This window comes from Ochlerotatus camptorhynchus, unplaced genomic scaffold (assembly GCF_037179485.1).
Source record: "Ochlerotatus camptorhynchus isolate MF236.1 unplaced genomic scaffold, CSIRO-AGI_Acam_v1.1 ptg000114l, whole genome shotgun sequence".
NCBI classification, from domain to species: Eukaryota; Metazoa; Arthropoda; class Insecta; order Diptera; family Culicidae; genus Ochlerotatus; species Ochlerotatus camptorhynchus.
In genome coordinates this window covers 2,097,568-2,169,656 of record NW_027040604.1, presented here as the reverse complement: position 1 = coordinate 2,169,656, position 72,089 = coordinate 2,097,568, and the positions used below count along the sequence as shown (strand labels likewise).

The following is a 72,089-nucleotide window of genomic DNA, read 5'->3' as shown; positions in this document are numbered from 1 at the left end:
AAAACACTCAATTTACTACCAGGATTAATCTTACACTTTATTTCAGCCAAAAAACCCCATCCGTCCGTTCACTCCTCGGCAACGACCCTCTCTCCCCCTCCGTCTCCTTCCAACCTCCTCTCTCTCACACACCACACGTTCAGCCCTCTCTCCCTGCATGAGGGGCAAGACCCTACAACCGCCACCAAAATCCGCTCCTTGTTCTAAAAAATTCGGCATTATTTGTTAGCTGATCTCAGTGCACATAATCTGTCGCACTTTTGTCCAAGAAAATAGTCATTAAATTCCACGAATTCTTCATCGTCTGCGAACCAATGTGCTGTCCTCCAATGGATCGGGAATCGACTGACTACGCCTCCTCTGTAAACGAAGTCCCAGAGTGATGGTGCCGTGGTCGTATTACACTAGATTTGCCATGAGCCTGCAACTGGCAATATTTTATGCTGGGGTAACGTCCAGTACCGTTTTTATCATGAAAAGTTGAAGTCGAAATCGATCAGAGCTATCGAAAACGAAAATCTTTTCAAAAATGAAAGCTGCAGTAAACATAAACAACAACGGTGAAACGTCAATGAGTGTATGCGTTAAAGTTACACTGTTATTTTTTTTACTTTGAAGCTGTCCGCTTGACAGATAATATCATTAATATTTATACTAAAAATTATAATAATTACCAATTTGAGCAATTTTTACACCAAATATTACTTCAGATCAAGTTGTACTTCCCCTAGGCCGGGAGTGGCTAAATGAAACCGAGGTGCGTCGCGATGGACAACGAGATTTACATGAAGGCGGACACAAAGCAGTTGCCGGGCATGAGTTTTACGTTGGCGCATCACGGTTGACCGTTCGTGAGAAGGTAAGGCCCTGTGGGTGCGGCAAGATGAGCCAGCGAGACGGGTACCATCAAATCTACCAGGACAAGTGCCTCCAGAAGCGTCTTCTATCCTTCCTGTGGTGTCACGGAGTTGAGATGCTGTTTTGGTCGCTGTTAGACTACTACACATACTACAACGTCAACCCACCGAACTCGCCGGAACTTCACCCGATTGAGAAGTATTTGGCCATCATGAAGTCCAAACTTCGTAGAACACCTAAGGTGTTGGAGAACGAGCTGCCTTTGAAGAAACAGTGGGTAAAAGTATCAAAAGAAACTGACTCCACCATTGCACTATGGGCAAAAATGGGTCCAAAATTACCCAAAATTCAATATATCAACAGCACGCTGAATTCCGGCCATGAAAAACAACTTTTCCGAAGGGAAATCGTCCGCGGAATCGATTGCACGTGGTCTCATAGACCGGGAGCCTTGTAGGTATGTGTTTTGGACCATTTTACCCCATTTTCCCCTACTTTTTGGAGGAAATGTTTTTTCACAGCTCTATTTTTCGTAAAACATAAGCACTTTATGCATGGTTTTAGAATACTATGTCTTTAAACAACAGTTCATGAGATATTAGGGGAATGCGGGGTACACTTTATAGGGGGGGTAAGGGGTCAAAGTGAAAATACAATCAATGTTTTTTAATACAAAATCCATTTTTTTTTCAATATCATATTTTTTTCTGAAAAATACGTTTAATTAACTTTCATTTGGTATTTTGAGTTCCGTCATCGGCCAAGCAGTTCAAAAGTTATAAATTTTTGAAAAAAATTGAAAAAAAAATTACCGCCCTAATATATATAAATAGTCACCCTAATGACAAAATACAAAATATGGGTCTAATATGTAGCGATAAGGAACAAAACTACCAATTTTTACAAAATTCTGAGAACCACTACATCGTTTTGTTGTATACAGACAGAAAAAGTGAAAACTCTTTTAAAACAGATAGCAGTAAATTAAAACTTATTTAACCCCAATTAACCTTAAAATTTCGAAAAAAAAATCTTATTATTGCAGGCAACCTTTGGGGTCATTCAAACAATCACATCGTTCAACATTTTTATGAATTAAAATAAATTTAGGGAGGGTTCACGTTTACCCCTTACTCCCCTATAAAGTGTACCCCGTATTCCCCTAATATCTCATGAACTGTTGTTTAAAGACATATTATTCTAAAACCATGCATAGAGTGCTTATGTTTTACGAAAAATAGAGCTGTGAAAAAACATTTCCTCCAAAAAGTAGGGGAAAATGGGGTAAAATGGTCCAAAACACATACTTACAATGCTCTCCGGTCTATGGGAACACGTGCAATCGATTCCCCGGACAATTTCCCTTCGGAAAAGTTGTTTTTCATGGCCGGAATTCAGCGTGCTGTTGAGATATTGAATTTTGGGTAATTTTGGACCCATTTTTGCCCATAGTGCATTGTCCAAAACCTTATGAGTGTTGTAAAGGGCAAGGTGCGGGCATTCCGTTATGGAGCGGAGATTCAATAAAGTAATGAAATAGAAACCTAACCATAATGTTATGGTTTATTCCCTGAAAGTTTGAAGAAAATCCGACATAAAATGAATTTTCGGCGGCCGTTTTTGTGTGTCTCAATATTTTCGAGTACAGTCTTTGCCTGTTCATACCTGGCTTTAGAAATAACTTTCATTAAGACCTGACTTAACAATTAACTTTCATGAAAGTTCAAACTAAACATAAACTTGGTGTAGAGGAGAAAAACAATTTTTTAACTTATTTTCTAAAAGTGGCGTTCAAGTTCCGTCAGAAGCTGCTTAGAATGCTTTTCAGTTGTGGTATTGGAACTTTCCAGTTCTTATAACGACTTAAATATGAGGCTGCTTAGAATTCACCTTCAACCAAGCTGCTTAAACTCATTTATCAGAAATTTTAGTTAAATACTTGGGTAATTTCTAAGAAATACTGAAGAAATTTCCGAGGGAATTTAGATGACAATTTTACTGAGGAAAATTCAAAGGCAATTCAAAAGACAATATTTGTGCAAACGTCAACTAAATGTGTACCTACCCTACTATCAACAACCATGTGCACGGAAACAAATTCGATTCCATTTTCATGAATAAAAAATCATGAAATGAAAAAACTTGCCATCCCATGAAATTGTAACAATGATTCATGATTTCGGGATGCAGAGGAATCAAGACCGTTAAAAGTGTTACACGTACTTGGCAAACCGTGTTCATAAACCACACTACATAGGTATCTCTTATATGCCTTTTGCCTTCCATCTTATACAAGTACTGATAGTCTAGTGGTCAAAGTAAGGGTTTAGTGATCTCAAGGTTTCTTGGTTCGAATCGAGTCTGATGCTTTATTTTATTCTTTTTACATTTTTTGGTTAAAAGTTAAAGCCATGAATTTAGCTCATGATTTCAACTCGGATGATTTATGATTTTGGAAATGTTTGCTGCGTTACGCAAAAGTTGCTTATGATATCATGAATATTATTCATGAGGTATTTTCATAACAGGAAAATACGCTGTGTTCATAAAATCATGAGTCATTTTTCTCATTTCGGAGATCGGATTTTTTCCCGTGTGCTGCTGGTAGTGGAATCAATGTACCATCTCCTGTGTTGTATTGTTTCTTTCTGAACTATCAATCAAATTCAATAGTTCGTATGCTACCGCCAGTTAATCGGTCGTGTTTTAATTTCATCACTTATTTCACAACGAAGGAAATTCTGCCCGTGCGTGGTCAGACAGTTATTGTGGAATTCGAAGGAGAATTTCAAGAAATTTCTGGGAGTCTAGATAAGAAATTCAAAACATAATTCCATTTGAATTTTGGACGAATATGTAGGGTATGTTAAGAAAATAACAACTGTGAGAATAATTCCTGAGAGAAATGCGGAGGAAAATTTCATAAGGGTTGTTAACTCAGCTGGTGGTGAAAAGCGTTTCGGTGCTAATTTTTGGTTCCAGGGCACTACCGAGAACAACGGGAACACATAAACATTGTTCGTCAGTTCTTTCAGAATTTATTATCTTCTTTTAAGGCACTTTTCTGACACTTGTTAAATGGTAGTTCACACTTAAATTGTTCAATAGTCTTAAATTAATTTTATTGTTGTAATTCTAACTTCACAAATTTATTATTAAACAGCTAAACTACAATTATTTAAAATACACATTAATACAATTCACTTTCACTTTCTTCGTTTGTTTTGTTCTGCTAGTTCACTGATGACGATGATGGTCGATGACGTCGTTGAGTTGTCCACACGAAAAGAGAACCAGCACGATGACAAGTCGGCCTTTTATAGAGGGTTCCTCCATTTTGGCAAGGTAGGCCGGATAGAGCGAGATCGACAATACTCTTTTCCGCCGGGCGCCATGATTGACAAATGAGTAGACTGATACTAACGGTCGATGAAGATTCACACTCAAGGGGAGCGTCAATGCACTTTTCGTGCGATGCACGAACAAGGGTTGTAATTAGAATTCCAAAATAATATGATGAACTTCCAAAATAATTCTTAGGAACTTGTGAGGAGAACTGCAAGTGAATTCCATGAAGAATTCTAAGGTAGTTATTTGTGAAAAGAATTGCAAGGGACGATGAAGAATCCTAAAAGCAATACTGGAAAAGAATTCAATGAAAATTGAGAAAATAATTTCAAATGATTACAGAGCAAAGTTGAAAGGGAATTCTGAGGAAAATTCCAATGCTCCAACGAAAAAATTAGAAAACGAAGTAGGCTGTGCCGGAGAACGATCATGTTTATTTTTGCTGTCATTATTTTTTTCTCGTAATTCGCCGTTCTGAAGTGCTTTTAATGAAGAACAATCGCCAGTTTAGTTTTCGAGACGTGGATTTTAACCTGAAATATTAGTTTCTGTGGAACATTCTACTAGTGAACTGCAATCGAGCTGTGCATTCCGCGTACCATCCAGGTCGTTTCGGAACCAACCGTTATGGATCTGGTAAAGCCGGGACGTTTCCGAGACATCTTCCATCCCGACAATCTCATAATTTTTAGGATTTAGGATTTTCAAACACATGCTTGAGTCTTGCTGGGAAAAAATTAAGATCTAAACCAGGCCGTTATTGTAGAAAATCTTTACAGATAAAATTCAGGCGTAACGATATTGAAAAAAGTAACAAATTTCTTACAATTTGACGTATTCTTGATCCGGTTTGAAAAACCGTTTGCGTTTCTCTTAATGTGGCATGTTATCTAGTATTATGCAAATTGACACAATTATGTTGACTCCTATTTATAACTGAAAATTCGTTTTCGCAAACCAGCAAATGACTGATACACTGAGTATTCCCATATATATAAAGACTATTAATAGATGTTAAAGGACAAATTCATAAATCTTCATGTTTAAACTCTAAAGCTTATGTCACAAATGCAGAGATTTTGAAAGGCATATTTTCAGACTAAATCATGGAATATTCAAAAGTACTTAAGTCAAAGGCCAGGGTATATCTAATTCAAGACATGTCTATATTGAAACCACCAAAGTAGACGACTTCCACCTTGGATAGCCATAATGGAGTGCAACGATTTTTAGTGTAAGTCCAGTCTAGAGATAGTACAATTGATCCGCAGGAAAAAAAAGTTGTTTAATGGCTTAAGGAAGTGCACCTTTCCCGTCACGGCTTTCGCAATCTATCAGCCTTAAATAAAGGTTGCGGCGCAAAAAGGCTCCCGAACGGCGAACAAACGACCGACCGATTGGCATCCGGTTGCTGCATGCAGTAGCAGCCTCTATAGCTCTATAGCGCAGCCAGTCAGGCATAAAGTGTCGATGTCGAACGCTTGAATAAGTAATTGGATTGCGTGCGAAGAAAAGGTTTTACGATATCTCTCTCTATAAGAAGGCAGGTATTGAAGGCGGTGACGGTGCGGCTTTCCTGTCTCGAAGACGTGGACGTGCTGGAGGTCGGTGGCATGACTTTATTCCCTGTGAGCTTGGAGTCCTTGTGAGCAAGTTCGATGTCTTCCATAATACCGTACAGCAGGCGGCGCCTACCGAACATCAAATCGGCAGCGAAGTGTGGCGCCTTTGGCTGAGTTATTGTCCTGTGCTGGCTGACGCTAGAATGTGGCCTACTCTGTGTGACGGTCGGTCGGTTGGTTGAATGGATCCAAACAAGAGAAGGTTATGTGTAGTGACGTTTCATGCTTGCACACACAGTAGGCGACGGCATGTGACGGCTTTAAATCGAAGCATATGCCAGGACTAAGGACAGTGATTTTTCAGCTTGGGGAGGGAAATAATTTCCCGATGCAGCAGGTGGAAACTCACCAGTCGGGAAGGAAAGACAATCCGATTCTTTGACCTAGGGGTTGAGACGTTCTCAGCAAAATAGGGCTAAAATGTGCTAATGGTATTAGATTCCGTTGCTTTGGTTGTCAAGGTATCTGCTGGTTTCTGCTTTCATAATTATACGACATTCAAGCAAGCATGGTCTTTCTCGTTCTTTGTGTCCAGGGCCGTCTTGACGGTGGCTTCAGCAACACTTAGCGTAATATGGTTAGTAGCGTGGTTTTTTTTCTTTCTATCCGCTTAGAACAGTTGAAGAAAATGTAAAATGCGATTTGAAAGGTTTTCTTGAAAGCGTAAGTAAATTGAAATCCGATTATGCGCTATTTATTGACTTTTGCTTCGGTAAACATTTCGTCTTGTTGCAGTGGAATTATTGATGACTGGCAACAAACAACCATCAAAGCAGATTGAACCTATGTTCCTTTTCCCAAATGCATTCATCAATACTTCCTGGTGCAATCAATCGTATATGCATTTGATCTATTTCTGGTTGGTTGTTCTTTCCTAGAGATAGAGTCCCGTACAGTTTGATTTTTATCTCGATGAGAGGAAGCTTTTAATCATTATCATCAAACTGACCGGTCTTGCCTCCTGCTGCTTCCAAAAACCGAACATCAATACATCGAGCTTTATTCATGGCTCTCATGAGGTTTCCTAACGAAAGGCAACCTTTTGTAGTGGTTACTTGGTTACCGGTGTGCAGTTGTTGCTTTGCTCCGTTGGGGGCAGCAAATTGATTGAAACACTTTTCTAGTTCCGTTCCTCTGTGTTCTATTTATGTTTTTGAGTGTTCGAAAGGGGCTAGTGGTTTCGATTGATCGCCCAGCACTACTGCTTCCAAGAGCAAGGAGAAGAGCTCTAGCACGTGCCAAACGTATAGGTAATTGGTTTTAATTCCAGTGTGCACCGCACCGGAACAAACTTTGATGGGATACTGTAAGGATTTATTGATTTTCACATCTTCTTCCTTTTGCTTCCAGGGTTTTGCATTCCGTGTTGCGAAACTGATTTAGTTGGTGCAAGTATTTATTTAATTAAAATTTGTTGTTCATTCGTGTGGCGTTCACTCAGTAGGCGTCTCGGTTCTGGTGCAGAAGCTGCTTCTATTGCTTTTGATGGTCTGTAGAGCAGAGAGCGTAGCAAAACTATAACTTTATGCAGTATGGTATGTTTGATGCCAGTGGGCTGTTGGTATCTATCGTAATCATCTAAATTGCAATAATTGAGCTGGTTAAGAGAATTACAATCCCTAAATTTGGAGTCGCCTTGCTTCTACGTGCAGAACAGAGATCATAGGACAAGAATAACCAAAAAAATCTGTAGAAATTGACGAGTTTCCTATCTGTAAATTTGTTGTTCGTTTTCTGGTTGTCTTCTGGTTTTATTTTCAACTCCCCTGTACTTCGACAAAAAGTTGTCGAGTCTGACAAAAAGTTGGACCATGTGTGGGAAAATTGAACGACCAAATTCAAGGCTGACAACTTGGTATAACGAAAATTAAAACTGTTTGATTTTCTGCAGACCAACATGGGCGGAGATCCATGACGTGCTGCTTGTCGTAATGTGTGTGTTGAAGTGATCTTTTTTGCGGGTCAAGCACAAAGAAGGATACTAAAGTCTGGACTACTTAGAAACCGAACATTTTATTTATTCTAATTTGAAATAAAGAGAGAGAAGGATTAGTAATTTCCATTTAATTCCACTACCTTATTTGCTTATCCTTGACAGATGCGCGTATTTCATCTACAATGTGCAGACTTTTTCAGTGACTTGTACTAATATTCGACTTAGTACAAGACACTGAAGAAGTCTGCACATTTTAGACGAAATACGCGTATCTGTCAAGGATAAGCAAATAAGGTAGTGGAATTAAATGGAAATTAACAATCCTTCTCTCTCTCTCTCTCGTATTCCACTAAGACGCCCACATTCATCAGGATAATTTAGAATATTTTTTACAGCGATTTATTTTGAAAGTACACTTGTTTCAATGGTGACAGTTGCGTCTCGATACGTGCAGTATTACAAAAGTTGTGCTAGATGGAAGACGAGAAAAGAAAAATGATCCTGTACACCCTTTTGTTGATGATGAAATGCTTGGTTTTGAGTTCGCAGCTGCAAATTTCTTACCAGATCATCAGTTTTCGGGCGAATTTATCGGCAAAAACAACTTCAATTTGCAGGGGACATCACCCCGTGCTGTGGCCAGATAAAACCAAGGTTGCAAATACTCATTTCAGCTAAAATAATGTTTTTTTTTGAATTATGAAATAATTAGATGCTATGGTCATATTTTGTATTGGTAAGATACAATAAGAGATTGCAAAGAATGTGTTTGACGCATTAAACCTGTTTATTTCACTTCATGAGAGTCACAATCAGCGATTTTTCACTGACTCACTCACTCACTCAGCGATCAGCAAATTGCTGATTGTGAATCATAGAAAGCAAAATTGACAGGTTTTATGTGTCAAATACATACTTTGTGACATCTTCTTGTAACTTTCAAGTAAAACATTTGATCATACCAGCTTTTGGTTTTATTATTCCGAAAAACATTTTTTATTTGAAATGAGTATTTGCAATCTTGGATAAAACTCTTGTCCGGAAACGTACCCGAAATCCATCGTGACATAGGTTGTCCATGAGAAGGCATTTAAGGCACGGGATGTGCCCTGCTTCTAAACGGACACGAGAAATTTTCTGCAGCCATTTTGCTTTTCTATTTTTTTTACTGTCTTGGTTTTCCAAGTTTTATCCACACGCCCAATCAGTACAACTCAGCGACTGAATTCAATTGACTCAGAGCATTTTCTTTCCATATGAAAATTAGCTATGAGTTCCTGCAGGTTTTCCCAAATATGAGTAAATTTCGTATGGAAAGAAAATGCTCTGAGACAATTGAACTCAGTCGGTGAGTCGTTCTGATTGACCGTGTTGAGACGATTTTCTAGCTTTGTCACTAGACATTATTTTTAAGAAAAGTTCATGAGTATAGATTATTATGGCCAAGCTAAACCAAGTAACATTGCAAGTTTTATCGAGGTTTTAAAGCGAGCTACAAGTCTAAATCATGGTCTACAGAACCCTCATAAAACCAAAATTGTTACTTGGGAAGAATATTTCCTAGTTCATGGCCCACCTAGTAATAGAACAATATTATTATTAATATTACAGCACTCCTAGTGGACATTTACGGAAGGTTTTGACGTCTATTTGTTGACAACAATGTCGTGAACCGACGCAATCTACAAAAGCCGGTTCCATCACACACTACACATGCCACACAACACGCAGCGTTACTTACAACATCTTTTACGAGGGGGACGACTCTATCTACGATGCAGGAAATATTGTGTTTTGCTGTGGCTAGCTGCGCGTACGCTGAGTAGATAGAAAGAAGCTTTATCACGATTTTGACGATTTCCTGCAAAAAGATGATGCGCGATGCAAGTAGATGCGAGAAATTAAAGAAGATTTTTCGAAGATTTATTCGCTAGTGTGAGATTTTTTGAGCATCTAGAATTGAGATTTAGATGAGTCGCCCCCCTCGATCTTTTACAATACTGACTCAACCGAACCATGTACAAGGAAAAGCACTCAAGCCAGAGCCTCGCTCGTTCAAGCAAGCATGTGTGTGTGTGTGTGTGTGTGTGTGTGTGTGTGTGTGTGTGTGTGTGTGTGTGTGTGTGTGTGTGTGTGTGTGTGTGTGTGTGTGTGTGTGTGTGTGTGTGTGTGTGTGTGTGTGTGTGTGAGTGCGCGTTTATTTACATTTTACTCAAGTTTTGAGCAGATCGAGTAGATCATGTTACGTTACAAGTTTCTACTATATTTTGAAATACATGCTGTTGTCATTATAATGGAAATGCTTATATTGTATTACCATTTTACCACAATATTTCCTTCCTCTACTCTTATCAACAAATACACAAATCAAATAATTTATCAAATGCCAATAATACTACTTCAAACATGCAATCATTCAACTGAACAAACACAAGTTCGCAACTCCTCATAGATTTGTATAATTTTGAAAATCCTCAAACCTTACTCCGTAACTAATTATATGAGCTTACAAGGCTCTCAGTGCAGAGCGAGGGGGGCGACACATCTAAATCTTAAGTCCAGATGCTCAACAAATCTCACACTAGATAAACAATCTTCGAAAAATCTTCTTTCATTTCTTGCATCTACTTACATTGCGCATCATCTTTTTGCAGGAAATCTTCAGACTCGTCATCAATCTTCTCTCTATCTACTCAGCGTGTGCGCAGCTAGCCACAGCAAAACACAATCATTTCTGCATCGTAGATAGAGTCGTCCCCCTCGGTGCAGAGTGAAGATTCAAGAGTAAACACAAGTCATCAAATCCATTCATATCAACAAATATACAAATCCAATCATTTCTCAAATTTCAGTAATACCACTTCAAACATATAATCATTAAACTAAGCAAACATAAGCTTGCAACTCCTCATAGATTTGATTCATTTAGACATTTCTTAACCTTTACTCAGCAACTAATTATATGAGCTTACAAGACTCTCAGTTCAGAGTGAAGATTCAAGAACAAAGACATTTGTCGACTATTTTATCTAGTCGATAAAATCATCTAAACATACTTATGTTGAGCAACTTCCTACTCGAATTCCAAAATTACCTAGTCAGCAAAATCGAAATCATTTAACTGAGCATAATACAACCAAATCGATCGCTCAAGCAGAATACCGTAGCTAGAACCCGTGCTCGAAAGCTGTATGACAACCTGCGGATCAAGTCCGGACTTATGGATGATGAAATGTATGTCCGGAGCAGGGCGTCACAATATCAGCTTCAATCGACCAAATAGATGCGACGAAGAGACTGCTGGCTTTCTTTTTCTGTTAAAGTCGAACAGCTTCGCAGCATTCTAGAACCTCAGTCGGCGTGCACAAACAAATGTTCAATCGCTTGTCTCTCTTTCTCCCGTCGCTCCATTGGTCTTCCTTTCAAGCTTCGTCGAAATGGATGAGCGAAAGAACGCTCGAGTTTGATAGTTTTCTCTTTCATGAAACACATCAACAGAGGTTTCATGACGTATATGACGGAAAATGAAATAACACATTTAAAGCATTTCTCACGTCAAAACACTTGAAGATTACACGTCATATTTCTAATTTATCTTCCATCCATATATTTATCTAAAAAAAATGATCGAAAACGGGACCTAACGCATTTTAAACAAATTGAAAGAGCGGTGATAGAGTGTTCGTGAAAGGGGATTGAAAGCCATAATGAAGTTCGTTTAACTAGAAAATCGACGTTAGTTACATTGAAAGCTATGAGCAAAGCAACGACGAGAAGTTCCACAGCCAGCCTTTCCTTCTAAGCGTCCTTCTTTTTTATTTTCGTTTCTTGCTGATAGTCTAGCTAGGCGTTATAGAAATGAAGCGTCGAACACGTATGTATGAGAGAAACAAAACACGAGTTCATTTTAGAGCTTCGAAATTGTAGAGCCCTGGTCCGGAGAACTTCGAAATTAGGGCGTAATTGCTTTTGTAAACAAACACGTCATTTGTTTACAAAAGCAATTACGCCCAAATCTCAAAGTTCTCCGGATGTAAAAGCCGACAACGGACAGCCTCCAGGACCAAATTTTACAAGACGAAGGCTCAATAAGGTGTCCCTGGGAGATTCAAATTTGTTTTTGCGGATAAATTCTCAGGCAAAATACAAATCTGACAGGGAATTTGCAGCTGAGGCCAGAATACAAAGGTTTTCGTCACTGAAAAAATGATGAACTCGGAGGTTTATAAAACCGAATGTGTCCAGAAGCGAATTCTGCCTTTCATTACATGGTCCGGTAACATTTTGGCCGGATCTTGCGAGTTGTAACTGCAGCCGGGAAGTTCAACAATGGTACAATCACAGACAAACAGACATAACTCTCGTAAGTTGTTCATCGAACAAGCATTTAAAGGACAATTTAAAAGTATCGTAGTTGGTAGTACCGCCACCTGTGGCGCGCATAGTCAATTCTCTTGCGTTTAACGTTCACACACTGCCGCACTCTGTTCAGTGTAGTGCCCACCACAGTGTACTCAACAGATGGCGGTAATGTTTTAGCGACGATGTTTTTCAGTGCGAAATATTCAATGTGTTATGTCTGTTTCTCTGTCGTACAATGATAGTGGAGTCCAATTTGTTCCGAACACCTTCAATCCGCTCAATTGTCCCCAGTTCAGGCCCATTGAAAACTACTGGCCAATTATGAAGAGGAAACTGAAGGTAAAAGGTACAGTCATCAAAATGGCAGCTCAGATAAAAAAGTTTGTGGGACGTCAAAACAGTGGACGAGACCGTTGTGCGCCGCTTGATGGGTCGTATTAAGGGAAAAGTTCAAGAATTCCTTCAAAACCACGACGAATAATTCGTTTCGTATTTTTATCTTAAGATGTAAGGAATAGTATGCACTTGAGTGAAAAGCGTTTTCGAATCCGTTCGAATTAAAATCCGAAATAGACCCAAATGATGTTGTTCCATTACAAAGTGGGCCATGCTTTAGACACCTCCTCATACCAAAAATACCCATTATGCATGGTTTCAGATTGTCATTTTGTGTCCGCCATCTTGAATTCGTGTCTACCGTCTTGCATTTCAAAACAACGGCGAACCTTGATTTTTGATCTCTAAACATCTTCGTACTAAAAATATCCATTTTGAATGTTCGTCCGAAATCTTGGATTTAAAAATGGCGGCCGAGCTCGATCTTTGAACTCCAGACATCTTTTCCAAATCAAAAATATCCTTATTGCATAGTTTCAAATGATAAATCGTCAAGTAAAGACTGCCATCTCGATTTCAAAAAACATCTTCCTTGAACCAAAAATATCCATATTGCTTGGTTTCAGATGATACATTATCATGAGAAAACTGACATTTTGAATTTCGATTCGATATCTTGGATTTCAAAATGGCAGCTGAGCTCCTAGACATCTTTCCCATGCTAAAAACACCCCTATTATTTACTTGGCTTCAGGTGATAAATCGTCAAAAACAGACTTTCATCTTGAATATTGGTCCTCCATCTTGGATTTAAAAATGGCGGTGAACTTCGATTTTTGATCTCTAGACACTTTTCTCGAACCAAAAATACCCATATTACATGATTTCATAAGAAAAATCCGTCTTGAATTTCGGTTCGTCATCATAGAGTTTTCATCTAGACCTTTCCCATATCAAAAATACCCATATTACATATTCCGATGGTAAATCGTCATGAAAAGACTACACAGAAAAAAATTCTGAATTTTAACTATCGCGTAAAATCTCCCTTCGTTTAATTTTGAGCTATTCTTGGCATAAACAGCGAAATCGTTTACAAGCTTGCATACAATATTGCTAATTTATGCGATATTGCGCTTAAATTTACACGAAATATCGCGTAAATTTATGCCAAATGTAGCGTTAATTTTATGTGCGCTATATCTCGCAGAAATTTACATGAATTTTTCGAACGGTGTACCATCTTGGGTTTTAATTTTAAAATAATTCCATCAAATTTCATCCCGTTAAAACTATATAAAAATTCTGACACCACTTGCACGTCCGAAAATTATGAACCCGAAAATACAACCGCAACACAAACTAGATTCGGTTTTGCGTTTTTCATTTTCCAATCCAAACTCGTTCACCGGTAAACGAAAACCAAACCTGTGTCGTGTAAACGAAACACTGTTTGGTTTACGAGCTTCGATCGAAATACAACCAGCAGCAAAACCAAACACGGTGTGCAGCAGTCGCGAACACGTGTTGTGATTTGGTGAAGCGCACTGGAACGCTACCGGTATTTTTCTAAAGATGTTTTTCTTTAAGTGTATGTTTATTTTCTCAAAGACCAACTACAACTTCTTCTCAAATGTCATTTTGATCAAATAGTGATTGTACTCGAAAAAAAATGCAACACTTTCTTTGGTGTATACATTTTTATTGCATGGGTAAAAATTGATGAAATTTTGAGTTAAACTAGTTTGGAGTTTAATGTTTACATCTAATCTAATCTAATCTAATACAAACGCAGCCAGTACGAAAAAGTATCCTGGAAAATGATTAGGTTAGATGAGGTCTAATCATTTTTCTTGTCTAATTGATGTTTGCAGCATATCTGAGATATGATAAAAACATCAATACGGCCAGGCCTACTGCGTTGTATTTGCCGCAAAGATGATTTTTGGAAATGAATGGGAACATTTCTTGAATCTACAGGAGTGGAAGGATGCGTGGACATACCGTACCAAATGCTCCGAGCTACTATGTGTAGTTGTGTAAATATTTGTACAATATTGAAGAATCATTCTATGTTGGTAATGATTATTTTGCGCTTAAAAGTTTCGTTGGATGCATCCGCTCCTTGTTTATCATGGGGTTTGGGATGCAATTCCTCGTCATTGCTCGTGGTTATGTTAAGTGATGGGATGGAGATAATTTCTTTCACTAGAAACTACTACTCCTGGACGATCCACCAGCCTTGCATCGAGCTGGAACCGCAAGCAAGCAAAGCAATTGTCTCCTCGCTCGAATCCTTCGTTGTGAGTGGTTCTGATAGATACGCGCCTGTTTTGGCTTGCAGGCAGCAGCACTTTGCAGGAGAAAATTTGCACGTTCGATTTTAACCTCCTTCCACTGGATATCACCGTTACCTCCTGGACTTATTTTGTAATTTCCAGCTTCCGAATCGTTATGCACTTGTAATTAAACCCAAACGGACACGATTCAATAGCGTACATTAGAAAATTCAGCGGAGATATGCTTTTTCGCAACGTTTCACGGCGGCGGCGAAGGAATAAAAAACCCGGTTTGTTCACTCGCGGTAATCTTTAAAACTCTTTCGATCCTATTTTTTTTAAATATCCAAACACAGCACTAATAAACACACGTGACATTATTGAAAAAAATTTCAGGTATCCGAAATGCACCAGCTAAAGGACTTGGTGCACTAAATTTTCAATAAACATCTCGGAAAATAAAGCAGCAGCAAATTCAAAACACGGCAGTTTCTAGTTTAGAGTGTAATGTTTACATGAGCAAAATCTCGTCACAATCTGTCAAGTGGTTATCAAGATGGCTTCCAAGCAATAAGAGCTTCGATAAAAAAAATATGAGAGCGGTCGTGGAAAATCCAGGTCAGTCCCACAGGTGGATCGCGAAACAATTTAGAAACGACAATTCGACCGTGTCCCGTGTGGTAAAATCGTTCAAAGAGACCCAGCGGCAAGCTGGCAGTGGAAAAAAAAGCGAAGACAATCGACCCCGTTAACGCAAGGAAGGTGAGGGATTACTTCAAGCGCAATCCGAACCTTTTTCGATTCGGGACGTGGCCAAGAAGGTCAATTCTTCCGTCTGGTTCGTCCAGCACACAATGAAGCGGCCTGGACTTCATGTCTTCAAGGTAAGGAAGGTGCCTAATCGAACCGATAAACATAATACGGTGGCCAAATCCCGCAGCCGAAATGCATCGTAATGGACGACGAGACGTACATTAAAGCGGACGTCAAGCAGATCCCCGACCTGGAGTTTTTCGTCGGCAAGTCCCGCTTGGATGCTTCGGAGAAGTTCCGGAAGAAGAAGGTCGAAAAATTTGCCAAGAAGTACTTAGTGTGGCAGGCGATCTGTGGGTGTGACAAATTCAGCAAGCCGTACATAACGACCGGCACCATAAACCGAGGGGGGCGACACATCTAAATATCAATTCTAGATGCTCAAAAAATCTCACACTAGCGAATCAATCTTCGAAAAATCATCTTTTATTTCTCGTATCTACTTGCATCGTGCATCATCTTTTTGCAGGAAATCTTCAAAATCGACATAAATCTTCCTTTTATCTACTCAGCTAGCGTGCAACTAGCCACAGCAAAACACATTCTTTTCTGCATCGTAGATAGAGTCGTCCCCGTCGCCATAAACGGCCAAATATATAAAGAAGAATGCCTCCAGAAGCGCTTGCTGTCCTTCTTCCGGTGCCACGAAGGTGACACTCTGTTTTGGCCGGATCTGACATCGTGTCATTACTCGAAACCGGTGATGGAGTGGTACAAAGCCAACGATGTTGTTTTTGTACCGAAGGAGGAAAATCCGCCAAACTCACCAGAACTTCGCCCAATGGTAAAATTCTGAGCGATTATGAAGGACAAGCTCCGGAAAACTGGGAAGGTGTTCAAAAACGACAAGGATTTGAAGAAAGAGTGGATGAAAGTGTATAAGAAAGATGGCGGAAGTGTTGCACAGGATTGTATGGGTAGTGTTAAGTCCAAGGTTCAAGCATTTAGCCTAGATGAGGAGGTTGAATAAACCTACTTTGCAAAGACATAACTAATATATGTTTATTTATTCCTTGAGAGTTTCAAAATTATCTGACTTAAAATGAATTTTTGGTGATCATTTTTGTCTGTTGCATATTTTTTTTCGAATACAGTCTTTAAGTAATTTTTGAGAGAATTTATTTATTTATTTATGTATTTTTTATTTTTTTTTTAAAGTTACTCTTGTGAAAAAATTAAAATTCAAGTTGAAACTCTTTTTGTTGAATTTAATTTCTGGCAAACTATATTTAGTTATTATTGTAACATCTGATCAACAAAACGGCAGCGAACAGTGTTTCATCTTTTAAATACAATGAGTTAAAATTTGAATATGTAGTTCAAGCTGATGACCCATCTTTCCTCTCCCAACCGCATGTCCGTTATCACAGCTACCTGCAAACAATTGGGAAAAAGGTGGAGGCAGTGAAGCAAGCCAACCGAAATCAGAAATCAGTCAAGGGATAAAAAGTAAACCCACAATTTCAGCAGGGGAAAATTTGTCGCATTCAGAGGTTTATTGAACTGTAAAAATGCGCTCGTATCCGGTCAACGAACTCCTTTCGTCGTGTCTTGAAATCGCGTAAGCCAATTTCTTGAAAATTGAACGCTTTGCCCTGTTTGAATTTTGTATTTTGTACGTACGCTTTCGTGTGCCGTTATGGCCAGTAGCTGCAGGCAGCAGCAGTGGGTCCCCTAACAACAGGACGGTATGGCCTTCTATGATCGCGCATTCGCAGCACAATTTCTATGTGTAAGGTTGCTTGCTGGCTTGCTTTACACCACCTTTGACCTGATGCACGTTGCTTCAAAGCCTACTGCTGCCAGCCTGGGCTTTGACGTATGTTTGTACCGAGGTAACCCGTCTGCATTATAACGTAGGACCAACCGGGTGGCAAAATTAAAAATTCAATTACACTCGTAAATCATAACCCTACCGGTGCTGCCCTACTGCAGTGGCTGCGGACTGGGAACGTGATGAACGCATACAATACCTGTGTTGCAGTGCTGTTCTGCCATGTAGAGGTTTGCCGAACGACCCACCAAGCAACGTTTAGTAGCAGGTCAGACGATCGGGCAATTGTTGAATTCGCCGTTCGCTTGAATTATATTGTATGGCGGTGCAATTTTTGTGTTCCAATTGTTGCACTATACGCGTGCCTTACCCGGGTGGTGGTCGGAGGTGGTTCGTTCATGAAAAAAAAATGCGATTCCGAAGGTTGCAAATAGGTTCCATTGAGTGAAGTTGTTTTTCGAAAAGTGGGCCTCTATTTTCCACTATTATTCAGTATTTTCATGGCACCCTTAAATCACATAAACGTACCTATTTGATTCTATTTTCTCCATCTCCGGATGTACACTCAAAATAATTATGGATAAAAACAGTAAGAATAGAGGTTGAAACCTCCAAAGTTCAACCAGTTGGATGTCATATGGAAGAATGTTTTTTTTTCATTATTATCATTTAAACACAGTTTTAGGATATTCGTGACTTTTCAGTTTGAATTTGTGACCTTTCGCGTGAGAGGCATGAATGCTATCGTACGAAAAGTGCAGACTCATGGTTCTGGTGCTAGTGCAAAATTCTATCATAGAGTATCATTGGCATACAGTATACAATTGCATTGGTATTGGCATCGAAAGCTCTCAATTAATAACTGTTGAGAGCACGCAATAAGCTAATATGCGCTAAGTAATAAGATTGAAATGCGAATAAGAAGAAGAAGAAGAATTTTTAAATGATCACCTAATCGAAAAGCATTCACTCGCTTCGCCGGTTAAAAGTTAACTAACTGGCAAACACCCACAACTGTGGAGGCTACGCCCATCGAGTCACTATTACCTCCGCAGTTTATCATCAAGCAAGGCAAATTATGCGGTACAGAAGGTTGTTCATCGACATTGTTATCTATTTGTTGCAAACATATGGAAAGCGATTTTGAGTGTATCAATCATCTCATGACGGTTAGGGACAACGGATGTAGACACGCAAAAAAAAAAACAACAACAACATGGGTTCTCCCTGGAGCCATAACAACAACATCAGCTATAGCGACCACTACACATGCCACCATCATCCTGTGGAGACCACAATTGCTGTGGCATCGTCCCCAGTGTGTTGCTATTGTTGTTGGAGCTCTTATTATTATTTCTCCATAATAAATTTCGAGTTTCTAGCTGCACACCTCACGCTGCCGTCTCTCTTCGGGTTTTCTGGCTTTTGTGGAATATTTATTAGGCGCACAAGAATGCATAAATTTGTGAATGCAGCACGTTTTGCTGCTGCTGTTCCGGACATTTGAGAGTAATTCGTTATTCGCTTCTGCCGGCCAAAAGTGCGCTCTTAAACCGAAATTGAAAAGCCAGAATTGTGTTACCGGAAGAAGTTGTCGAATTGTTGATTTCAAAGGCGATTCAGGTAAATGGATTATTGAGTTGAAATTGCTTATACAATTCCTGCATAATGGCATATTTCCCATTCTATTCACAGAGAGAAACATTCTTCCCGAAAGCTGAATAGCAGAAATAAAGTTTTCCACTTGCATACATATTGTCATCGTAAAGTTGCGCTCCAGTACATCAATCATCATCGAGCGTAATGCAACGAGGAAAAAAATCCCATTCAGTTTAGAAATGGCTTATTCTCCAATCTAAACAAGTGCAATCGAAGAGGAAAATGGAGAAAAATCGAAATGCTCCACTACTTTCCATATGCGAGTGCACACATTCCGTACTTCTTTTTCGCACACTGCAAACGATCCGAACGGATTGAAAATAGTTCCACACTACTGGCATATATTCCGATTCACCGCCCAATCGACCGACCGACAGAGACAGTGTAATCCACCCGCAAACCTACGTTCCGCAATCCTACATATGTCCTCATCATCCGCATAGCTACTATGAGTTCCTAAAAGCGAAACACTATTGATAAAAATGGGAATCCTCTTCGAATCCAAAGTCTTTGGCACTCTTTTCGGCTCCTGGCCGGAGTGCTCCGAAGCTAGTCAGTCAGTCGAGCGTGCACTGGCAACCAGGGTTGCCAAAAGATTTTCGAAAATAAATGGCAGAATTTAAGCTTTAAAAAAAGGTGGAAAATCTAAAAAGTCAAGATGTTTTAAAACTTTTTTTTATTTGTTTATTTGGAGAAACTTCAATGAGCAGTTCCACGACCTTTTTAAAAAAAATATTAAAAATCGGACGAGGAAATTTTGACATATTAGGTTTAATTTATTGTTATTTTTTACTTGAAATTAAAGGGTGCAACGAGCAAAAAGTGGTCACAATAAATTAAGTGTAGAAAAACAATATTAATAAATTAATCGTCGGTTTTATATCATTCTGGCAGCTTACTCTCACATGAAGCTCTGATTTTGTTTAGTTCACTCTATGCTTTGATAATTGTTTTTTTTTAATACTTTATTTAGGAGATTTTTAGCTACGGGTTATTGTATTATTAAATTAAGTAATTTGCAATGTACGCCGTTTTGGTTTGATTTTTTTTCGTATTATCATCTTTTTCTGGACCCTTGTCGAGAATTTCACTGGATTATTGTTCAATATATTTAAAATGGCCGAAGTATAACGAATTTGGTGGGTTCTTGTTTTTGCCTACAACTTCAACGTTGTTGGTTTCATACAATTTAGCGAAGTTGTAGCGTTACTAATTATCGTTGACATTTCCAAATGGAAAAAAAAAATCAATAAATTTCCAATAGAGTCGACAATGTCATTTAAGAATTTAAATCATCTACGAATACCCAATGTAACTATTGTGAATTTATTTCGCATGTTTGGACATTAGAGTGATGCAACATTTGAAATTTTCGCTCCACAATACTTAAACGATTCCAAATCGGATCCTGACTAATCTCTCAAAATTTGAACCCATTTGGTGAGAAACTGAGGTGACACAAACCATTTGAAGTTTGTATGGGAATTACTATGGTAAAACCAAGATTTTTGTTCATGTCTATCTAATAATTCACCATATCGGTCTGCTTCAAAAACTTTCAACTGTACTTGTAGGAAATTTTCCCAGCTACAACTTTGCTCAAGACCACATTTTGATTACATGCAAGGACCGAAAGTTATCAATGGTTCAATGCGCTGATGTCTTATGATCATGCTCAATCAACTGCTCAGCAGGCAACATTGGTGTTTCTGGGGCGTTGAATAGGACACAAAAATCATGGCTACTATGTCACACTGCAAAATACAGTGTTGCCTACAGAGCAGCTGCTTGAACATGTCATAAGTTTACCAATATCTTAAATAATTAATAACTTTTTCATGTCTCGTTTTACATTTAAACGATCTTCTGCAAAGTTGTAGCTGAGAAAATTTAAATGTCTATCGAACTGTTTCACAGCTCAATATGGAAAAAGACTAGAAGGCAATGAACAAAAAGTTGAGGTTTCCCATAGTAATTTACATGTAAACTTCAAATGGCTTGTGCGAAGTCTGTTTCTAACCAAATGAGTTGTAACTTTGGGAGGCTAATCAGGACCCGATTTGAAACCATTTAAGCACTGTGGAGCGAAAAAGTCAAATTTTGCATCAGTCTATTGGACATATACAGCTGAGCAACTATTGCACAATGGTCCCAAAGCCGTATTAGGAAGACAAAAATGTTTGCGCTAAAACCGTTGATTTTAGGCATATGGTGTCTTGCGGAAAGTTTCTTCATATTTTTTGGCCATTTTTTTCATGTTGGTGAAATTAGGGTGGTCCATAAAATTGGTGAATGGAAAATGTGAACTTTTTTATTATGTGAGATAGATAAGTGCAATGTTGTAGAAAGTTGCAGAACAATCAATTTGCGACACCTTTTCTCAAGCCACCAAACTTCTATCTCTTATGGTTCATGAGTTATGATTTTTTTAAACAAGCAAATTAGAGTGGCCCATGAAAAATTGGTTTTCCATGAATATCTTTTCATACGTTCATTTATTGTAAAATAAATGTTCTAGACACTTTAAGAACTTTTAATGACAAATATTTTTGCTGCAGTAACCAAGTTGCTATATTTTTTTATTGAAAAGTTAAAGGCGATTTTCTTCAAAAAACTGGCATTTTTCAATTGTCTGATGATGCTCGTTTAAGGCGAAAATGGCCACTAAGTTGGGTCTAAAATAAGTACTAAAGGGTGTCCACGATGAAATTGCCACACACAAAATTGATTCGCAAAATTCGAGTTTTCATCCGATTTCCATCAAATTTTCAGGGATTGAGAAATAACTATTAAACTTCATTTTACCATTTTACTCGTATTTTATTTACAGTCCATACGCAAATGCCCGCACCTTGGCCTTAACCCCGGCCATAAGATTCTGCACAACCTGTGAATCAACCGTTTTTTGCATGTAAACCCATACTTTCTTCAGTTCCTCGACTGTCTTCACTACCTTAGGTCGTTTAAGAAGGTGCTGCTTCATAATCGCCCAGTACTTCTCGATGGTGCGGAGCTCCGGAGTGTTGGGAGGGTTGAACATTTTCGGCACGAAATTGACCTTATTGTCCGCATACCACTTCAGCACGTCCTTGGAGTAGTGGCATGAGGCCAAATCCAGCCAGAAGATTGTTGGGACGTTGTGGGCCTTCAGGAGAGGAAGCAGCCGCTTCTGGAGGCACTCTTTTATGTACACCTGTCCGTTCATCGTGTCCTGGGTCACGAAAGGTGCACTCCGCTTCCCGCACGTGCAGATGGCTTGCCAAACCAGGAATTTCTTCGCAAATTTGGACATCTTCTGAGTGCGGACATGCTCCGGAACGCTGAACTTATCCTTGGCCGTGAAAAATAGATTGCCGGGGATCTGTTTGAAGTCGGCCTTCACATATGTTTCGTCGTCCATGATGCAGCATTCAACTTTCGTCAGCATGTTGAGGTACAACTTCCTGGCACGGGTTTTGGCGGACTTGTTCTGCTTCTCGTCGCGATTAGGGGCCTTTTGTACCTTGAACGTTCGAAGCCCAGCCTTAGTTTTGGCCTTCTGGACAAAACTTCGGCTTAGGTGCAGCTTCTTAGCCACATCCCTAACGGAGGCGTTCGGATTTCGGTTGAAGGCCCCAACTACGCGGTTGTGATTTTTGGTGTTGTACGGAATACTTTTTCCTTCACTTCTGGGCTTCCGATCGGTGGTCAACCGTTCCTCGAGCCGCTTAATCACTCGCGACACCGTGGAATTCGCGATTCCCAACGTTTTAGCGATATAACGATGCGAGAGATCCTTGTTCTCGTGATGAATGCGCAAGATTTTATCACACACGAGCTGTTCTTTCGACTCCATTTCCGCGAGTTTTGATCACAGGACTTTAAAACTTGCAGGATGTAAATAATGCACTATGAACTAAATCCACCCAAATTTTCATTAAATTCTACCCAACGGTTAAAAAGTTAGAGCAATTTCATAGTGTGGCAATTTCATCGTGGACACCCTTTAATATCAAGGGGTAGGTTACTCTGCATACCAATCTTGGGTCATCTTTTTTGTCAGTGTGCTGCAGGTGTGCCGATAGTGCCGATCATAGAGCAAGCTGCGATTGTTTGTAAATACTCATCCCGGCATCGCGGTGTTGGTGGTTTATGTTCATAGGATGATAAAAATCCTGTGTTTTAGGGTTTTATAATGCCCTCAAAGGCAGACCAGAAACCTAGACTATCGTGATGTGAAAAGCAACGGTCTATAAGCGATCGGAAAGTGATGGAACCGGTGGGGAACATTGTTGGAGATCGACTTTAGAGGATGATGAATAGACTTTTGTAGTTTGTTTTGTGTGAGTTGCATCATTATTTGAATTAAGGGTGTTGATGGGGTCTGATTAACTGCCTCTTTCTCTTGAGTCCACTCTAGAACCTACATTTCGTATTGAGATCTATAAGTGAACTGCTGGTCTGAGTTCCTCTGGTATATTCAATTAGAGGATGGTGCTGAATATACAGTCAAACAGCATGTAATGTTGTGAACAACTTCAATGACAGTTATCCAGCAGTGCTCCCATTTTATTTACAACAATCCAATGCCTACGAGATTGTGCCGAAGGTGTGTCGAATCTAATTTCGGCACAATGTGCTGAGTGACTTACCCCTTGACTATTATTAATTATTAATGGGTGATATCGATTCTTCTAGAGAATGTGTGTTAATGTAGATTTGCGATTGGTATTTTCCAATATCAAATCTTCTTAAAATGTTCCGTTATTTATGCTCGTATCATTTTTATTGTTAACGGCGCCGGTGGTGTAGTGGTAAGCGTGATTACCTCTCACCCCAGCAGGCCTGGGTTCAATCCCAGTCGGCGCCGCCGGGATGTTCTGAGGCATAACATCTCTGATCAGCCTTCCTTCGGATGGGAAGTAAAGCCGTTGGTCCCCGGTTCATGAGTTGATGGGTCGATAGGTAGGGTCCAGGTGTGGGAGCTGCCTTCCTGGCACGTCGGTAGCATTGGTGCTCAGCACGGAAAACAAGATCGACGGAAAAAAACAAACTAAAGGATCATTTTTATTGTTGTTGTGGGGAGTTGAACCACTGCGTCCATTATTTGAACTTTTGTGGTACCCCTGTTTACTGTTCGTATCATGCAAGCTGACCACCATTTAGTTGACCAATAGTGAACCCCCTAGTAGGAACAAAAAGTATTTGTGTGTGATTTTTTTCATTTAAACAACACAAATGTGATAAGTTTTTAATTGGTCATAATTTTCAACATTTGTGCATGACACCTGTTTGAGAAAGACATCGCTTTCTACGTAAGTCGGGTTAATAAAACTGGTTTAAAAATGTAGTGCAGTTTCCCTATAATAGACCCCTGCTTCCTAAAGTGAACCCCTGTCCACTATACGTTTAATGGACCCGGGTCCACTAAAGGAAACGTAAGGACTGAGGTGGACAATTTATGCAAACATGTTTATGCATTTAGAGTATGTTGTTATTTATTGTTTTCGAAATATAGAACATACAACTTGGTGCCCAAGAAGATACCTTCATCAATTACGTCACGCTTAAAAGGCCTAATTTCCCCGCTATTTCACGTATTTTTGTATGGATCTGTAATTTTATCGTTTGCATCGTCACGATTTCTAAAACCCTCCCCCTTTCTTGCATGACATAATCAATGAGTGTTTCCTAGAGTGACAGTCCAAGTTGGGGGCTGATCATAAACTACGTAGACGGATTAGGGGGTGGGAGGCGTGGCAGTTGTCTACGGTTCATTCAAATTTCTAAAAAAAATTGTTTTGGCGTCTACGTGGGGAGGGTTGGGGGTTTAAAACGACAAAAAAACATTAACGTAGTTTATGTATAGCCCCTTGTTACATACATAGTTTAGTTACGGTTAATAATTTTGTGCCATCTTAAATCTTGAACCCAGAAATTAACAATAACTTATTTTAATTTTGATTTTATTTAATTATCTTTGTTGTGCTTAAGAAAGGGAGATAACAATAAACATTGAATATCGTTGAACATTCAAACAATATTTGAAATAAGTATAGGTTAATCTTTATTGTTGTTAATTTCTTGCAATCCATACTTCAAACGTTCCAGCCGCTCCGCCGCTTTTTTGATCATTTCAATTTGTTTGTCTTCTGCTCGCTTTGCTCGTTGATTGCGCTTTTCTTCAGCCTTCCGAAATTTCTCTTGTTTTGAGTTTTCTTTGTCTTGTTCTCTCTTCTGATGAAGCTCTATACGTTTTCGAGAAGTCAAAACTGGTGGGCTCTTCGGTTTGTTGAACTTCCTGTTCTTCTTCTTAGGCGTACTGGGTTCACTTAAATAGCTCTGAATGGTCTTGTCTTGGTCAGTACGGTTTGACAAGGACAATGGATCTTTCTCAGAATTTGCATTTTCCATGCATAAGATGTCCGGATCATCAAAAGAAGCATCTTCCATCAGGTTAACTTGACCGAGTTCGCCGGTTTCATTATTAAGCACCTTAGGGTGGGCCTCATCTTCTTCAGAGAAACCTTTAATCTCGCTGTAATGAAAGATATCACAATGTTATTCAAAGAGACAAAGAAATAGGTAAAACGTACTCATCTGAAACGGAATCAGTGCACATCTGTTCACAGCTGAGTTCGGCTTCATCATTATTCTGACCAAGTTCGCCAGATTTTTCATTAATCACACGTTGATCGAGGGGCTGAAGAACTGCTTTATACAATTGGCATACTATTCTCTCTGATTCCCCCGTGAAAATGTCTCTGTCGTCATCCATCCACTGTCTGATTTTCCAACTCCCCAATCGGCGGGAAAACTTCGCGCAATGTTCATAGGAATTCGCTGATACGGTAGAATGACGCAAGAAGGAACTGCCAATCCTGCTGCACCGTACGTATTCAAAACAGTGATGTTTTTCTTTGAGCCGGTATCGATAAGATAAGCGTTTTTTTTTCCTTTTTCGCAATAAGCCTTCGTTTCTGCATCGAGACAAAATCCGATCTCATCACCGTTAAATACGCGTTGTGCGTCCTCTAAGATTTCGTGGTATCCATCTTCAACCAGTAGCTCACGAACAGACTGGAACCATTTTCGGATGCTCACTTCAATCACAGTGGCAGCAGCCGATGATACCTTTTCAGGTTTACGCACCGAAATTTCGGGATGACGCTTCATAAATCCATTGAACCATTTGTATCCTATAAATGATTAGAGTAATATTACATACGATGAAAATAATTGTTAGCTTATAACTTACCGGCTTTCATTTGAATATTTCCCTTACGAGGATTTTCAGCTAGGAATTTCCTAACAGTTAAAACCAAGCGTTCTTTCGTGATGGGAAAGCCCTTTCGTGCCATTCGCATAATCCACTGCACTATTTCCGATTCTTCCTGGGCCGTCAGCACTGTTGGTGGTCCCTTCCGTGCTTTCCCGGACCATTTTTCACTTTGCCGAAACTTGATTGTGGATCGAGAAATGTTGTACCGTTTGCAGGCCGTCTTGATTGGAACACGGTTCTGAATCGCTTGGAGACGTCCGACTCGGTGTACTTCCTGGATTTTGACGCTTTTCCCATTTTCACACACTTCCCGAACCGGAATATACGACAGAAACCGTGAATCTGTTACCAGCACGACGATTCGATTATGTTTGTTTACCTTTTCAGTCAGTGAAAACTAGGGGTGTCCAAAATGGGAAAAGTGTGATTTTATTTTCCTTTAATGGACCCCGTAATTATTTAACAAATTTTGATGGTTTTCATCAATGTCGCATGTTTTTTGTCTAATTAATTCATATTCTATCATGTGGAAAACAACAAATGTCCCAAATATAATGAAAATTGCATGAAAATCTAAAAAGAATTGAACATGCTTTCTAACCAAAGCCATAGCATCTCAAGCAAAATTTTGGTGCGTGTAATGTTACAATACTTTTAGTGATTAAAAATAATAAAAAGCATTTAATTTTGCACTGAGGGTGTTTACAAATTAAGAGTAGGTATGTTTACTGAAATTTTATTTAAAGAAATCATTATTTTAATTGAATTATCATTGAAAACCCCTTGAGGGGGTCCACTATAGGAAAGGGGTCCACTATTGGTTAATATACCTAATGAGTGGACAGCAAATTGCCTGGACACGTCCTTTCCCAGTCAGGTATGATATGGTTTATGAAACCAACTACCTTTCCAGGATTAGCAGACCAAATTCCACTAGGTTGTAAGATAACGCTACGAAGAAATTTAGATCTATGCCTGTGTAATGCACCGCAACTGAAGAGCAGATGTTCCGAGGTTTCACGTTCTATGCTACAGAAACGGTAGATATCGCTCTGAACCCGACCAATGTTCTTCAAATGATATCTACTTGGACAGTGCCCAGTTACTAGGCCAGTGAGATTCAAGACCTTTTTGGTAAGTGTTACATTTGGAGTTATAAGTCTTTTCGACTGGTTGCACTTCGTGACGGCCATCCAGTTTGATATTCCACAGTATGGTTCTGGGCCAATAAACGGTGAATTGGAACTTAATTTTGCGAGGTCGTCTGCCCTTTCATTCCCTTCAATGTCACAGTGTCCAGGAACCCAATATAAGTTTACTGAGTTCTGTTTGCACAGCTGTCGCAACAAGAGAATACATTCCCAGACCATCTTTGATGTACATTTGTAAGCACGAAGCGCTTTTAGTGCTGCTTGACTGTCAGAAAAAATACAGATATTTTCTCCTTAGGCAAACACTTACACATTCAAGTATGGCCACGATTTCCGCTTGAAACACTGCTGGAAAATGTCCCATCGCTACTGAAATATTTTTCCCAGGGCCAAAGATTCCTGCACCTGAATGTGTTCCAATTTTTGAGCCATCTGTGAAAAATATGATTGAGCCTTGACGAACGCTAGGACCACCGACTTCCCATAATTGTCATCTGGTTTCATCCAGTCTCCATTCATACTGGTCCTCTTTGGAAGTATTGTAAAATGCTTAGGTGATCAACCAGGTCACCAGGCATGACTTTTTTTCAGACCTTTTGAACCTTAGAGCACTTCTTTCCGCTTCTAGTTGCAAGTATTCATGCAAGGGCAGTAGATTGAGAATTGCATCTAACGCTTTTGATGGGGTGCTGCGCATCGCACTCGTTATAGCAATACATGCTAGACGTTGTAGTTTTGCCAGCTTCCTCTGTGCGGTAGCCTCTTCCGTTTTTGGCCACCACACTAACGAAGTATAAGTTACTTTTGGACGGATAACTGATGTGTAAATCCACATTGTCACCCCATTTTCTACGAACAATTTTGGAGCATAACCACACCCAAGTAACATTGCAAGTTTTATGGAGGTTTTAAAGCATGCTACAAGTCTAAATCATGGTCTACAGAACCCTTATAAATCCGAAATTGTTACTCGGGCAGGGCACTGGTTGCTTTGTTGATCACATAATCAATGTGAGTAGTCCAATTCAATTTAACCTGTTCACTAAGATGGATCTGTTCTCCTCCAAGCTTGAACTCCTTTAGGTTGAACTTCCTCTTTCTAGTAAAAGGAACGATTACTACTTTTGACGGATTAATGTTTAGGCCCTCCTTAATACACCAAGATTGGGTAAACTTTAGAGCCTGTTGCATTCTTTCTGAATAGCGTCAAACTTTCCTCTAACTACGACGACTATATCATCTGCAAAACCCACAACTTCGAAACCTTTCGCCTCTAGGCTACTTAGAAGATCATCCACGACTAAATACCACATTAGTGGTGAGAAGACTCCTCCTCGAGGACAGCCTTTCGTTGCCTTTACTGTTATAGATGAGCTTCCCAGCCACGAAGTGACTTTTCTTTTTGCAAGCATAGTATGAATCCACTTGACGATGTGCGTGTCGAAGTTCCTTTTCTTCGTGGCATCAACCATAGAAGAATAGGATGCGTTGTCAAAAGCTCCTTCAATATCCAAGAAAGAACAAAGAGCGATTTCTTTAACTGAAAGTGATTTTTCAATTTTAGTTTTAGCAGTAACTGTCAATTTTCCAGATTTATACGCAAACTGAAAATTAGATACTGGATGCGTTAACATGTAAGTTGAATTGATGAAGTCATTTAACACCTTTTCCATAGCCTTCAGTAAAATTGATGAGAGACTAATGGGCCTTAATGCTTTTGGCTGTGTTTTATCACGCCTCCCGTTTTTCGGTATGAATATAACCCTTACCAATCTCCATTTTGATGGAATGTAGTTTAATCTTAAACTCGCCTTATAAATCTTAGTTAGAGATGGAATCAGCATTGCTTCACCGTTTTGAAGTAGTGCCGGGAATATGCCATCCACACCCACAGATTTAAAAGGCTGAAAAGATCTCACAGCATTCTCCACTCTGGCAATTGTGAAAATCTATATTTGGTATAGTATGCTCGTATCATAGTAATAAATTGAATATTCTCTATTTTTCCTCAAGTATTACTTAATCTTCTAGTACTTATTATTATTATTATTATAACTCATCATTGGGGCCTCCCTTAGCTCAGTCGGTAAAGGCGCAGCTACAAAGCAAGACCATGCTGGAGGTGGCTGGGTTCAATTCCCGGTCCCGGTCTAGGAATTTTCCGGGTTGGAAAATTTCTCGACTTCCCTGGGCATAGAATTGGACTTGCCATACAATTATACCAATGCAAAAATGGTACTGGCATCGAAAGCTCTCAATTAACAACTGTGGAAGTGCATCTGGAACACTAAGTTGAGAGCACGCAATAAGCTAATATGCGATATGCAATAAGCTTGAAATGCGAAGAAGAAGAAGAAGACTCATCATTGATTTGTAAGGGATCGATTTAAAAGGATTTATTTGACATGTATACAATTATACATATGTGATTGAACATAACAGGGTGTCTAAAGGGTGTCCACAGTAAAATTGCAAAACTTTCAAAAAGCTGTAACATTTTGCCCTTTAGGTTAATTTTAATTAAAGTTTGGGTGAGATGGTCTTAGCGGGTATTGTTTACCTTGCATGAAATTCATTGTGAAGTTTCTAATAGTTCGATTTTCAAGTCGAAAGAACAACGCGTGCGTGAGACAATTTTGCACACTCACCTCAACAACCCACATCTTTCGCACCGAGCTATCAGAAAGATGCTGGGAATCCAACAATCTACTGTTTCTTGCGTCATAAAATTGTTTTGGAGAACGTTTAACTGTCGATCGGAAGTAAGTGAGTGCAAGAAAAAGTGTTCCGTACTGCCTTGAAGATCACAAGCGAGTGGTTGCTGCCTTCAAACGGAAACCCAACTATTCCGTTCGGGATGTCGGGAATGGGGCCTCCCTTAGCTCAGTGGGTAAAGGTGCAGCTACAAAGCAAGACCATGCTGGAGGTGGCTGGGTTCAATTCCCGGTCCGGTCTAGGAATTTTCCGGGTTGGAAAATTTCTCGACTTCCCTGGGCATAGAAGTATGATTGGACTTGCCATACAGTTATACCAATGCAAAAATGGTACAGGCATCGAAAGCTCTCAATTAACAACTGTGGAAGTGCATCTGGAACACTAAGTTGAGAGCACGCAATAAGCTAATATGCGATATGCAATAAGCTTGAAATGCGAAGAAGAAGAAGAAGAATGTCGGGAAAAAACTGCAAATGACAAAAAGTTTCGTGCAGAAATCCAAGAAACGAGCAAGACTACGTTCATTCAAGGTTCAGAACGCACCAAACCGCAATCAATGGCATAATAGTACAGCTAGAACGCGGGCACGTAAGCTGTACACACAAATGTTGACAAAACCACACTGCTGTATAATGGACGATGAAACATACGTAAAAGCGAACTTCAAACAAATTCCGGGAAACATTAAGTGCCGAAGTTCCCCAAGAAATTCATGCTTTGGCAGGCGATTTGTTCGTGAGGAAAACGGAGCAAGCCCGGCGTAACAACTACAACCGTAAATGGCCAAACCTACATGAATGAGTGCCTGAAGAAACTGTAGTGGCAAGTTTCACTCGGTCCACTCGGTAAAATGGATAAGCCCGCTGGAAGGTGTCGTGACCGGACCGAGGTTTCCAGCCACAGTATTTTGTATCAATATTTTTGATTTATAGGAATGCTTCCTTGTTTTGAACATGAGTAGCTATTTCGAGTTGTACTGATTTCGTTATTTTCCTAATAACCAATATATTTTATTTATAGGAATGATTCCTTATTTTAAACATGACCAGTTCTTTCAGTTTGAAATGACCCAATCGGTGAAATGACCCATTCTGCGAAATGTTCTTCGGCGAAACGTCCATCGGCGAAATGATACAGCCTTGGTATTTGGAACTCATCAACTGTATGTACCACCCTAATGTCTTGCACATAAAAATATTGGCCAACATAAATGAATAAGCTTTTCCGAAGATACTACTGATACGAACTGTTTTGATACAAGTACTCAACATCAGTTTGGTTAACTCTGACATAAAGTTATGTTAATAAATATTGCATTTCCAGATGTCAGTTCTAGTATAATAGTTCAAAGTGTAAGCATTTTAATTATTCTGTACTCATACTTCAAAATATTTTGCTATTAATAACGAAAAATTGGATGAAGTTTCAGTTCGACTGGATGCGTCCAAAACAAAACTAAAAGAACCCACTTTAAACTGAAATGCTGGCAACGATTGCGCTTGGGATGGTAACATAAATTTACCCAATCTCAGGCTCCCTGTTTCTACATTCGATGCTGGTCGTGCAATGCTTGACGATTCCCAGGGTTGCTTCGACCTACACATACATGCACATTTGAGCACAGTGACAGAACTGCATGGAGTGCACTGTTTCGAGTTTGAGAAGAAAAACGAAAGACGAGAATGACTAGTCAAACTGGATGGACAGATTCCGTGGGCTGGCAGTACCGACGAAGGGGCGCGGGAAAGAATTTCATGAATATGGAAAATAAATCGCACAAGTTAGCTTTTGTCCTCCCCCTTGATGATGGCTCTTGTGGCTGTCTTTCGATATACATATATGTACATTAGACTGATCCAAATTCAGTCCTGATGAGCCTTCCGAAATTTGAACTCAAGTCAATTTCTTACCAAATGAGTTCAAATTCTGATCAGGGCCTCCGATATGAAACCGTTTGAGCTTGAATCAGTCTAATGTACATCTCTCTGTATTTGAAGAAGGGAGGTCTATTTTAGAATTATATGTATGATCGACGGTGGAGCAATATTTGTCCTAGTGAAAGCGAACTGTTCTCTGTTTGGCACTGTTAAACATGAAGCTATTAGGCATGTTTTTATAGACGATTGCGAACTATTCTTGATTATCATGGTTGTCAGTTGGATGGCTTCTTGGTTGGGGGTTTTGTATGCCTATGCCTTTTGTATTTAACTGTTGCTTTTGTGTTTGAAAATGAAGGAAACTTCAGTTATGAAGATTTTACCGTTAATCGATCTATCTAAACGCCACATTGACCCTATTGTTGCGATTGATCCACACACCATTGCACAGTGGTCCAGAATGGGAATTTAGCTGGAAAGATGGATTTCGAGCCTGAAGTTGAAACATTAGAAAAAAAAGCTTCTTCTACAAAGTTGTTCCTTACAGTTAAGCCCTCATTTGAATATGTAGTAGTACTATATTCTAGAATTTTTCAGAACTTCCATTTTCTTCTCGCAGTTTGTTGAAATTATCAGCATTTCCTTTAAGGACACTATTGATGGAATCAATTTTCCTTATTATTACCACTTCGCATTGTCACGGGCTCACATTTGATTGTTGTATGGCGAGATCAGTGCCAATGAAAACACGAAGTGGATGGATTGCATAAACTTTCACCTTCATTCCTCAGAACTTATTCAAAGCTCCAACAATATTGTTGAAGATAATGGAACTGCACGGAAGATCTCCAATATTTTGAGAAGTTCAGAATAAAACTTGATCCACTTTATATTCATTGGACTGAGTTCTTCGATTTGCTGGTGATCTCTGAATACTTCCTGATCAACGTGCAGTTTTGGGAGAATATCTTCACTATAATACTTGATCAACATGAAGCCTTGAAAAATATCCAGAGGCCTTTATTGAAATCTTAGATCAGCTGGAGATCTTTTAAGTACTTCCTGACCTATCTGCTATCTTGAGAGAGCCAATTGAATGTTTGACCAGTTTAAGATTTTCAGATTTCCTGATCAACCAGAAATCACTAATATCTGATCAACCAGCATCTTGAATTTTATGATCGGTTGCATATCTTATCATCCTTTAAATACTCTCTTATCATACTTCCGTCTTGGAATGATGTCTGAAAGACGTCATTTGAATGTTTGGACAGTTGCAGATCTTCAGAACACTACTTGATTTACTTGAAAAGACATGAATATTATCCAGAGGACTTTATTGATACCTCATCGAAAATCCGTGAACATCCACAAAGTTATCTAACATTTCACGACGCTTCCTGAACTTATACGAAGATTCCTATACTGCCATGTTACTTTTGGACGTTTTTCACTTTTGTTCATAAAACAGTACTTTTTTAGGTAAACTTTCGAATGAAAATAGAAAAACATGTTATTTGTTTTGGGCTTATTTAAAAACAACATCAAGTTTAATTGTCCCATGTTGAATCTTTTATTGACGGATCGATTTGAGTGCACGAATGATCGAAACAGAATTTATATGATCAAAAGAAACTCAATGAGTCATTTCGGGCAGTAGAAGCTTTATTTTATGATGAAAAATATTAAGAGAAACGGGAATTCATATTAAAACATCAGATTATAGTTTAGATTTCAAACTATAAGAGTAATAATATTCAATTGATAAGAAGCAGTGTAATGATCTTGAAATAATTCAAAGACAAAATAACATGATTTAAAATGCAATTTTACGTAGCAACGATTTTTAAACATCTTCCAATATTGGCATGATTAAAAAAGTACGTGTTATTGTCTAAAATCAACTCGAAGAAACGCAGTTAACAATGATGGCACTTTCTGTCACTTGATGTGTTCATTCATCAATTTGATAGCTGCTACCATATTTTGTAGTTAAAATAATGTTCCTGTTGACTGATTCAGAATATCCGTTGTCGAATCGTCCTTTCGTAAATTTAGTCGTTAGAATGTTCTCAATATAATGCCGTAGATGCTGTTGGATAATTCCCCGTTTTACACTACGTGCGCACCCGCGAATGGCTAGTTCGGATTATGCACTTTACCAACTTGTAACACCGGTGTGATACGATCACTAATTAATAAATCTATTTTAAGCACTACTAAACGCATTTATTATTCTAAGAAAGTGGACTGTATTTAAACAACGCGATCGAACTGAATCGATACCGGTACCGTCGGTGGTCGGGAGCTAACTGGCTATTCTCCTATCTCTATTTGCAAGTGATGCTGCGAGAGCACATCACTGATAGCCTATCGTGTCACTGATAGCCTATCTCTCGTGTAGGTACATGCAGACGATCGTGGTCACCCATTTCTCCTGGATTCCCTAATCTACAGTGATGCACACAATTATGTATCCTAGTTTCCCTAACATACCGGCCGCCTTGAGTTCACTCAAAACGAAAACATTTCAAAATATAACTATAACTACAAAAGATAAATTCAAATATATACACAGATCCTCTCTATCTCCTTCAACAACCTCGTGGAAGTCGTATCTCTTCGCGATCGGCGACTGGCCTTGACCGTCCGTCAAGCCAAACCAAACGATGACGATACTCCTAACCCAATCCGTAGATTCCGATGTTGGAAACTTTACTGACTTCGTATGTCTCCCAACCATACGCCTCTATCGCACATGCTTCCGCTGCAGGTGGAACAAACATGCTGGCCTCTGTCGGTGGAATTGACCCTCTTATGCTATTGGAGAATAAGACGGCTTGATTCCGAAACAAATTCGTTATTGGAGAGACATAACTTAACTGTCGCCCCCTGGCGATAACGGACGAACTCTCCATTGTTGCCAAAGTTTGCCCTAATGGGGGCGTAAAATGCTCAGCGGAAATTGTGGTCGTAGAAGATCAGAAGTTATCTCAGAGGATTTCTGTTGAGCTTGCTTGAGTTTGAGCTTGATTGACCGCCCACGGTTGCTACTCTGTTAATGCCAGATCAGCTGTAATTACACAGAGAACCAATAGACGATGCTTGGGATTAGCAATCATCCTCAATGTGTAAAAACTGGTGATCTTAAATTAGGCAATACCAGCGCCGGCCGCGCCCGAACACAGGTCAAGAAAGGAATGGGAAGGATTGTGTTGACATGACACTCGCTTTGATGGAAGCCGAGAACACCTCTGCACTTCCACGAGGAATCACTGGGATGTTGGATAAGAGGGTTGGGTTTGCAGCAGGGTTCGTTTTGGTAAACGATAAGCTGAATTGATGTCCTAACGATCATATAACGCGAAGGAGCTTGGGACTAAACCCACGGTCTTCTGCTCAGTAAGCAAAAACGTTTGCCACTAGGCAGACGAGCACCTTTTTAATCACCGAGTTGCTGTTATTACCATTTAGTCATATTAACAAATAAAACGATTGACGAATCTTCAATGTGGATGGGCCTGAGATTAGACTCATGATGTTCTGCTCAGTAAGCAAAAACGGATGCTCTAAGGCCACCGAGCCCCTCATATCACATAGTACCGTTGCTCAAATTTGTGTATCCATTCAAACCCGGAACCAACGACAACAACGGGTTTCGCAAAATACACGATACACAAGCGATTTTACCATAAATCTCTTTGATATGTAAGGACCTGGGACCGCGTTTTTCTGCTCAGTAAGCAGGCCACTGTAACCGACGATCTTTCAAATCCGAAAACTAAAAACTACGAAAAAGTACTTAGGCCTTCATTAAGTTCCACTTTCACGCGACGTTCAATGTTTCAATTTGCTCTTTACGTATTGTTCAGGCTATAAATAGGCCCTTTTCAAAAGTTACGCGAGAAATACGCACAATCGTCGCCTACCTCGCAAAACTGGTTCCAAACGACAACAAAGGCATAAGCAACGATGGATTGTTGAACTTTGCTGGCTCCGGTGGTGTAGTGCACAGGAAAAAAAAATGTAATAACGATCTGTCTCTGCCTTATCTCAAATACAAAATGCCAATGGTATGAATGTATCTATATATAACTTGGAAATGACGTACAATCAAATAAACCCGTAACCCACTCACTTGGTGAGGCTTCAGAATCGTCCAGTGGGCAGTGCGCTCTACACTCCAAGTTCCCTTTTTTCAAATTTACCGCAAATTTGATATTTTACCCATTGCGTGTTGATTAGTCACAATGAAACATTGTGACAGAAGTTGAGGTTACTAGTGTATTAAATAATCTAGGTCCTATTTAGGATTATCCTATCCTATCCAAATCTGGCCAACGCCCACCCTAAACCTAAACCTGTTCTAATCCACCTGAAATGACTAACGAATGGAAGACTTTGACTACCCAGCCATGCAATAGTCTCATTCCGTGCCTTAAGGCAACTTGATGATTCTATTGCGCTCATCTTTTGGCACCACCCAGGGGAGACTTGGTCCTGTACCCAATGCTTAACTTATCTCCATTCCACTCAGCTACTCGCAATTTCTTGTGATATAGTGGGCGGAATATTATTATATGAGATAATTCAATGCAGACGTCTTTCCAAATTTGGCGGATCGACAGGTAATCGGTGAGTTACCACGATAGTTGCTATTCAACAACTCGACAACGTCCCATCGAGCTATCGATCAACTACCCTGGTTATCGCCTGGTACCTTATAGCACGATGCTAGGAGGCGAACCGGAAGAATCTATGAGCTACCTCCCCCATTATCCCAGAGGATTTCTGTTGAAGAGAAAAACCGATTGGGCTCCGAACAACTTGTTAAGCTTGGAAAACGTAACTTTTAGTGCGGCCCCTGGCGATTACGGCTGAAAGCGCCGTCAGCTGCCAATGTGCCCCTACTGGGGCCATACTTATCTGAGTTTTCCCGATGTGGTTGTCGATCCATGGGAGAATACATCTCTGACGACCGTCGATTGTTGAAGTATTGGAGATGATCCTGGAGGAAGGGAATTCGATTGGCTTCCGAAATGCTACTTATTTCTAATAAACGTAACTTATACTGCGGCCCCTGGCATAAAACGACATGGACTGTCGGTTACCGCCAAATTTGCCCCATATGGGGCCATACTTAGCTGTGTTGATCTTCAGTGATCTACGATGCCGCAAGGTATCAGAGGTGGATCCGTATTATGGTTGATTGCATGCGGATGAACGAAGGAACGGATGATCTCTCCAGCCAAGCATATGAGCAGCAGGTTATGACTGTCGAGGGAGAACAGATCAGTATGTTCCCGGATACACAGAATATATAATACGTAACTTATAGGTTGCCCCCTGGCAACAGCAGCGGGGCTACACCGCAAGGTGCCAAAAGTGCCCCAATGGGGGCGATAATACTTATTGTTGTACTGGATCTACTGCGATTCCTCGACATCCAGTTGATTATCTCGGATGGGAAGAATACATATCTTCGAAATAGCCCGACGATAAGAGCCATCCTTCGTACGAACGGTGACAACTCTCACGTTCCCGTCTGGCCCTGGGTGAGTCTCCATGACGCGTCCCAGCTTCCACTTGAGAGGTGGAATGTTGTCCTCCTTCAAAAGAACCATTGTTCCAACGTTCAAATTATTTCTTTACCTTGTCCATTTGTTGCGACTCTGCAGAGTTGACAAGTAGTCCGTTGACCAGCGCTTCCAAATCAGTTGACTGTAGTTCTGAACACGTTGCCATCTATTGAGCCTATTCTCTGGTAGATCATGGAGACTTGGTTCGGGTGCTGCGGTGAGTGGGCGTTGGATCAAGAAATGCCCGGGAGTCAATGCTTCCAAGTCACTGGAGTCATTACTGAGAGGTGTCAGCGGTCTCGAATTTAGACATGTTTCAATCTGCGTCACAACGGTATGCAGTTCATCATACTTCAGCATTCTGTTGCCGATTACTCTCCTCATGTGCCCTTTCAGCGATTTGACTGCGGCTTCCCACAAGCCACCAAAGTTGGGTGATCTGGCAGGGATGAATTTGAATTCGATCGAATCTTGAGCAGCCTCCATTGACACCTTTTCTTGGAACTGTTGTTGACGAAACATTCCATGCAATTCACGCAGTTCTCTTTGTGCTCCCACGAAATTGGAGACGTTGTCGCAGAGTATCAACTCCGGTCTTCCACGTCTGGCAACAAATGACCGAAGAGCAGCAAGAAATGCCTCGGTGGTGAGGTCCATCACGACCTCAATGTGGACGGCTTTGCAGACTAAGCAAACGAACAAACAGAGATAGCATTTCACCGGAGCGCTCTTCCGGGTGACAGGCTGCAGTTCGAATGGTCCACAATAATCGATACCCACTCGTTGGAAAGCAGGAGCTGGTGATACTCGTTCCAACGGAAGATCTCCCATCAACTGATCATGGACGCGTGGTTTCACCCTGAAACACTTTACGCACTCGTGCATTACCTTCCTGGCTAAGTTTCTGACGCTCAACGGCCAAAACCTCTCTCGAACACACGATATCATCAACTGCGGTCCTCCGTGCAGCAATCGCCGGTGATAGTCGACCAAGATGAGCTTCGTGAGTGGATGATGGCTATCCAAAATCATCGGATGTTTCCTTCCTCGCGAAACAGGAGCATTTCCGAGCCAGCCGCCAACGCAGAGTATCCCATCAACCATCACAGGATTCAGAGCATGCAGCTTCGACGAAGGCCTAACTTCGCCCTTAGCCGCAAGGTTTGATAATTCCAACGGAAAACATTCCGATTGGGCTAGCTGCACTAGGAGAATCAAGCATGAATCATGTTCATCAGCTGTCAGCAATCCAGTTTTCCTCTGCAACCGATTTCTTGGTCGACAGTTGAAGGAAAAACGGCGTATCCAAGCGGTCAGACGAACAAGGTTCAGTAGAGACGAACGTAGCGTGAAAATCTCACTTGGAGGCAGAGTCTGTAGGACTGCTGACACTAGTGGTCTCTCCTCCAGGATTACCGAATCGAACTGCTGCTCTGGAACCTGCGCGTTTACAGGCCAGTACTGGGTTTCCTTTTTCAGCCATTCTGGACCATTCCACCACAGAGAATTGCTCGTTATCTGAGCTGGAGTGGTCCTCTCGAAATTATGTCAGCGGGATTCTCGATTCCCGGAACGTGGTTCCAGATTCCACCCTTTGTCACATGTTGTATCTCTGATACACGATTGGCCACAAAGACCTGCCATCTAGACGGGTGTGACGAAATCCAGAATTTTACAATTGTAGAATCGATCCAGAAGAATGATTTGGCTGCTATCATCATGCTGGTGGAGACAGACTCATACAGGTGCGCTAACAGTAGCGCAGCAGATAACTCCAACCGAGGTGTGGATTGCTTCTTCTTCCTTTTACTAAGGTCCTCCAACGGCGCAACCTTTGATTTGGCCATCAGTAGGTTGATCGTGACTTCTCCGTCCCGGTTCACACATCGTAAGTATATCGCGGCACCGTATGCTTTATCACTTGCATTGCTGAATCCGTGGAATTCACATGTGATTACATCTCTTCCGAACCTGATCCATCGAGGAACAGACACAGCGTCCAACTCGCAAAGATTGGTTCTGAACTCCAACCATTGTGACTGAAGCTCATCACTTAGTGGTTCATCCCAGGAGTACTTCGCCTTCCAAAGCTCTTGAAGAAATAGTTTTCCTTGGACTACTACCGGACCAACTAGTCCGTAGGGGTCGAAAAGACGTGCTATCTCGGATAGAAAAAACGATGCGTGATTGGCCCACCTGGCCTCCAATCGGGAACCTTGATCCACAGTGTGTCCGTAGCCGTCTCCCACGTGAGACCTAACGTCTTCACAGTTGCCTTCTCATCTAAATTCAGGAATTCTCGATCGTCCCGCAGATGCGAGGGTATTGCCTTCAAAATCTTCGGATTGTTGGAGTTCCACTTCCTGAGGTTGAAACCTGATCCCTTCAGGAGCTCCAGTACCTCCTTACAGAGCAGTTCGCCTTCTTCAACGGTATGAGAGCCGGCTAGCATGTCGTCAACTTAAAAACTCTTCTTGACCACCACTGAAGCTACGGGATAGCGCTCTGCTCCATCCTCAGCACACTTGTTCAGACAACGAGTGGCAAGATAAGGTGTAGATGATGTACCGTACGTCACAGTGGATAACTTGTACGTCCGCAATGGCTCCTGAACCGAATCTCTCCAGAATATCTTGTGCAGCAGCTGATCCAGTTCGTGCTGCCATACCATCCGGTACATTTTCTCTGCGTCTCCTACAACAGCATACTTGAACAACCGGAATCGTAAAAGGATGCTTCGTAGGTCGTCTTGAACGACAGGTCCCACCATCAAGACATCATTCAAGGACACACCCGAATCCGTAGAACACGATGCATTGAAAACTACTCTTAGTTTTGTAGTAGTGCTGTCTGGTTTCAGCACTGCATGATGCGGCAAGTAATATTCCGGACCAGATTCCTCATCGTCGTTTACTACCTCCGTCATATGACCCATGGAAAGGTACTCGTGCATGAAAGTCGAATACAATGCCTTCATTTCCGGGTTGGCATTCAGCCGTTTCTCCATGGAGAGGTACCGTTTCTTCGCTATCGCCTTAGACTCTCCCAGTTTCTCCAGCATATGCTTCCTTTTCGGCAATGTTACCCGAAATTTTCCATCAGGATCTCTTGTGGTTGTCTCCTCAAAGATGGCTTCACATGCAGACTCCTCGATGGACAAGCAGCTCGTCGTTCGACAGGATTCTCGTTACTTCTTCGCGCTGACGTTGACTGCAGGATTCCACAGTAATTCTCCAGAAACTCCTCCATTGCCTTGTAGGAGGGAATATTCTTCGAGCTGTGGTGGGTTTTCCACTGGCGAAGCGTATCATGGTCCAGTTTCTGGGATAGCATGAAAGCCAACAGCGTACTCCAGTTTTCCGTATTTTCACCCAGCTTCTCCAACTGTTGAAGGTTGATCCTGAACGTCGTTAGAACATGGTTCAATCCTTGAAAGCTCTCCAATTTCATTGGCGCAACAGCGAACAATGCCTTCAAATGTTCCTGTGCGATGAGCTTGTGGTTCTCGAACTTCGACTCTAGAATTCCCCAAGCGAGAGTGTAGTTGGCAGCAGTCACTTGAATTTGGTTGATCTGCAGAAGAGCATCATCCTTCAACGAGGTACGCAAATAATTGAATTTATCGATTGTACAGAGTTGATGGTTGTCCCGAAAGTTGATCCATTCCGACAGCTTTCCCGAGAATGTGGGTAGCCTCAGCTCCGGATACTTCGTCCGCGATGGCTGGCAGACCTGAACTGCAGGTTGCCGTTCAGCAACAACTCCCATATCTACGCTGCATTTCAAAAGAAGTGCCTGCTTCAGTCGAAAGTATTTATTTTCAAACTCCTTGAAAATTTCTTCATTCTCTCTCTGGCGCGTCTCAGCCATATCAATCGGCTCTGTGGCTACTTCCTCAGCTGCATTCTGCGAGCCATCGTCAACGTCGAGATCGTCTGTAAGCACTTCAATTTTTACTCTCACTTCACAGTATTTATTATACACTTCGTCGATCTTCTTTAGACGTAATTTCACTGCACTTTTATCACGTTCTTCTTGATACGAAGCCAGGAACTCCTCGATGTTCTTCAACGAAATCCACGCATGACGTTCCAGCTTCACTAGCTGTCTCAGTTCGGACACTGGCATCGTTACAAAAGACTTGCACTTGCACTTACTACGAATCACTAGCCCAAATCACTCCCGAGACCTCAAGCGATCGAACGATTGACAACTGACAGGCCAAATGTACCACCAAGTGGTAAAAACTCAATCAATTATCAGCAACGAAGGGTTCTCTATCACGAAACGAAAATCAATTATTTTATTCATGTGTTTCACTTATACATTTTTGCCAAAACTTCAGCCTTATACATTCCATAAGACAAACCACATATGTCATATAGGAATGCATAAAGGGTATGTGTGAACGCTTATACATTTCATTTGACACATGATCTTCATTAACTTTTTGCAAGGCGTCTACTTATTAGTTGACCTATACATTTGATGAATAATCAGCAATAGAAATTTGCCAAAAGGCATAAGGAGATTTCTATCCGTTTGTGCACAATTAATTTTCTTTTCGCAAGTTCCATGATCCGTAATTTCGGGATGCGTCGATCAATCGAGAAAACTTTTCACCAATTTTTTCGTCAATGAAACAGCAACAAATGCTTGTCAAACGATTTTTGTTCCAACCACCAGGTGGTGTATTAAACCGTGCGTCCAGATTTACTTTGAATCGAGCTTTAGCAAATTTCTCGGCATAACAGTCCCACCAACAATCAATACGAAACTAACGATTTCAAATTGGCTCACTGCTTGACTAGCCTATTAGTCCCAAAGAAATCGACTAACGCACCCCATTCTAGTATAAAGGGATGGTCCATTAATTATGTCACGCAAATTTGGCCCATTTTCAACACCCCTCCCCCCTTTGTCACATTTCCAGTACTACACTATGTTTGTTTTGATTCGCTATGAAAGTTTGACAGATAAAATGAGGGGTTAGTGGATTTTCCTATGTTTCGAGGGGTGAATCGATGAGCTTGGGACCGAAGATAGTACCAGAGCTGAGCCAAAAAGTTGAGCTCGTTTCTTCGGGACCTTCTGGTCTTAGAGTTACCTCTATGGCCCCACTGAATTGTTTTCGTATAAAAATAGGTTTAACTAATTTCATTTAAGGTAATTTTAAATGAAATATGAACTATACACAAACTTAGTTTAACTTATATTTCGCGATTTTCTCAGATTTTACTTTTAGAACATGGGACAGATATGCGTAGAACGGCAGTATACTTTCAAGAAGTTTCTTGAACTTAAAATCAGTTCCATGAGCTCAAAGCCTCTATGAAGTTCTCTGAACAAGTGGAATGTTCGATGAACTCCTGCAACTTCTACGAAGTTCCCAGCACTTCCAAGTCTTAAAACGTTTAATTTTACCATTACAACTGAATTTCTGCCCAGCTTGCTGAACTTGTACGAATTTCAAAAAATTCATAAAATGTTCCATAGTCATCTACAAAGTTCCCTTAACTTCTATAAACAATGCCTGAGCTTCTACATAGTTATCTGCATTTATTAAGGTTCCATCAACTTCTCCCGACTTCCGGAAAGAACCTGAACCTTTTCTAGGAATTTTCCTGAACATATTGACGAAACAAAGCTCCCAAAGTTACACAGTTTCCAACACTGATTCAAAATTTCCTGAACATTAAAACTGATGTAAGAACTCGGCACTCCCCAACTACCTACTTGGAGATCAAACATACAGCACCCGGTCGACTCAGGCGACAAGAGCAAGCTCCGGAACACCCAGGGTCGGCTAAAGGGTTATACGGTCAAAATTTGGTCAATATCGACTTGACGTAGGGTAAATGATGGCTTCGGCAGCCATCGACTGTTTTCGGCAACCACAATTTAAACGTTAATTTCGCTGTATTTTCTCACTAAAACACTTCACTGAATGTATTTAAACGATTCCTTAGTCTTTCAGGTTCAATCCTAGTACATTTTCACGACTGATAAAACCTGTTATGCCAGGTGTTTCTTCAAATGAAACATAAGCACATGAAAATACGGCTGATTTCGAGTTGCCGATAATAGAACAACTGGTTAACACACAGTTTAAACGGAAAGGTTGTCGAAGTAAAAGAGGCTGCCGACAATAGTCACACTCACCTGAGAAGTTTGGAGCGCCTTAAAAACGTTTTCAAACCGTTTTGGACAGTTCTGTCGATTGAAATGGATAGAGTAGCTAGGAGCAGATAAATATAAACAAACAAACACGTCATATGTGTGCGTGACACTGAGGAAATGCTAATAGAAGTGCGGAAGCTGCTTAGATTGCCGAGAATACGTAAATTCCCCTATTTCTTTCAATTTTGCATTTAAAAAACCTGAACACCCCTCATTTTGAAGGTGTGTGTGTGTAGAATGTTGCTCCTATTTTGATTTTGGAATTTACTCTTCAGTTGTCAAAATGCCGTCCAAGCAAGAAGAGCAGCGTATCAAAATTTTGCTCGCGCATCGCGAAAATCCGAGCTACTTGCACGCAAAGTTGGCAAAATCGCTAAAAGTTGCCAAATCAACCGTTACAAATGTAATTAAAGTGTTTGGGGAACGTTTGTCGACAGCCAGGAAGTCTGGATCGGGGGGAAATCGAAAACCGGAAGCCGCTGAGACGACAAAGAGAGTTGCCGGTAGTTTCAAGCGAAACCCTAACCTCTCTCTCCGAGATGCCGCAAATAAACTGGGTGTATTGTCTACAACCGTGCATCGAGCCAAAAAACGAGCCGGACTATCGACTTACAAGAAGGTAGTGACTCCAAATCGCGATGATAAACAAAATACGACGGCCAAAGCGCGATCCCGGAGGCTGTACACGACGATGCTGACGAAGTTTGACTGCGTGGTAATGGACGACGAAACCTACGTCAAAGCCGACTACAAGCAGCTTCCGGGACAGGAGTTTTATACGGCAAAAGGAAGGGGAAAGGTAGCAGATGTTTTCAAGCACATGAAACTGTCAAAGTTCGCAAAGAAATATCTGGTTTGGCAAGCCATCTGTACCTGTGGCTTGAAAAGCAGCATTTTCATAGCTTCCGGGACTGTCAACCAAGAAATTTACGTAAAAGAGTGTTTGAATAAACGTCTGCTGCCTTTCCTGAAGAAACACGGTTGTTCCGTACTGTTTTGGCCGGATTTGGCATCTTGCCATTACGGTAAAAAGGCCATGGAGTGGTACGCCGCCAACAACGTGTAGGTGGTTCCCAAGGACAAGAACCCTCCCAACACGCCAGAGCTCCGCCCAATTGAGAAATACTGGGCTATTGTCAAGCGGAACCTAAAGAAGACCAAAAAAACTGCTAAGGGCGAGCAGCAGTTCAAGGCAAACTGGCTTTCTGCGGCGAAGAAGGTGGACAAGGTGGCTGTACAAAATCTGATGGCAGGGGTCAAGCGTAAGGCCCGGCAATTCGGATTTGGAAAAGCGGAAGCCTAACTGAATATTTTTCCTGAATTTTATACTAATTGAACTTGAAAAAGAAATTTAATTTGATTTTTTAAATAAACGTAATAAACCGTTACACGCGTTTTCCCTTGACCAAATTTTGACCGTATCACCCTTTAGCTACCGGGTAATCAGAGGGTTTCGCGATACAAAAACGAAGAACTTTCACTATTCTTTAAATGTATTTATTCGTCACTTTCTGTATTATGTGCGTGTTGTTCTGTGTTCATAATTTCGTGTAATATGTGTCGTATAGCCTAATTGCGTTGTTTACTGTACCGGTACATACCACTGCTGCCGTTGATGGTGAATAGGGATGGCCGACACAGTGACTCCTGTCCTACTGTGCGGCCGGAACTCTCGCCAGATTGGCGAAGCGAGCGGATGACGGGCCAGCGGGCGTTGCTGGACGGTGAGATGGCAGGCGTCGTCCTTCGTTGGCACGATCGGCCGACCGTGGCAAGGCCACCTTGGTCAAGCCGAGAAGGGAAAACTCCTTTGGGATTATGGCCTACGTTTGGCCAGATAATAGTGTTTGGTCCTTGACAATTAGACTCGGAAACTGTTTCCAATTTCACGAGCCGGACAGACGGATGACGGATGACCTTTTTAAGGTCCAACATAAAGAGGTCCTGAACGATAAATTTCCCTAGCGTACACTAGCTGTTGCTGGGGGGGAGGCTCCTGGTTCTCGTTCAAAAACACCAATCACTGCACTTAGCTAATTAAAATGCGTCTTAGCACACGGACGCCTGATATTAAAAGAGGCCGATCTTGGGCAATGGCCGTTCTTTCTCCCAATTTTCCTTCATCCCGTTATCCTATTTTTGTATGGTTGTTTGTAGCTCTATGTTGGACATAACTTAACGGTACAACATTTTCACAGCTTTACAGAACCCTATTACTTCTTTTGTATACTGCTGTTCTTGCACAAGAAACTTGAAGGTTCTGAATATTTAACATAAATGACACAAACCTATGAACTTGTGACCAAACGGCTATAACAACTACAAATATTGCCGAACTTATAAAAAATTTCCTGTTCTTTTACAAAATACCCTCTAATAACCTTCTACAAAGTTCACGGCACTTTTATAAAGTTTCTTGAACTTTTAGGATTTTCGATGATTTTCTGCGAAGTTTCGTGAAGTAACGTTTTACCCTTCTTACAAAGAAGGGTATAGATATCACTTGAAAAACCGACTATCGATCCGAGGCCCGGAGGGCCGAGTGTCATATACCATTCGACTCAGCTCGACGAGATCGGAACATGTATGTGTGTGTGTGTGTATGTGTGTATGTGTGTGTGTATGTAACGAAATGAATGCGCTCACGTTTCTCAGCAACCGCTCAACCGATTTGGACAAACTCGGCGCCAAATGATAGGTCTTGGGGTCCCATTGAACGCTATTGAACGGTTTTGGAATCGGTGAACCGGTTCCGGATATATGGCCGGAATAAGATCCGGTGAATATGGGCCTTCACGCTGGATTTAACGGAAAACGTATCAAAACCATCATGCGACACATCAAATTACTACAGAATTCAAAAATAAGATCACTGCAAGTCGTGTTAAGTGTTCCAGACCACATTGGACACACTTGGACATGTTCCGGGTACCCCGGGGAAGTTGCTTGAATATGAATTGAATTAAAACCCATTAAATCACATTAAAATACGATGATAAGGTGATTGGTAGCCTCACCAAATAGACTACACCCGGATATATTCCGGGTACCCCCAGGCAGTGGCGTAGCGTCACTGGATGACACGGGGGTGGGGGGCTTGGTCACTGATAATGACAATAAAATAAATAAACTTGAATAAGTAAGAAGGGTCTGATCACACCATAGGTGGATAAATTCGGGTTTTAATTTTGCTGTTGATTTTCATTTTAATTTTAATCATGTTAACAAACTTTCGATTGTCTGTCTTAGCTGATGGGCAACGAAGATCCCAAGATGATCACGATGGTGTGAATCCAGCAGGCTTATAGTGATACCGAGAGATGCTGGACTGTTGCATTTGATGTATCTCTTTCCGAGGGCTGGCAACGAGTAGCGGTTTTCCAAAATCAAGATCCAAGAAACTTTTCTGAACTTTATTCGGGAGATTCAAGGATTATTCGGGTGAGATCCTTCCTTTTTAATTATTTAGCTCGTAACATTATGTTCCATATAAATTTCACTAACACAGAACTTAGAAAACAAATTGAGGAACTCGGCTAGCTTAGCGGCTGTTGGGTTTGCTTACTGTGCATAAGATCGTGGGTTTATTATCAAGTTCCTAAAAAAAAAAAACAATCATATGCTTTTGGTTGTATCTAATTCGGTGGCCTCTCGTTGAGTAAGTACTACATCAACATTTCCTTTTCTTTTCCTAGCTACGGTAAATATAGGCACATAAAAGAAAAAGTTCGCGAGTCATTGTGAGTTTTAGCGAACTTTTCCTGTAGATTGATTAGAGACCCGCTTTTTTAGTTTATACACATTTTCTTTTCAGAAAGCGAGTAATGGCGCTATAACCATAAGCCATATAGGGCTAAGACAAGAGCTAGTGCTCATGTCCCAACCACTCGAGGAAAATGGAGCATAATTTAACTTTTTTTAGATTAGATGGAGCATCATTTACCAATCATTTATAACAATGGAACGTACGGTACGAGATGTCCACGTTTCATCCATTTATTGGATTCTGAAGCATCGTGTTTCAATCTTTGATGTTTCTGAATCATCTTGCCCCTTAAATGCTGCACAGTAGGCCTGGCCATTTTGATATATTTTGCGCATCTCTGATGTATAAAATATATCAAATAGACAAGAAAAAGGATGGAGGTATATCTATCATTTTCCAGGATACTTTCATGAACTGGCTGTGTTGGTGTTAGATTAGATTAGATTAGATTTCTGCGAAGTTTCGTGAAGTTCTACAAAGTTTCCTGAACTTCTACGGAATACCAAAAACCTTTAAAGAAGTGCCATGTAGCTAAGAGAAGGTCCCGGAACACTTTTATGAAGTTTCCTGAAATAAAACAAAGTTCCCTTAAACTTTAATAAAGATCCCACTTGTATGAAGTTTTCCCGAGTTTTAACAAAGCTCTCTGCATTTATACGTAATTCTCTGAAGTTCTGTGAGTTTCTCCGAATTTTTCTTAATTTTCAGAATTGTTACGCTGTCCCCTGAACATCGAGAAAGATGCTGAAATTTTACATAGTTCGATGGAATTAAAGAATCGATTCCTGAACATCAACCAAGTTGTCTGAAGTTTCTACAAGATTCTCGAAATTTCTCTAAAATTCTGAAGTTGTTGCTGAAATTCAACAAACTTCTCTGCACTTCTACGAAGTTCACTGGAGTTGTACAAAGTTCGCTGAGCATTCTCAGAGTTAACTGAACTCCTATTTGCTGCATTTCTACCTAAGACTTTTCCACAATTTCAACGTAGTTCCCTAAACTTCTACGAAGTATCCTGAAGATCCCTGAACTTTCACGAAGTTCCACGAACTTCTATGAAGTTCTCTGAAACCAAATAAATGGCTGTTGACTTCTTAGAAGTACCCTGATATGACGTGATGATATGTTCATCAGCCAAATTCCACAATAGTTCATGCAGATCATGATGATTTCTGATGTATTTGTAAAACAATATTTTGCTTTAGGATTACATAGATTACACACCAACGGGTAAAGGTACGTGCTACAGTACGATGAAAAAATAATTCATTGGAAATTTGCATTCTTTTTGTTTGTTTGTTTATTAATTTATTTGATAAGGCTCAACCGAATTAACTTTACAGAGCCAAGGATTCTTGTTCACGCGTACATAGTAAAACTTCAGTCAAAAGGTACAAAACAATAAACATTTTATCGTCCGCTATCCAATAAGCCGTTCTGGTTGAGGAGGGGGAGGGGAGGAAGCCGCTTCCAGTGGTTTCATTGTATGGCAGATTCGCCAACGGCGGTCAGAGCGCTTCCATTGCAGCAATGGACGCAAAACGTGATCAGCACTCACACATTCATCACGAAACGATTGCTTTTCAAAGTCGACGACCCATCGACCGAAAGAACTGCTGATGAAGAACAATGAGAAGGACCACACTGTGGTTGCTACCAAGTAAACAGACGATCGCGTGACACACATCGAGAGTGGTCTGCTTCTGTCGACAGCCGAGTGAACCCTGAAAAACTTTGCGTTCTATACGATTTAACTTAAACATAATGCGATGTACGTCATTATTATATGCAATGTTGATTTAAACTGTACCAATTTACGATAATATATGTACATTGTTATACGACTTTGGTTGTCTGGGATGTGCACGCTAGATCGCATTTGAATGTGTTGCCAATCAAAATCTCATAAGACTATAAGAACATTCGATCTTGTAGCAATTCAAGATGAGATTAATGAAAAACTGCGGTTCAAATACGATTTTCTCAACTGATCTTTAAAAGATCGTAAATGGTTACACCCCTCTATGGAGGTGCCGTAGAATCTAAACTGACTCAAGATCCAATCGTTAACATAATCTGATGCTTTTCATTAACATCAAAATCTTTCCAAAATCTAGTAGGCTTTTTGAAATGCATTATCACTGATATAGACCTTCGTACTTATAAATATATGGTGTCGTGGATTCAGTAGTGGTTTCTGGATACGAAGGTAAGGTATCGAGGCTAGCTGCAGGAAATATTGTTGTTTTTATTTTATTTTGTATGGATGGTAGTATTTCTGTTATATTGAAATAGGCAAAATCGTTATTGAACTGCCAGTATGTATGTATATGGTTTCAACTTTGGAACATATATTTCAAATCTTATCTTGTTTGGTTCGTATATCACTGTGTATATCCAGAATTATACGGGCCGAAATGTTGACTGGGTAGCTTCATAATGTACTTCCAACCGTCTTAACAATGCACTTCAATGGTTTTTCGATCAACTATGAATGATGGACATCTCCCAACGCTCAACCTATGTACCATCCTGATACGCGTATTATAAAATTTGATCAAAATATTCATGGTTTGTGTCACTGCTAGATCACAAGTGCTTCTTGTACAAGTGATGTCTGTGTGCAATACTTTCGATAAATCAGAATAAATGGCAAACGAAGAGAAGAGATATATATCATAAGATGTGAAAGTTCTGAATTCAAATTCTGCTACAGATATTCCAAGAAAGATTTAAATTGGTAAAAGAGTCTCAAATTAAAAATCCTGGGATGCAAGCGATTTCGAGATTTATAAATTTACTTTCTGGGATTCGGGAATCTAGGGAAATGTTTAAATATATCGTAATGTTGATTTAGGAAAATTGATTACACGAATAAAAGATAATCCATCCGACTAGTGTCATTACGTTAAAGCCATGGTCAATAGACTGATGCAAATTTTGACATTTTCGCTCCACAGTGCTCAAACGGTTCCAAATCGGGTCGTGATTAGTCTCCCAAAATTTGAACTCATTTGATAAGAAACTGACTTGGCACAAACCTTTTCAAGTTTATATGGAAATTACTATAGGAAATCCAAACTTTTTGTTCATTGTCTTCTTACCTTTTTCCATATTGCACTGTTAAAAAATTCAAAAACTATAATTATGAAAATTTTCTCAGCTACAACTTAGCAGAATATAGTTGTTGAGCCAAACGTCAAATAAAATAGTTATTAATTGTTTAGGAGATTGATAATCTTATGGCATGATCAAGCAGCTGTTTTGTGAGCAACACTGTACCTTGCAGTGTGACATAGTAGCCATGATTTTTGTGCTCTATTCCAAGCACCACAAACACCAATGTTGCCTGCTGAACAGTTGACATTAGTGGCTTGAATTATTGAAAACTTTTGATGCTTACATTATATTGAAAAGTGGTTTTGGACAAAGTTGTAGCTGATAAAATTTGCTACGAGCTCAGTTATCATTTTTTAAAGTAGTACGATATGGTAAATTGTTAGATGGATATGTACGAAACATTTGGTTTTCCTATAGTAATTTCCATATAAACTTCAAATGGTTTGTGCCAAGTCAGTTTCTTATCAAATGAGTTCAAATTTTGGGAGACTAATCAGGACCCGGTTTGGAACCGTTTGAGCACTGTGGAGCGAAAATGTCAAAATTTGCATCAGTCTAATGGTCAACAATACGCTGTGACCACTAATCTGCCTAGATCTACAGTTAGACTTGATAATCAAATGTGCCTGGATCAAAAATGTTGTTTAATCAACAATTTTCTTTTATTTTGCAAGATCAAAATTTTGTCTCGTTCAAAATATTTCAATAATCTTCAATTTTTCATGATCAAATATTTGATCCGATAATATTTGGCTGTGATTTCTTTTAAAGAGACTTTCTAGGATGAACAATTTGACATGATCATTTATCTTACCTTGCCTTAGCTTCAAAATTATTAAGGTTGTTAATGTCTTTACAATTTCTACAAAATTAAGACAACAAGCAATTCTGTGTAGTTCTTCCCCCCTTTGTTTGGGACATTATTTTTTGGTAATACCGTTAGGTTTAAGCGTCTTTAAACAAATGCATTCACGAATCCCGGTATTTCTTCAAACCCTCTAAACATGACCCTCTGTTTGGAACCCCTCCCCCTTGTAGCTACGTCATTTATGCATCTTCCCTAAAGCGATTTGCCGGCGTAAAACCATCTTCTTCTCTCCACCAAAGCCAATCACACTAAGCTCTTCGCCATTTCCGTATCCACATCTCCAGGAAGAAGGACAGTGTGCCCTTTCCTCCTGTTTCTGAAGACTATCGCACATTGACATAATCAATATTTATTGCCTCTGTTCCAGTGCAATAAAGTGAAGTTTATGAGCATAATCGAAATAAAACTTACACTCAGTAAATTATATCCCCGGCGCTCCCGGACAGCTCCTGGAACCACGCATGACAATCCCCATTGCAACCGCATATCGTCGTCAGTCGGTACAAAACCATATCCCCCTACATATGGCCAACATTCATTGCACCGGCAAAAGACAAACGACACACACACACACACTCAACTCCGGCCCACAAGAGTAGGCGTGGGAGGCAGCAGGAGCAGCAGGCCATGAGAATCGTTTCCACGATAATCGAGCCTGCACACGGTACCCAAATCGAATAAAAACGACTCGTTTCCATATGTGAGAGGGCACTTTTTGGAATTGTCTTCCCCGACTGGTTTCCCGTGTCCGGAGTCCATTCCGCTTTCGACCAGGTCTGGTGCTCTTTCAGCAGCGTTTCAGTGGGGGTACCTACGGAGTGTAGTAGTAATCCATGACACGGTACTGCCGCCGCTGGCAGATGATAATGGCAACGAAATTGCATGAAGCCATGACAACAAATCATACAAAATCCAATTGTGAAAGTCACGCCAACTTGTGCTTGCTGGTTTTGGCGTTTCGGGAAAGAGCTTTGAGCGAATCTGGGGAAGGGTGGAGAACAGGAAGGCACAATGTGCAACAATATTATGACCGTGTGCGGGTTTGCTGGTAAAGACAGTCAGTGTGCCAAATAAATGGCTGAAACACAGAGAGGCCATCGTCTGCAACAGGATCGGTTCAACATGTTGCCGAAATTTGGTAATTTTTGAGGAACATTTATCATCCTTCTCATGCCGAGCACATCCTCACTGTTGCTGATTGCTGAGTGAGTGCTATGAATATTTCAAACGCCCATCAATCTTCGGAAGAATCCGATCAAAGTAGCCGGTTGATTTTCGAAAGAAAACCCAATTACATCGCAGTAGCATTGGCCAAATGGCCATTCTGGCAGGCTGTTAGGACGAAATAGAGAGACGAGAAGGTCATTCATGAAAGAATGCACGGCTTTAAGTTACATAACTGGATAATACCACCAGAAAGCCTTGTCGTCCAAACCGTCCAGTGTCGGTATATGTATGTGTGTCGAACTCACCTACCACTCCATTGAATGGGATTTTGGTTTTTATCTCGATCGTTGGTGGTAGGTGGTAGTGAGATCCTTTGAAACAAAGCAAACATTGATTATCCTGCTCCAGGATGACTGTGAGCTTTCTGAGGCTGATCCAGGGTTGGATACGATGCGAGCCCCTTTGGGACCTGACCTCGGCTTTCGACGTTGGTTGGTCACCGGTTGCTGTGATTGAGCCAGGAAAAATCTCCAGTAAGCCTTTTCGGTAACCGCTTGCTTGGAGCTGTGGAATTACGAAGGGGGTAGCAAGAGGTGTCTTCTCTTGTCCATTCCATTGCACGGTTTCCTTTTAGTGAAGCAGTTTTTGTTGGTGGCATTGGCAGTGAGGACTCGACGAATGTGAATACAGTGAACCCTCCATTAGTCAACACTGATATCCAAAATCATTCATGCTGCAAAAGAGACCAACACGATTGAAGCAAAGCAATAACCTGGCAACGACGACAACGACACGACGCCTACTAGGTGACCGACCAAATCAAGCTCATGTATCTGGTTGTTTGACGAGTGAGATTTGAGACTTGAAAGTTCGACTGCAACTGTGCTCATGTACCGATGGTCTGTCCGAGGTAGTTCCGTTCCGTTCCCTACAAATGAATGGCGACGATATGTACGTACATACCTACATGTGTTACCGCTGCTCAACTTCAAATCGCCATCTGCAGGTGTACGGTACAGATAACGACTTCGTATCAAATTTCTGTGGCATTTTTTTATTCTATCCTCCCCTGTTCTGCATATATGTGGGTTAGACGCCTCTGTCAAGGGGTGAGGGGATGGTAGAGGTAGATCGAGATTGATGGTGCTGGAATTTGAATACGAATGTCCGTTTGGTAGATTCAAATTTCCCTTGCTCGTAGTATGGGCCAGGAGACTCTTGGGCTTCCACCGACGTACATAAATGGGTGCACGTGCTGGATGAGATGATTTCACGTGCAGTTTGGAAAATTGTATTGCAACAATGGGCGGCGGAATGTGGCCAGGATAGGAAGGTGAAAAGATTTTTCCGATAAATTTAAGACACTGTGAAAATTTTGTGAAAATTATGGCTGGTCGTCAACATAGTTAGCACAGATAGCTTTGAGTTGAAGGTTCGACGTTTTAATAAATCACTAGATCAATTGCAGCTTATTCAGAGCGTATTTATAGGTAAGTGAAGCAGGTGCATTTTGAAATAAGTATTTCCAATACTTATGACCACCATCCAGTGTAGGTATTCAAGGGTATTTCGATATACTTGTTTTAAAATCACGTTTTTGATCATAAAGTAGCGTAGAATACTCTTAAGTAATATGTTTTTTGGGTTAAATCGGGCTAAAATTTTTTGAGAAATCCAAATCCGAAGTCAGATTTTACATATAATGTATTTTAAAGAGTTTTATATAAGTAAAGTATGGTAAATCCGTACCTCAACGATAAAAATGAACCTCAGATTTAGAAGGTATGCTATTGGTACACTACATTTGTGAAGGTTTTGGAAGGTTTAATAAAGATTTTCGGAAAACACCCGTCTATTCAGCAGGACACCGTAAAACAAGGAATTTGCGAGGTACGTACAAAAACCTCGAAAGTGTTTTACCTCGATATTGGAACTGAATGCAGTAAATAACAATATTTTGTTTTGTTTTAAGGTACTCAATTCATGAAACTAGGTTCTAGCGTTCTACGATATTTCTGTTTCTGGACTTTAGCTGACTTCCAACACGAGGGGAAGTAGCCAAGTCTGAGGCACTGATCAGTGAAATCAGTGCCAGATGGTTGTAGAATCTGGAACTCAAGTGTTTGAGTTCACAATTCACGATGTTGTCGAAACCTGGGGCCTTCATGTTTTTAGATGATTTGATAAAGGCCAACAGTTCGTCAGCTGTAATCTCGGATTCCTCTGGAAAAATGTTAGGAATCTGATGAAGATTGGTTGCATTTTCAGCAACCTCAGATTCATTAGGGCGGACGAAGTGTTGACCTATCGCGGCAGCCTTCTCTTCAGGGGTTATCAGATGAACCACTGGGTTGCCGTAACGATCCAGTGTGGTCAGTAGTGGAATGGGTCTTGGCTTATTTTTAAGAATTTTGGTTAGTTTCCAAAAGGGCTTTGCACAATCTGGGAGAGAGCGGATCCTGTTAGCAAAGTCCTGGTTTCTGAGATCCACCATCCTGGCTTGGATAGTTTTTGTTAGGCCATTACAGTTGGTCTTAAAGACAGGCAGACCAGAGCGTTGGTATTGCCTTCGGATGGTGTTACGGAGTCTTACAAGGTCTTTGGTAAATCTGTCAAGGTTCAGAGTATTGCTCACCTCGATGGAATGCAGACACCGGTCAACGTCTTCGGGCATCTCCGGAAGGACACCGTAGTCGACAGTGGAGTCGACACAGTGTTGGAACTCATCCCAGCTGACACGATGGTAGTTGCGTCGGGAAGCTTGGAATCGGTTGACCTATGAGCCCACTTCGGCCTCCACCGGATAGTGGTCCGAACTCAGCTCCTGGTGGGTCATAGGTTTCGAGATTTTGTCTCCCATGTTGCTGATGAAGATATCGATGATGGAGTGCACGCTGGACCGACTCAGCCGGGTGGGAGTGTCCGGCGCCAGGATAGTGTAGTGAGCCTCTTGCAGGTCGTCGTTCATGATGGTGCCGTTTTGATTCCACCTTTGGTTGCCCCAAGCTTGATGTTTGGCGTTCAGGTCACCAGCGATGATGAATTTTGTACGGCGTCGTGTTATCTTGACAATATCCCTCCGCAGGTCTGCCGCGGATCCATCCCTGGCGTTTGCTTGTTTCGGGAAGTAGGCCGCAATGATGGTGACGAGGCCGACGGGTGTGAAGACTTCTACTTCCAATGCTTCAACCATTTTCAGCTGGAAACTGAGTGGCCACTCCACCACCTCCAGAGCTTGTCCGATCCAGCCTCACGAGCCGGAATCCAGGAATTAATACGTTCATCTCCGGTTTCTTGTGAGTTTCGGTAATGATAGCGATGTCAATGCTATGTTCGTTGAGGAAGTCAATGAACTCGATAATTTTGCTCTTGAGCGAGCAAGCGTTCCAGTTTGTGATTTTGATGAGCTCACGGTCCATAACTGAGCATGATGGTAGCCACAGCTTGGAGCCGGTCGGATTTGTTTTTGATGGTGTTGGCAATGTCGTGCATCTCGAGGAAGATGATCATTAGTTCCGCTGCGGTGAACCAAGAACCATCGTTGATTTCAGGTTGCGGTAGGACGCCAGTGGAGAGATCCTGCGGCTGTGGAGCAGCAGTCGTCTGTTGACATGAGTTTGCAGGGGCTCCGGAAGTTTGAGCTTGAGTAGCAGTAGTAGTGGAACGAGCAGCAGCCAATCGTTGATTTCGTGGCAGCGATGGCAGCACTGGAATCGGTCATCGTGGAACCTGTGAAAAGTTCTGATCATTCATTTCCGGCACCTTCTTGCGGCCGGGATGGTTTCTTGTCGATGCTTTCATCTGGATCTCGATGTACTCGGTGCGCTTCGGGCAGGCCTTGCTTGTAGCTTTGTGAGTCTGTCGCAGGCGTCGGTTTTGTGTTGTTTGCCACACTTGATGCAGCGGCTGACCATATGGAAATTCTTCGTTCCATGCCCGAACAGCACGCAGTTCGAGCATTGGGTGACTCCACGGCTGATCGGGTTGTACCGCTCCCACTTCACCACAATGTTGAACAGGACGCGGATGCCCTGGAGGTCCATCAAAGTTGTTGAGTTCTTCTCAAGGTGGACCAGGTATAGCTGGTGGCGGTACTTGACTGCCTTGTTGTGGCGGGCCATCTTGTGAATTTGGACCGGCTTTAGTTCATTCGCCACCAGCTCTTCTAGGAGGACGCCTGTGTTCTTCTTCTTCTTTGCATGGAATGTTCTAGAAACAAATTGCGTCGCAGGAAATTTCAGTTCTCGCTGGAAGCGTTTTGATCGCGGACAGATAGAAATGTGAAATATAAACAAAATAGGGTAAATTGATAGTTGATTATGTGCCAAACAACAACATCAATTTCATCACAATAGCAGGATCAGACACAACGGATGTTTTGAAGCAGTTCCAGGAAGCGAAGGCAGCGGCTAAGAAGGCAGTGAAGGAAGCTAAGGAACATTCGTGGGAGGACTTTCTTGGAAAAATATCACCTAGCAGCACAACGGCAGAAATGTGGCGGACGATGAACACCCTGAGAGGCAAACGACAATACAGCAAGGCGGTTATCAGGCTACACGGAGAAAGTGGAAGAAATAGCAGAAGAACTGGCCGAGCACTACTGTGAGAGATCAGCGACCTCAAGCTATCCCCAACTGTTTCAAACAGCGAAGGAAAGAGCGGAACGGGATCGCGTGGATTTTCTTCCGGACAACGACGAGATATATAACGCGGACTTCACCCTGGATGAGCTGCTGTGGGCACTCGACAAAGGACGTAGTGTCTCTACAGGTCCTGACTCGGTAGGGTATCCGATGATCCGACGTCTGCCTGTATCCGTCAAAATCGCGCTGTTGCAGCTTCTAAACAGAATCTGGCGTAGTGGCGTTTACCCTATCAGCTGGCGAACCGGAATAATAGTGCCGATTCCGAAGCCAAACTGTTCTGAATCTGGACCTGCTGCTTTCCGACCTATCACTTTGACCAACTGCATCGCAAAGGTGTTCGAACGTATCGTGAACCGCAGATTGACGACTGAGTTGGAGTCGAATGGACGACTGGATAAGAGGCAGCACGCCTTTAGAGCTGGAAGAGGCGTCGACACATACTTGGCGGAATTGGATAGGTCATTGCCAAATCGGGACGAACACTGCTTGATTGCATCGCTTGATTTGTCGAAAGCGTACGACACCACTTGGCGGTACGGTATCTTGCGTACTCTGCGTAAGTGGCAGATGGGTGGGCGCATGTTCAACGTACTGAACAGTTTCCTCACCGACAGATCTTTCCGGGTGAACGTGGAAGAACATTTATCGGATGAAATGCCATTGGAGAACGGAGTCCCCCAAGGATCAGTGTTGTCTGTCACGTTATTCCTTATAGCGATGCAGCCGATTTTCAGAGTAGTGCCGCATACTGTTGCCGTGCTTCTCTATGCGGACGATATTTTGCTGGTGGTACGGAGGAGTAAGGAGCGTCCTCTGTATAGAGATCTACAGGCTGCAGTGAAAGCTGTCGACAAATGGGCGAAAAGCGTCGGGTTCACAATTTCCGCGACAAAATCAAAAATTTTCTACAGCAGTCCCAACGCCCGTCGAGAACCCAGCAACGATATATTCATCGACCGTACAGCTGTACCGAGGACGAATCAACTGAAAGTTGTTGGCGTCAACCTTGACCGGTCGCTGTCCTTCAAACAACATTGCAAGGTAGTCAAAAACACGTGCGACTCTAGACTGCGGATCTTGAAGATGATCGGGGCTAAACTTCCGCGAGGGCAACGCGATTCTCTGTTGGGTATCGGATCAGCAATCGTCACGTCGTGACTTATCTACGGTATCGGGCTCGTCAGTAGAGCGAAGGATTCGGTGGTGCAGACTCTTGCACCCATCTACAATCGGATGGTCCAGTTCGCCTCAGGGGCGTACGTCACCAGTCCGATTCCAGCGATTATGGCTGAATCAGGCACTTTGCCATTCGATTTAATGATTATGCAAGCCATAATTCGTGCTGCAATTCGTTTGATGGAGAAGGATTCCAAGAATATCGATCTTCCAGTTGTGGAACGAGCGTCCGATCGCCTTGCGACGATTGATGTAGAGCTTCCAAACATCGCTGTACGAACACGTCTAGCCAACCGAGAGTGGTATGAACCCAAGCCGCATATTGTTTGGGATGTGAAGCGGAAGGTGAAATCTGGGGACCCCCCGAATACAGTGCGTCCCATCGTGCAGGAGTTGCTGGCTAACCGGTTTAGCCGTGCTTTGGCTATTTATACGGATGGTTCTAAATGCGAGAACATAGTTGGAGCAGGTGTATTTAGTACCAGCATTCAGCAAGCAATAGGTCTTCCGTCACAATGTAGCGTTTTTTCGGCGGAGGCCTTTGCAATCAAGTCGGCCGTCATCGCTGCAAGAGCATCAACCGAATGTGTTATAATTCTGTCTGATTCGGCCAGCTGTCTTTCGGCCATAGAGAGTGGTAGATCGCAGCATCCGTGGATCCAGGAAATCGAGCGCTTACTACGTGGACGGCCGATCCACCTTTGTTGGATCCCTGGTCATGCCGGAATTCGCGGTAACGAAGAAGCAGACCGTCTAGCCAGTGAAGCACGAAACAGTCCACCAATCAACGTCGCCGTACCAAGAATTGATTCCATCAAGGACATGAACCAATTCTTTCGTCAGCTATGGGAAGCACGTTGGGCACAATTGACTGATGTGAAGCTGAAGGAGGTCAAAAGGGAAACGAAGAAGTGGATCGATCAGTACAGCTCTGCCGATCAACGCATACTCACTCGTCTGCGCATTGGTCATACTAGGGTTACGCATGAATTTTTGCTGAAGAAAACAGCTCCGCCAGCATGTGAATGCTGTGGGACCGTTGTTGACGTTCGTCACATTATTCTGCACTGCAGAAAATTTGAAGCGGCCAGGACAAAATACGGAATCGATTCCACAAGCCTTTTTACGGCGTTACGCAACGACGATGATTATGAGAAGCGGTTGCTGAAGTTTCTGCATGAAACCAAACTTTATCGGAAGCTTTGAAGGGCGAAGATAGAATGGAAAGGAAAATGCAGGATATAGGAAGAAAACGAAGCGGAGGATGAAGAACAAGCAAGCGATGCAGAAGAAAAATGAAGTCTGAATGGAAGAAGATGTCGGACAGGAAATGGAAGAAGATGCAGTGGAAGAATGTTACCGATGAATGTTGGAAGCAAATGAGTTCATGAAGAAGATGCTGAATGGAAATCGAAGAAGATAAAGTGAAAAAGGATGAAGATGAAGCAGAAAACGAAAGTACTACATAAGACATGAATGATTATGAAGATGCAGAAGAATGAAGATAAATATGAAGCGCAAGGAAGGAACGGAGAAATCGAAAAATAATGTGGAAAAGATATATGGAAGATCATGAAGAATGAAGATGGTGAATATATATATAGAAGAAGTAAAGAAGAAATTTATGGAGAAGAAGTATAAACCATGAGATGAGCATACAGACGATGAACCAGGAAACGAGCAAACGATAAGAAAGCTAAGTGAATTTTGAATTGTATCGTAAACACTAACACTCACCCTCACATCACTCTGAACACACCCACACACTGTTTACACAAAAATCAATTGAACTGACATGAATGCATCCGCAGGATGTAAAATGTCAATAATAAACAACAACAACAACAACAATCACAACAGCAGCAGGCTTGTTAATCGTTGTTATGGCAACAACAGAGCGTCCAAACTTGAGCGTCTGTTCACCATGGAGGTGCGAATCAAAACGACGTCTGTTTTCCATGTTAGGAGCAGCTGAATATTTTGAATCAAACTGGAGGGTGGCATATAAGAAATCTAACAGATTTTTTTTTTCAAATTGCAGCACCCTAATGTACATCAACGTTTCTGAAATTTTGGCAGATGGTTGAGTTAGTATTTAGGTTTTATGAGTAAAATTTGTGACTTGATTGGTCAACACGAGATTTTCGACATGATTGAAGTGCATCCTCTTGGATGTTTTTGTTGTTGTTAATTACTTTATTTGTACAGGCTCAATCGAATAAACTTTATAGAGTCAAGTTATCATTTTCTTTAATCTTAATCTTAAGTCTCAAATCTAAAATTAAAGAATTTGACCGATTTCTCGCGGTCTTCTCGAGGTTAGTGGATGACAATTGTTTCGATCGGGAGAGGGGAAAGGAGATTTGGAATATGATTTATGATTAAAAAATTTCACTATTTCTAAAACATATACCTAATCCTATTGACGTTATATCAACTCTGTAATTATACAATTATTACAGAAACAAATATACAAAAAAAACACACACACACACATCCTATTGGATGTAATATATAAATTAATTTTTGCTGTGTAAACAAAATTATCATTTGTAAAGGGTGTCCCACATCAAATTGCATCACGGAAAAAAAAAACTACAAAGAACAGCCCTATGGCGTTGTACGCAATGGTGAAGTAGGACTACGTGGTCTTATATAATAAATATTATTAGTTAACTGCAGCAGGAGCTTGTGTTTTGAGAAGGAATAGGAATTTGAGCGGGGTTCTCTCTGTTTATACTCTTTAGTATGACGCGCTTGACATAGATGGCCCACAGCGACTCACGAAGAGCTACTGATTCCGATCAATGGCGGTGCGGCTTCTTCCTCCTTCCGTTGGATGCTCATGTGGGCTGTAGCTCGCTGCTTGCAGGCAGCCTTTCGTTGTGTACTGAATAACAATGTTCAACACCACGCGCCGAAAGCACTACTGCTGCTGATGCCGACGACCGGACACCATCACACACGGTGATTGGAACTGAATCCAATCAGCGGTTGAGGGCAGCCTTTATCTCGGCCTTAATAGTAAGCTGCTTGCAGGGAGCTTTTCGATGCATACCGGAGAACCACTCACCACGCGGTGATTGAATAAACACCGTTTGGTGAGACCAGATCAAATTCAACTTTCTGTTTCTGTGTTAGGGAAATCGCTTTTCGCAGGCAATCGGTGATAATTTTCACTATCATAGCAACAGTTGCACATTCGTGCAATTTTCAATAGTGACATTTTGATGCGTAGAAATATTTCTGATCGAATGGTGATAAATTTTTTTTAAATTGGTCCAGGGGCAGCTGAGTTATTAACGCTCAAAATCTTTCATAATTTTGTTACATGCTCCATTTTCTGTTTTCACAAAGTGTTTCTATAAAGTGGTTTATAGGTGCCATAACTTAAAGTTCACTGTAAAACCTGAATAAAATTATTGGATAGTGGACAGATGTCTACGCTCAAACATTTCACAACACCAGCTCATGGCTGCATATCAAAACATTTCTCTCTATAATTTTTGTCTGTGCTACATCTAGGAATCAAGCTCCCCAACTTTCGACTTACAAAAAAAAAAATCCAACGCCAAACCTGCTCTGAAACAGCCTCCGGTGCTCGTTAGTTCGTCCCGGGTGAAATAGCGGAGCAGCAAGGATCTATTTTCATTCAAATTTTCTCTGTTTCCTCTTTCTCTGTTTTAACGGGCATCGCCGGTAGGTGCCTACCTACCTGCTACATTTGGATTTGGATTCAGTAGTTCGAATCACAGTACCATGGTTGTCTACCGTTTGTTCAGTAGACACTTTTTTCCTTCAATGGGCGGACTTCAGTTCAATGTTACTAACCCGATACCGTCGGATGGCCATAATCTCGTCACACTCTTACACAGAGCCACGACGGCGCAGTGCGACGGAGGAACGAAACAAACGATGGGCCTACACCCAGAATCGATGTTGTCCTCAATATATCGGAGCGGGATGTTCCAAAGAAAACACATCGTTCAGTTTAGGTGCATGAGTATGTGTGTGTGTGTAATAGCCAGTGAAATGTGTAGTTTTACATTTTTTTAATGATCATTTCGTAAAAGGAATGAATGGCTTCTATGGTTCGGAATTCTGCGGTGGTTGCATGAATTCTCGCTAGCATTTTCCGCCTATTTGTTTCCACCTCTTGGTTAGGTAGGCACTGTGCTATCCAGCTGGATTTTAATTTCAACCCATCATCGAGCCCAGCGGTACACGAGGGAAAAAGACAAGCTCTGTCGAGCGAGTGCTCGTTAGGATTTTAGTGGTGTACCTATTTCCAATGTATGTGGATTCAAATTTCCTGGTTGTAGAATCGAGTGGAATGCTCGAGAGGACGAAGAGTGTGGAGAATATTCAATAGAATCGAGCCGAATGCTACTGATGAATGTTGAATGGTTTCAATTTACGCAAATGTTTTTAGATGAACTTTTTTCCACTTATGGCACTATTTATAACCGATATGGGGAAAATGCGATGAAATATTCAAATCAATGGTTGACTCCGGCTCTATGAGTTGTAAGGAATAAAGAATGGTGCAGTCCTTAGTGTAGCGATGGTATTGGGAAATTTATTCGACGAATGCTATTTTGAACCATGCAGGCAAATTTCCTGGAATGAGCTGAACTATTCAAAAGTAGTCCGTAAATAGGATTTTCTATTGCCTTTTTTATTCCTATTCAAGTTTTTGTAAATGGTTCAAAATCAGACATTAATTTGTTGATGAGAGCGTTAAGGATTAACGAATCTCAATTAATGATTCGCTTTTAAATCATAAAAATTTGATGGTCTATGATTAATGAATCACAAGATTAATGAATATAGCATGTCCCAGAAAGTATAAGCACAGTTAATTATTGGAACAAAACAACGCTATGTTATTGAGCTCATATTTTTATATCATATATAAGTTCTCTATATATCGTTCAATTGATTGAAAATAACCCGCAGTTTCTTTATTGGTATGTCAAGGAGCGATCTTTTGATCTGACACTGCCTATAAGCTACAGCACAGATTCCTTGGCGATAATGTTGGCCACTTTTGTCCAGTCATTTTCAGATTCATCGATTGAATTTGCTGTCTTAAAGTGTTTCTGAAGATATCCCTTGGAAACGGCCCAAAAAGTTTTGATTGATCAGACCTCCGGACAATTGGGAGGTTTGATCTCTTTTGGCACGTATTGCACATTATTTGCTTTGTATCAAGCTACCGCGTCTTTCGGACAAAAATAGTACTGGGCCATGATGTTGACGGATCATCGGCCGCGAACGCCGATTCAAACACTCCCGAACGTAAATTGCAGTGTTCATCGTCTATTTCGTTACAAATGGCTTTGGCAACTTGCCACACTCAAATATAGTATGGCCTTCTCACCAAATTTTTCGGAAATAATTGACTTTTCGGCATCGTCAACTTCCGACCATGACAAACTGTGTAGTATTGGTTTCCCGGAAGCGTCTTGTAGTCAAATATGACGATTGATAAAACACGCCAATTTTCCACACAGCAGGCTTCCGAGGCCTCGCACAGTGGTCTAAAAGTGTCAAAACGTGCGTTTTTTTAGTTTATGCAAAAACGGTCCATTTAAGCCATATAGTGTCTTCGAAGAAGTTTGTGTACTTAAAAAGCCTCTTCTTATGGGTTTAGCCATTTCATCATTAATCTACCAAGCAGGGAGACAATAAATTTACTTTTTTTGTTTGTCGAGATAGAAAATTGGTATATTGAGCATAGTTTTAGACAATATTAAATAAAACATATTTGCTCAAAACGTCAACCCGCTATCTCTTATGTTTACCGAGATATGTAATATTTTGGTAAGATGCTTCAGAAAATCAATGCTTTGCAAATAACTTTTCAGGAAGCAATTTTTTGACGCAAATATTTTCCATACAAATGTTTGTTTTCTAAAAATGCGCCATTTTATCTTGGATAGCAAGTCCCTATCACCAATATTTCTTAAGACATTCAAGGTCTCGACCCAAAATGAGCACTATTTCCAACGCCAACAGCTCGAAGTTGGGCAAAATTGGGCAAACCAGGCTAATTAAATTTGAAAGTATACTTAAAATGCTGCCCAATGCATACCAAATCATTAGTCTTTTTTAGTATTCTCTGCCGATCTGCTTATTACCAAATGGTCACGACTTCCCACATAATTGTGTCACACTACTGCCTCAAATGATTGCTATCTATATCTCAATATAGTTATATTTCATGAACCATTTCAAACAATATCAAAGAAAATAATAATTCATCGTTACCCATTTCCTCGTCACTTCCAGAACTGTCGCTTACTTCACTACCATCGATGCATTGGTAGATGGAACTTTAAAAGTTTGAGCATCTTCGGACAAAGGCAGATTTGTTTGTTTCGGAAGTGGTCTTATTGTTGAAATTAACGGGTCAGATGATTCAAGCAGATGATTCAGAAGGTCGATGTTTGTTGCTGTTCGGGAGATTTTGCGTGTATGGTGCATCCGAAAGCGCCTTATGTCTTTATTTCTTGACTCTTGGCCTTCCTCAGATAACTGCCCAATTTGCACAAGAAAATATTGTATGATCGTCGAGCCATGGAAAAGTATTTTATGCACCGTTATAGGCAAATAAAACCACGGGTATTCTGTTCGTTCAGTCAACCGGTTACTACAACAAACACCGATAATCACATTCAGGGAAGAACAAGGACCACTATTCGTTCAATCAATAGGTCACTACTACCGACACTGTGAATCATCTGCCAGGGGGAACAGAGACCACTTCACTCAATTTTTGGTCACTACAATAGACACAGAGACTCATCTGCCGCGAGAAACAAGAATCACTGTTCACCGATCACTACAATAGACACTACGAATCACCTTCTTGTACAGTCAATTGGTCACTACAAATTAGAATTTGAAATCAGAACTCTTACCCTAGCTTTTACCGCACGCTGTTTTGCAACGCATACCCTTTTTTGCATGCCTACTTCGATTCAACACCAAGCGTAAGTGACGTATGAAGGAACTGCTCTATGTATAAATGCAAGAAAACGTTTATCTGTACACGGTTTACTATAGTTTGGTAATAAGCAGATCGGCAGAGAATACTAAAGAAGACTAATGATTTGGTATGCATTGGGCAGCGTTTTAAGTATGCTTTCAAATGTAATTAGCTTGGTTTGTCCAACTTCGAGCTGTTGGTCTTGGAAATAGTACTTATTTTGGGTCAAAACCTTAAATATCTTAAGAAATATTGAAGATAGGAACTTGCTTCCCAAGATAAAATGGCGTATTTAAAAAAAAAAAAAAACAAACATTTTTGTAGAAAATGTTAACGTTAAAAAATTGCTTCCTGTAAATTTATTTGCAAAACATTGATTTTCTGAAGGATCTTACCAAAAAATTACATATCTCGGTAAACATAAGAGATAGCGGGTTGACGTTTAGAGCAAAAATGTTTGATATAATATTGTCTAAAACTTTGCTCAAGATACCAATGTGCTATCTTGACAAACAAAAAAAAGTATTTTTTTTATCTCCCTGCTTGGTAGATTAATCATGAAATGGCTAAACCCATCAGAAGAGACTTTTTAGGTGCACAAACTTCTTTGAAGACACTATATGGCTTAAATGGACCGTTTTTGCATAAACTGAAAAATGCACGTTTTGGCACTTTTAGACCACACACTTAGAAATACCTAATATTACACGTGACGGAATCCATCTTTGACATAAAGGATGAGACGTAAACAAACATGTCATGTAAAATTAAGTGCTCCGAGACTGAAAAGTTCGGTACTCGACGAAAAGTACGTTTGATTGAGCTGAGTTTTGCGTCTTTTTTTTTATCTAGTTCGTTTATTTGGAAGGCTCAATCGCGTTAGCTTTACGGAGCCGATAATTCATTGTTCACTGTGTGTAACAAGATTCACTTAATTCTATGTCTAGTAGGAGTTGGGCCGATTACTCGCGGCTTACTCGAGGTTAGAAGAAGGGTACATTTTTGAAGGATAGGATCAGGGGAGGAGCTTGGGGTAGGGTTTCGTTGTCTCATCAGAGCGTTGTCGCCAGTATGAACGGTAGTGCTGTTCTAGCTTCGTCCGGAGTTCAACCGGCTATGGTGGGTGATCAGTGGGCGACGATGAGACTCATCGAGACGGGGGGACAAGACAAACAAAAACTAATAAAGAGAGACAAAAGACAAAAGGAATTAAATTCTTATACTAGACATTTGAAGAAAAACATAAACGGACTGCATATAGCAGAGATCACGGGTTGCCAACACGTCTCTGATAGGAACATAGGGTTGTCTTCCTTGGGCCTCGAGGGTATTCAAAAGTCGCTCTCTGGCGGCGTCATTATCCGGACATTGCCAAACTGCGTGTTCGATGTCATCGTAACCGTTTCCACACCGACAGATGTTGCTGTCCACGAGGTTTATTCTATTGAGATGAGCATCTAGCGAGTAGTGGTTGGACATAAGTCTACTTATCACGCGAATGAAGTCACGACTTAAGCCCAAGCCTTTAAACCACGCTCTCGAAGAAACATTAGGAATAATTGAATGTAACCACCGTCCAAGATTTCCAGTGTCCCAATCGGTTTGCCAACTCGAAAAGGTACTCTGACGCACTAAATGGTAAAATTCATCGTGTGAAATTTGCCTGTCATACAATTCGCCTTCCTGCGCGCCCACCTTTGCGAGAGAGTCCGCCTTCTCATTGCCTGGGATTGAACAATGTGAGGGGACCCATACAAAGGTAATCATATATGATCTTTCGACCAGCACACACATCTGCTCCCTTACCTTTGAAAGGAAATAAGATGAGTGCCTACTTGGTTTCATCGACCGAATAGCCTCAATCGAACTGTGACTATCCGTGAAGATGAAGTAATGGTCTGCGGGCATGTTGGAAATCATCCCCAATGCGAAGTTGATTGCTGCCAGCTCAGCAACAAAAACGGAACAAGGTTCCTGAAGTTTGCGGAAGGCGCTAGAGTTTTCATTGAAGACACCGAAGCCAGTGGATCCATTGAGACGGGACCCGTCTGTAAAATATCTTTTCATGCAATTGACTTGTTGGTACTTTTCAGTAAAAATACGTGGGATAATAATAGGTCGAAGTTGATCGGGAATCCCATGAGTTGCTTGTTTCATGGTCAGATCATATTCAATTGAGGAACTGCGATTGGTGAAGTGAACACGGTCTGGAGTATAACAAGGAAGACACATATCTGATGATATGTAGTGGTGGTAGATTCTCATAAATCGAGATTGTGTGTTCAGCCCAAGAATTTCTTCAAAATTAGCAATTATAAGTGTGTTCGTCACTCCGCATTTGATTAGTATTCTGAGAGAGAGCTCCCAGAAACGGTTCTGGAGGGGTGTTACTCCTGCCATAACCTCGAGACTCATGTTATGCGTTGAGTGCATACAGCCTAGAGCAATACGCAGACAACGATATTGAATTCGTTCCAATTTTATTAGGTGACTTTTTCTTGCCGAGAGAAAGCAGAAAGAACCGTACTCTAGAACAGAGAGAATAGTTGTTTTATAAAGCGTTATGAGGTCTCCCGGATGAGCACCCCACCATGTGCCGCAAATTGAACGGAGAAAGTTGATCCTCTGCTGACATTTTTGCTTCAAATACGTAATATGGGCATTCCAAGTGCACTTTGAATCAAACCAGACCCCAAGGTACTTGAAAGACAACGATTGGGTAATGTTTCTGCCCAAAAGATTAAGCTTCATTTGGGCTGGGTACCGCTTTCGAGTAAACACTACCAGTTCAGTTTTCTGCGGCGAGAATTCGATCCCTAGATTCATAGCCCAAGAAGACAAGTTATCTAAGGAATTTTGCAATGGTCCTTGCAAGTCCACGGCATGTGGACCTCTTACGGAAACCACACCGTCATCTGCAAGTTGTCTTAGCGTGCATTGTTCTGCCAAACAGTTGTCGATATCTTTGACGTAAAAGTTATAAAGAAGAGGGCTGAGACATGAGCCTTGAGGCAGGCCCATGTAGCTAATTCTGGAAGTTGTCAGTTGTCCAAGGGAAAAGTTCATTTGCTTTTCTGATAACAAATTGTACAAGAAATTATTTAAAATTCCAGAAAGTCCACATCTGTGCAGATTTTCTGACAGAATTTCAATGGAAACTGAATCAAAAGCCCCCTTAATGTCCAGGAATACTGAAGCCAATTGCTCCTTGTGTGCAAAGGCCAGTTGAATATCTGTGGAAAGCAGCGCTAGACAATCGTTTGTTCCTTTGCTCTTGCGGAACCCAAACTGTGTATTTGATAGCAAGTTATTTGATTCGGCCCAGTGATCGAGTCTCCGGAGGATCATTTTCTCCAACAATTTCCTAATGCACGAAAGCATAGCAATCGGACGGTATGAGTTATGGTCAGACGCTGATTTGCCAGGTTTTTTAATGGCTATTACTTTGACCTGTCTCCATTCAGGCGGTACAATGTTGTTTTCTAGCAAGGAATTGAATAAATCTAGCAAGCGTCTTTTAGCAATATCTGGGAGATTTTTCAGAAGATTGAATTTAATCATATCGCTTCCCGGTGAGGAGTTGTTCGATGAAAGAAGAGCCATTGAGAAATCCAGCATTGAGAATGGTCTATCCAGAGAGCCGCCACTAGGAGACGCTTCTCGAAGAATATTTTGTGCTGGAACTGAGTCCGGACAGACCTTTTTAGCGAAATCGAATATCCATCGGTTGGAGTATTCTTCACTCTCATTGAAAGATGAGCGGTTACGCATGTTGCGAGCCACCCTCCACAAGGTGTTCATTGAGGTTTCTCGTGAGAGTCCCTCGACGAAATTGCGCCAATAACCGCGTTTTTTTGCTTTGATTAATTGTTTCAGCTTTGTCTCAAGCTTTGAATATTCCTCGAAGTATGTGGAGGTTTTGTGTCTACGAAAAGCTTTGAAAGCATCAGATTTTTCTACATACAATTTTGTGCATTCTTCGTCCCAACCAGGTGTGGCTGGTCTCCTTTTAAAGGGTGCACTTGGAACTTTTCTTTTTTGTGCTTCCAGTGAGCTTTTGTAAATCAAATCGGCTAGGAATCGATATTCTTCCAATGGTGGAAGCGCATCTATTGATTCGACACCGATTGTCACCGCCATTGCATATTTCTGCCAGTCGATGTTCCTTGTAAGATCAAAAGGAACCCGAGATGGTTCTGCAGAGTGAGGGCCACACTTTATTGAAATGATGATTGGCAAATGATCGCTACCATGGGGATCATTGATAACCTTCCACTGACAATCCAATGATAGCGATCTTGAACACAAAGATAGGTCGAGTCGGCTTTCTCGAGCCGGAGGTTTTGCTATACGTGTCGCTTCACCACTGTTCAAAATAGTCAAATTGAAATCGTCACATAAATCGTAAAAAATAGCCGCTCTATTGTCGTCATATAGATCGCCCCACCCAGTACCATGGGAGTTCATATCACCCAGAATTAATACTGGGGATGGAAGAATCGAAACTAGATTCCAGAGTGGACTACGGCTAATGGAGGTTCTTGGTGGAACGTATACTGAAGCTATGCAAAGATCTTTGTTCTTCACATTTATTTGGCAAGCAACGATTTCGACGCCGGATAGAGCAGGAAGGGAAATTTTGTAGAAAGGGTAGCACTTTTTGATCCCTAAAAGAACTCCTCCATAAGAATCGTCTCTATTCAGGCGTATAATGTTAAAATCGTGGAAGTTGAGTTCTTTATCGGAAGAAAGCCATGTTTCACAGAGAGCAAATATATCACAATCAGAATTGTGAAGTAAAAATTTGAACGAGTCTAGTTTAGGCACTAGACTACGGCAGTTCCACTGTAGCACAGTGATCATATCTTCAACCTCGTTCGACGAATTATCCATCGAAAGATATGATTGATGCAAGGAGGGGCCATGAAACAGTCAATTGCTTAAGATATGATTCTAATGTTGGAAGCAAGGCAGAAACTAAGCTTCTTAGAGGGTCTTGTATGTTGAACATATTTAATATGAATTCCACAATGTCCGAAAAAGCTAGCAAACCTCGTTCGGACTTGGATTTCTTTTGAGAAGTTTGAGGAGCAGCTTTTTTGTTTTTCTTATCTTTGTTGGGTAATGGCGGAAAATCCTTACTGCAGCCAGGAAGTGGAGCAGTAGGAGCCTTCGATTTAATTTTTTCATCCCCATTACCCTGGGAATTTTGCAATCCTCTGGGAGTGACTTTAGTTTTCTTACGGCGCACTTTCGGGGAGGAGCATTTTCGTTTTGAGGATCCGTTCGTTTTCAAAGGTGCGTGTACCACCGTAGAGTCACCCTCATCGGATGAGTCAGAGTCCGATTCTTCAGCTGACAAAATCGAAAATTGATTTTCATCTTGGACGGCTGATGCAGCCTTCACCATTTGTGCATATGACTGCTTGGAGCGTCCAGAGATTGAACGCTGCACTTTATCGGAGTGCTGCTTGTACATCGGGCACTCCTGCAAGGGGTGAGGATTCTCGCCACAATAAGCGCATTTTACTGATTCTTTGTGGCAAGAATCCTCTTTGTGGTTTTCACCACATTTGCCACAACGAGTTTTGTTGCCGCAATGGCTGGCCGAGTGTCCCAGCCTTTTGCAGTTGGTACAATTATATACCCTCTGTACAAACAACCGCACCGGAAAAAAAGCACCATCAACTTTAACAAAGTTTGGGAGAACTGAACCAGCGAAAGTCACCCGAAACGAGTCTGAATGCTGATAAACTTTTATGCCATCTTGCAAAGATACTGAATGCAGTTGCCTGACATCCAGTATCTGTACCTGATCTCCGATTTTCGAGTTTTTGAAGCAACCCGATGCTCGTTTTAAGTCCGCGACACTCAGACTCGCGTCGGAGACCACACCTTCTATCTCCACATCTCGAGAAGGGATGTAGATGTTGTACTCAACACTAAACAGCTCATGTTCAGCAATTTTATTTGCCACATCATAAGTCGGTGCTTCTACACGCAGTTTATTGAATATCTCTTTATGTACCAAGATTCCCGGATACTTACGCAGCAAGTCTCTTGAAATGTCGAGAGTTTTCAAAGGTTTATTTTTGGGCCGAAAAAAGACAACCCATGGTCCTTTCGAAGACGGTTCATAGTATCTGGTTCGCGTAACGTAGGCATCGGAAGATGCCATAAGTGTTGCGCAAAAGCGGTGCGCAACCACTTAAGAAGGAAAAAAATTAAAACCTTCACTAATTAATTAATTTTAATTACTAGTAATTAAATTTTTTGTCCGACGTACGAACAAATCAAAAAGAAAAAAAAAAAATCGAAACAAAAAAAACAAAAAAAAAAACTTATATCTACTTGCAAAAAGTTGTCTCACTATGACCCATACTCCCCTACCAGGGGTGAGAGACAGAGTCACACGCCACGAGGCAAAATTTAACTACAATAGGGAGGCAATGGACTTGCAAAATGTATTGTCTAATACTTATGCCGGTTGTAAACAACCTATCAGCCGGTGCAGCTAGATGGTCCGTTTGCTGCTGCTGGTGGTGATGTTGGTGTTGGTGGGTCGGCACGATGATGAAAAAATGGCTTGACGACCGGATGGA

The 72,089-nt window shown here is 41.1% G+C and overlaps 3 protein-coding genes across 3 annotated transcripts; all 3 read right to left on the bottom strand.

The window, feature by feature from the left end:
- Positions 1–37,147: 37,147 nt before the first annotated feature.
- LOC135699704 (uncharacterized) lies at positions 37,148–40,022 on the bottom strand. Its single transcript, XM_065219994.1, has 3 exons — positions 39,767–40,022; positions 37,644–39,054; positions 37,148–37,265 (listed from the first exon to the last, which is right to left on the bottom strand). Exons 1-3 carry the CDS (start codon positions 40,020–40,022, stop codon positions 37,148–37,150), a joined length of 1,785 nt encoding a protein of 594 aa, XP_065076066.1.
- A 9-nt stretch (positions 40,023–40,031) lies between these two features.
- On the bottom strand, positions 40,032–40,631 carry LOC135699703 (uncharacterized). Its single transcript, XM_065219993.1, has one exon. It carries the CDS (start codon positions 40,629–40,631, stop codon positions 40,032–40,034), a length of 600 nt encoding a protein of 199 aa, XP_065076065.1.
- A 20-nt stretch (positions 40,632–40,651) lies between these two features.
- Positions 40,652–41,698, bottom strand: LOC135699702 (uncharacterized). The gene has a single exon (XM_065219992.1). The coding sequence runs from the start codon at positions 41,696–41,698 to the stop codon at positions 40,652–40,654; it is 1,047 nt and encodes a 348-aa protein (XP_065076064.1).
- Between the last annotated feature and the right edge of the window lie 30,391 nt (positions 41,699–72,089).

Excerpts from the sequence above, each read along its gene's own strand:
- LOC135699704 (XM_065219994.1), bottom strand. The coding sequence starts at position 40,022 with ATGCTAGCCGGCTCTCATACCGTTGAAGAAGGCGAACTGCTCTGTAAG. Across the intron at positions 39,055-39,766 it reads GGTTCCCGATTGGAGGCCAG|AATGGCTGAAAAAGGAAACC; the intron begins GTGGGCCAATCA and ends GGAATGGTCCAG. Across the intron at positions 37,266-37,643 it reads AGTCGCAACAAATGGACAAG|TCATAACCTGCTGCTCATAT; the intron begins GTAAAGAAATAA and ends CTCCCTCGACAG.
- LOC135699703 (XM_065219993.1), bottom strand. The coding sequence starts at position 40,631 with ATGCTGGAGAAACTGGGAGAGTCTAAGGCGATAGCGAAGAAACGGTAC.
- LOC135699702 (XM_065219992.1), bottom strand. The coding sequence starts at position 41,698 with ATGCCAGTGTCCGAACTGAGACAGCTAGTGAAGCTGGAACGTCATGCG.